Source organism: Salmo trutta, chromosome 20 (assembly GCF_901001165.1).
Source record: "Salmo trutta chromosome 20, fSalTru1.1, whole genome shotgun sequence".
Taxonomy (NCBI): domain Eukaryota; kingdom Metazoa; phylum Chordata; class Actinopteri; order Salmoniformes; family Salmonidae; genus Salmo; species Salmo trutta.
Genome location: NC_042976.1, coordinates 5553718 through 5625806, shown reverse-complemented (window position 1 = coordinate 5625806; position 72089 = coordinate 5553718). Strand labels below are relative to the sequence as shown.

Here is a 72089-nt window from a genome sequence, read left to right as displayed (position 1 = left end):
TCTCCATCATTCTATCAGCAGACAGCGCTCTGACTGATGTGGAGCTACTGTTCTCCATCATTCTATCAGCAGACAGCACTCTGACTGATGTGGAGCTACTGTTCTTCATTCTATCAGCAGACAGCGCTCTGACTGATATGGAGCATCCTTTTCTACAGTACCTAGCTTTCTTTTCTCTGGTAAAATGCTTAAAATAACTTTAAGAAAAACCTGTAGCTAGCACTGCAAAAAATACCTTTCTTTTTCATTGTAAGCTAATTTAGCCTACTTGTATGGCTGCCAGCCAAATAGTGTTGCACCTTTATTTTTAGGCTGAATGTGTTGGACTAATATTTTTTCTGTGAAGGAAAACCTATAGTTGCCCATCCCTGATCACTATTGAAACCACAAAACAATGTTGACTTTCAATATAAAAAGCGACCCTTGTCAATACACTCACCTGCTTCCGCTTTCTCCAGTTGTGCTATTTAAAAACAAACACGTGACTGGCTCAACTGTTCTGGGGAATTTCGATAAACTTCATAATGTAAAATTATGTGACAGAAGATATTTATTCATTTCACCTAACGCATTTTTATTAAATGTATTTATTTAACCTTTATTTAACTAGACAAGTCAGTTAAGAACAAATTCTTATTTACAATGATGGCCTAGAAACAGTGTGTTAACTGCATTGCTCAGGGGCAGAACGACAGATTTTTACCTTGTCAGCTTGGGGAGTGAATCTTGCAACCATTCCGTTATTGGCCCAACGCTCTAACCACTAGGCTACCTGCCGCATTGTGTAAGTTGACTGCAGGTATTTACTTTAAAAAAAGTAGATACAAATATTAAAATGTATAGAAAAGCTTCAAAGAAATAGTTTCAACGGTATTGACGGTATTAAAAAAACATCCAAATACCTTGGTATACGGTATATACGGTATACCGCCCAAGCCTCAGGGGGAAGGTCATCTTCAGACAAACAAATTTCCCAACAAAATCAAGACTTTGGGTAAGCAGGGCATAACAAAAAAATTCTCATCAATCTACACACAGTACCCCATAATGACAAAGCGAAAACATGTTTTTAGAAATGTTGGCAAATTTATAAAAAAGTAAAAAAATACAGATATACCGAATTTACATAAGTATTCATAATCTTTGCTATGAGACTCAAAATTGAGCACAGGTGCATCCTGTTCCCGTTGATCATCCTTGAGATGTTTCTACAACTTGATTGGAGTCCACCTGTGGTAAATTCTATTTATTGGACATGATTTGGAAAGTCACACACCTGTCTATATAAGGTCCCACAGTCGAGAGTGCATGTCAGAGCAAAAACCAAGCCATGAGGTTGAAGGAATTGTCCGTAGAGCTTCGAGACAGGATTGTGTCGAGGCACAGATCTGGGGACGTGTACCAAAACAAATCTGCAGCATTGATGGTCTCCAAGAATACAGTGACCTCCATCACTCTTAAATGGAAGAAGTTTGGAACCACCCAGACTCTTCCTAGAGCTGGCCGCCCGGCAAAACTGAGCAATCAGGGAGAAGGGCCTTGGTCAGGGAGGTGACCAAGAACCCGATGGTCACTCTGAGAGAGCTCCAGAGTTCCGCTGTGGACATGGGAGCACCTTCCAGAAGGACAACCATCTCTGTAGCACTCCACCAATCAGGCCTTTATGGTAGAGTGGCCAGACAGAAACCACTCTTCAGTAAAAAGGCACACGACAGCCCGCTTGGAGTTTGCCAAAAGGCACCTAAAGAATCTCAGACCTTGAGAAACAAGATTCTCTGGTCTGATGAAACTAAGACTGAACTCTTCTTACATAGGTATTCCTCCGGTCCAGATGGGATAGGGCAGTGTGCAGTGCGATTTTGTCATCTGTGGATCTATTCAGGCGGTATGCAAATTGTAGTGGGTCTAGGGTGTCAGGTAATGTGGAGATGATATGATCCTCAACTAGCCTCTCAAAGCACTTCATAACAGAAGTGAGTGTTACGGGCCGATGGTCATTTAGTTCAGATACCTTCGCTTTCTTGGGTACAGCAACAAAGATGGACATCTTGAAGTAAGTGGGGACAACAGACTGGGATAGGGAGATAACCTCTTGCTAGCTACAATTTTGTGTAATAGGGATGTATACATTGGGGCAACAAGCGGATAAGGCAGGGACGTAAGAAAGCCTAATGTCCCAACTCCGCCCTCTCAACTGAACAAACTGACAGTGTCTAAGTACAGAACATTGCTGGAACATTGGTGCATTGTGGGAAGAAACCTGTCTGTCTAGAGACACTAAAAGGGGTTCGAACCAGGGTTTCCTTCACACCAAAGCACTGTGTTAGCATGCTGAGCCAAAGCACTGTGTTAGCATGCTGAGCTAAAGCCTAGACATTAGCTTGGGAGTCTAAATTCTTCAGCTCTATGACCAGGTCATATAGCTGATGACCAGGTCATCGTGTTACTTATTGGGAGTGCCACAACCACAGTTTAGGGAACCACTGGTACAGACAAGAGGCCTTCTCTGACAGTCTGATACCCAAGCTGCTCCTACGTCCTACCGTCCTACCCCAGACCAGCCCAGCCCAGCTCTACCCAGCTCAGCCCAGTTCTACCCAGCGCAGCCCAGTTCTACCCAGCGCAGCCCAGCTCTATCCAGCCCAACGCTACCCAGCCCAACGCTACCCAGCCCAACGCTACCCAGCCCAGCTCTACCCAGCTATAGACAGCTCCACCCAGCCCAGCTCTACCCAGCCCAGCTCCACCCAGCCCAGCTCCACCCAGCCCAGCTCCACCCAGCCCAGCTCTACCCAGCCCAGCCCAGCTCTACCCAGCCCAGCCCAGCTCTACCAAGCTCTACCCAGCTCTACACGGCGCAGTCCAGCTCTACCCAGCCTGCAGCACAGAAAGGCCCTCATTGAGCCTGGAGGATAAAGGCTTCCATTAAACAGGCAGTGGGACGCTCTACTCTAACTCTGTCTGACTCCATGCAGGCCCATCCTGCAGCCCTACTCTAACTCTGTCTGACTCCATGCAGGCCCATCCTGCAGCCCTACTCCAACTCTGTCCGACTCCATGCAGGCCCATCCTGCAGCCCTACTCCAACTCTGTCCGACTCCATGCAGGCCCATCCTGCAGCCCTACTCCAACTCTGTCCGACTCCATGCAGGCCCATCCTGCAGCCCTACTCCAACTCTGTCCGACTCCATGCAGGCCCATCCTGCAGCCCTACTCCAACTCTGTCCGACTCCATGCAGGCCCATCCTGCAGCCCTTCTCCAACTCTGTCCGACTCCATGCAGGCCCATCCTGCAGCCCTACTCCAACTCTGTCCGACTCCATGCAGGCCCATCCTGCAGCCCTACTCCAACTCTGTCCGACTCCATGCAGGCCCATCCTGCAGCCCTACTCCAACTCTGTCCGACTCCATGCAGGCCCATCCTGCAGCCCTACTCCAACTCTGTCCGACTCCATGCAGGCCCATCCTGCAGCCCTACTCCAACTCTGTCCGACTCCATGCAGGCCCATCTTGCAGTCATTGTTGTCCTTTTATCAGGTTGCTGTTTGACTTGGGGGCTGACATCGTTCCGCTAGATGGATCCCAGACTGAACTAAGAAAGATAGAGGGTTTACCCGCAGCACAGAGCGCCAGGGGCATGTAAGAGTGACAGATTTATAGATACTACAGTGTAATGAGCCGACCCAACAATTCGATTTCATTGTCCCGAGACAATGGCAGGACTGTTCCGCCACGGCCCTACAAGTGTCCAGGCCATCTGTCTGCATAACTCCACAGTAAAAACAATGTGAAACACCGCGAACACCACTGCCCCCCCCACCCCCGATAGGCTTTCACTTACACACACACACACACAAACACGCAGAGAAACAAACACACACACACACGCACGCACACACACACGCACACACACACGCACACACACACACACACACACACACACACACACACACACACACACACACACACACACACACACACACACACACACACACACACACACACACACGCACACACACACACACACACACACACACACACACACACACACACATCCCAAATGTGCCCCAACCATTACATCGGAGCCCAGTGGCCAGCCAGTCAACCAGTGACAATGAAAGGCTCCTCTTCTCAGGGTAATGATATCATAAAGAACACCCAGGGCTTTCTCTATCGCTTCACACACTCCAACTGAGACACACACACACACACACACAGAAAGACAGACACACAGAGAAAGACAGACACACAGAGAAAGACAGACACACACACACACATTTTTTTAACTAATGCACACACGCATACACATGCTCACAGCTAAAACTACTAGCAATGTGTGAGGAAGAGTGGTGTATGTGTGTACGTGTGTGTGTGTGTGTGTGTGTGTGTGTGTACGTGTGTGTGTGTGTGTGTGTACAAGTACAATAAGATCTGGTCTCCATACAGACGTAGTGTGTACTATTGAAAGGCTATTGGTGGAGAGAGGAGAAGACAGGGTCCTCTGTGTAGCAGGGGGACACAGTGAAAACACAGTGGGGACATAGAGACACAGAGGAAACACAGTGAGGACATAGTGGAGACACAGTGGAGACAGAGAGAGACATAGTGGAGACACAGTGGAGACACAGAAGACATAGAAGACAAAGATACACAGAGAAGAAACAGAGGGGAGACAGAGGGTAGACAGTTGAGACACAGAGAAGACACAGAGGAGACACAGTGGAGACAAAGAGACACAGTGGAGACAGTGGAGACACAGTGGAGACAGTAGAGACACAGTGGAGACACAGTGGAGACAGTGGAGACACTGGAGACACAGTGGAGACAAAGAGGCACAGAGGACACATTTGGAGACACAGTGGAGACAAAGAGACACAGTGGAGACACAGTGGACACAGTGGAGACAAAGAGACACAGTGGAGACACAGTGAAGACAAAGAGACACATTGGAGACACAGATAAGACATAAAGGAGACACAGTTGAGACAGAGAGACACAGAGGAGACAAAGAGACACAGAGGAGACAAAGAGACATAGAGGAGACACAGTGAAGCCAGTGGAGACACAGATGAGACACAGTGGAGACAAAGTGACACAGCGGAGAAACACTTGAGACATAGAGGAGACACAGAAAATACACAGAGGAGACACCAGTGGAGTCAAAGAGACACAGAGAAGACACATTGGGGACACATTGGGGCACAGTGGAGACACATTGGAGACACAGCTGTTGGAGCAGCAGGAGAGACAGGAAAGAAAAATAAAGAGTGAAAGAGAGAGTGTCCTCAATCATAAGGCAGGGCAAATTTTCCTCCCAATTGAGATGTCTTGGTGAGATGCTGTCTGTCTGAGAGAGAGACAGTAAGTGTCTGTATGTGTGGGTGTCTGTGCGGGGATGGGGGAGGTTAATGACATAGCAAAGTGTGACAGTGTTTCTATGTTAGTTTCTATCTGATTGTCTGTGTTTTTGTCTTCTTTGTCGGTGTGTGAGAATGTCTTTAGGTCTTTACATTTGGGCACACTGAGGGCATGTGTTCTCCACACACACACACACACACACACACACACACACACACACACACACACACACACACACACACACACACACACACACAGCTGTGTGACCATCACCATGGTGACACTGGACACTACCCGGACACCTGCAATGCACCATGGGAAACAGAACCCACCTGCATCTGTACCCCTCTTAAACAGACGGACAGAGGAGCCCCTCATCCTGGATCTGAAAGACTCTTAATGTACTCTTTCTTTCTTTCTTTCTTTCTGTCTTTCTTTCTTTCTGTCTGTCTTTCTTTCTTTCTGTCTGTCTTTCTTTCTGTCTGTCTGTCTGTCTGTCTTTCTTTCTTTTTAGACATCTTTTATTTTGCATAAAGTACATTCATGGCAAGAAGGCTGGACAACATATTCATTGTGTGACATATTGTAAACATAGTAGTACATAGTAGCATTAGTCAGCATGTATACAGACTCATCTTTGTCAGTGAATATTGGTCCGGTCGTCGAAGAAGAAGTAACCTATTGCAGCTTTAAATAATGATATGTAACAGAATGCCTAGAATGAGAACGACATAAAGACATTTCTCAAAGTTGTCCCAACTCTCTACATTCATGGATCTGCATGAGACAGAGATTCTCTGATGTTAACCTTTCTATTTCTGTTTCTCTCCTTCACTACATTCACAGTAGTCTCTCTCCAGGGTACTGTCTCTGCTGGACGCTCTCTGCTGGATGCTCTCTGCTGGACGCTCTCTGCTGGACGCTCTCTGCTGGAGGCTCTCTGCTGGACGCTTTCCGCTGGAGGCTCTCTGCTGGAGGCTCTCTGCTGGAGGCTCTCTGCTGGAGGCTCTCTGCTGGAGGCTCTCCGCTTGAGGCTCTCTGCTGGACGCTCTCTGCTGGAGGCTCTCTGCTGGACGCTTTCCGCTGGAGGCTCTCTGCTGGAGGCTCTCTGCTGGAGGCTCTCCGCTGGAGGCTCTCTGCTGGAGGCTCTCTGCTGGACGCTTTCCGCTGGAGGCTCTCTGCTGGAGGCTCTCTGCTGGAGGCTCTCCGCTGGAGGCTCTCTGCTGGAGGCTTTCTGCTGGAGGCTCTCTGCTGGAGGCTTTCCGCTGGAGGCTCTCTGCTGGAGGCTTTCTGCTGGAGGCTCTCTGCTGGACGCTCTCTGCTGGACGCTTTCCACTTGAGGCTCTCTGCTGGAGGCTTTCTGCTGGAGGCTCTCTGCTGGAGGCTCTCTGCTGGAGGCTCTCTGCTGGAGGCTCTCCGCTGGAGGCTCTCTGCTGGAGGCTTTCTGCTGGAGACTCTCTGCTGGAGGCTTTCCGCTGGAGGCTCTCTGCTGGAGGCTTTCTGCTGGAGGCTCTCTGCTGGACGCTCTCTGCTGGACGCTTTCCGCTTGAGGCTCTCTGCTGGAGGCTTTCTGCTGGAGGCTCTCTGCTGGAGGCTCTCTGCTGGAGACTCTCTGCTCAATCCTGCAGTACTATATAACTGGCTGCCTGAGAGAGATCCCAAAGTACTCGGGTCCAGCTGGAGTCTCCAGTTTACTGTGCGATAGGCTATATAACACTGATCATGTGCACATAAGTAGCATACATACAAACCATAGCCATTCTGTAACTACAACCATAGCCACTCTATAACTATAACCAGAGCCAATCTGTAACTACAACCATAGCCAATCTGTAACTATAACCAGAGCCAATCTGTAACTATAACCATAGCCAATCTGTAACTATTACCATAGCCAATCTGTAACTATAACCAGAGCCAATCTGTAACTATAACCATAGCCAATCTGTAACTATTACCATAGCCATTCTGTAACTACAACCATAGCCACTCTATAACTATTACCATAGCCAATCTGTAACTATTACCATAGCCACTCTATAACTATAACCAGAGCCAATCTGTAACTACAACCATAGCCAATCTGTAACTATAACCAGAGCCAATCTGTAACTATAACCATAGCCAATCTGTAACTATTACCATAGCCAATCTGTAACTATAGCCAATCTGTAACCATAGCCAATCTGTAACTGTAACCAATCTGTAACTATAACCATAGCCAATCTGTAACTATAACCATAGCCAATCTGTAACTATTACCATAACCAATCTGTAACTATAGCCATAGCCAATCTGTAACTATTACCATAGCCAATCTGTAACTATTACCATAGCCAATCTGTAACTATTACCATAACCAATCTGTAACTATTACCATAGCCAATCTGTAACTATTACCATAGCCAATCTGTAACCATAGCCAATCTGTAACTATAACCATAGCCAATCTGTAACTGTAACCAATCTGTAACTATAACCATAGCCAATCTGTAACTATTACCATAGCCAATCTGTAACCATAGCCAATCTGTAACCATAGCCAATCTGTAACTATAACTATAGCCAATCTGTAACTATAACCATAGCCAATCTGTAACCATAGCCAATCTGTAACTATAACCATAGCCAATCTGTAACTATAACTATAGACAATCTGTAACTATAACCATAGACAATCTGTAACTATAACCAATCTGTAACTATTACCATAGCCAATCTGTAACTATAACCATAGCCAATCTGTAACTATAGCCATAGCCAATCTGTAACTATAACTATAGACAATCTGTAACTATAACCATAGACAATCTGTAACTATAACCAATCTGTAACTATTACCATAGCCAATCTGTAACTATAACCATAGACAATCTGTAACCATAGCCAATCTGTAACTATAGCCAATCTGTAACCATAGCCAATCTGTAACTATTACCATAGCCAATCTGTAACTATTACCATAGCCAATCTGTAACTATAACCATAGACAATCTGTAACTATAACCAATCTGTAACTATTACCATAGCCAATCTGTAACTATAACCATAGACAATCTGTAACCATAGCCAATCTGTAACTATTACCATAGCCAATCTGTAACTATAACTAATCTGTAACTATAACCATAGCCAATCTGTAACTATAACTATAGCCAATCTGTAACTATAACCATAGCCAATCTGTAACCATAGACAATCTGTAACTATAACCATAGCCAATCTGTAACTATAACTATAGCCAATCTGTAACTATAACTATAGCCAATCTGTAACTACACTACATGACCAAAAAAATATGTGGACACGTGCTCATCAAACATCTCATTCCAAAATCATGGGCATTAATATGGAATTGGTCCCCCCTTTGCTGCTATAACAGCCTCCACTCTTCTGGGAAGGCTTTCCACTAGATATTGGAACATTGCTGCGAGGACTTGCTTCCATTCAGCCCCAGAGCATTAGTGAGGTCGGGCACTGATGTTTGGCCATTAGGCCTGACTCGCAGTCGGCGTTCCATTTCATCCCAAAGGTTTTCGATGGAGTTGAGGTCAGGGCTCTGTGTAGGCCAGTCAAGTTCTTCCACACCAATCTAGACAAACCATTTCTTTATGGACCTCGGTTTGTGCACAGGGGCATTGTCAAGCTGAAACAGGAAAGGTCCTTCACCAAACTGTTGCCACATAGTTGGAAGCACAGAATCGTCTAGAATGCCATTGTATGCTGTAGAGCTAATATTTCCCTTCACTAGAACTAAGGGGCCTCGAAACCATGAAAAATAGCCCCAGACCATTATTTCTCCTCCACCAAACTTTACAGTTAGCACTATGCATTGGGGAAGGTAGTGTTCTCCTGGTATCCGCCAAACCCAGATTTGTCCGTCGGACTGCCAGATGGTGAAGCGTGATTCATCACTCCAGAGAATGCGTTTCCAACGCTCCAGAGTCCAATGGCGGAGTGCTTTACACCACTCCAGTCGATGCTTGGCATTGCGCATGGTGATCTTAGGCTTGTGTGGCTGCTCGGCCCCAGAAAACCCATTTCATGAAGCTCCCGATGAACAGTTCTTGTGCTGACGTTGTTTCCAGAGGCAGTTTTGGAACTCGGTAGAGAGCGTTGCAACCAAGGACAGACGATTATTACACGCTACGTGCGTCAGCACTGGGCGGTCCCGTTCTGTGAGCTTGTGTGTCCTACCACTCCGTGGATGAGCCGTCGTTGCTCCTAGACGTTGCCACTTCACAATAACAGCACTTACTCTATCAATCAATCAAATGTATTTATAAAGCCCTTTTTACATCAGTGGATGTCACAAAGTGTTATACAGAAACGCAGCCTAAAAACCCAAACAGCAAGCAATGCAGATGTAGATGCACGGTGCCTAGGAAAAACTCACTATAACAATCAACATAGCCAATCTATAACTATAACAATTGCCAACCTGTGCCCATAGCCAATCTATTTAGCAATTAGCTGCTCTCTGCCACAGTGGGAGCCGAGGGAGAGAGGGAGTGGCTGTGAGGTAGGGTAAACAGCATGGTGAGACTTGGAGACAGTACAGGATAGAGACGCCTAACTTCCCCCAGGAGGCCAGTGTGGGTAGCCCTATCTCCCCCTCTAATCCCCCCCCCCATGGGATGGGGGAGACGTTGCTCGCGGCTCAGGAAAATAAATGTTGGCTGGTGTATTCCGTCGTTGCAGTCTAATGCCTCTGATTACCTGCTCTGATTACCTGCTCTGATTATCTGAAGCCCTTTAGTCAGAGAAAGAGTTCATTTACTAGAAAAGAATCAGAGACTGACTCACACTGACATTTATGACCAATTAGGACCTGAGTGAGAAAGGAGTGTTGGAGTAGTGTGTGTGTGTGTGTGTGTTAGTGATGTGCTGGTTGACTCGTAACCCGCAGTCCCAGCGGTTATATCCATGGGTGGGTGGGTTTAGATTCGGGTGGTTGACGGGCGGGCAAGTTGAATAAAGAGAAGGAAAATAAAGTAAAAATCAAAAAATGTATAATTGTTATACAATGTATAATTATTGTGTAATTCATATTTATTGACTACAGTGATGTTTTTCTGGTGTTAGTGCATAGCCTCAGCTGTAGGGTCTAACTATATAGGGTCTAACTGTGTTCTAACTATATAGGGTCTAACTATATAGGGTTTAACTGTGTTCTAACTATATAGGGTCTAACTGTGTTCTAACTGTATAGGGTCTAACTATATAGGGTCTAACTGTGTTCTAACTATATAGGGTCTAACTGTGTTCTAACTATATAGGGTCTAACTATATAGGGTCTAACTGTATAGGGTCTAACTGTATAGGGTCTAACTATATAGGGTCTAACTATATAGGGTCTAACTATATAGGGTCTAACTGTGTTCTAACTATATAGGGACTAACTATATAGGGTCTAACTGTGTTCTAACTATATAGGGTCTAACTGTGTTCTAACTATATAGGGTCTAACTGTATAGGGTCTAACTATATAGAGTCTAACTGTATAGGGTCTAACTGTATAGGGTCTAACTGTGTTCTAACTATATAGGGACTAACTATTTAGGGTATAACTGTATAGGGTCTAACTGTATAGGGTCTAACTATATAGGGTCTAACTATATAGGGTCTAACTATATAGGGTCTAACTGTGTTCTAACTATATAGGGACTAACTATTTAGGGTCTAACTGTATTCTAACTATATAAGGTCTAACTGTGTTCTAACTATATAGGGTCTAACTGTACAGGGTCTAACTGTATAGGGTCTAATTGTGTTCTAACTATATAGGGACTAACTATTTAGGGTCTAACTATTTAGGGTATAACTGTGTTCTAACTATATAGGGACTAACTATTTAGGGTCTAACTGTATTCTAACTATATAAGGTCTAACTGTGTTCTAACTATATAGGGACTAACTATATAGGGTCTAACTATATAGGGTCTAACTGTATAGGGTCTAACTGTGTTCTAACTATATAGGGACTAACTATTTAGGGTCTAACTGTATAGGGTCTAACTGTATAGGGTCTAACTATATAGGGTCTAACTATATAGGGTCTAACTATATAGGGTCTAACTGTGTTCTAACTATATAGGGACTAACTATATAGGGTCTAACTATATAGGGTCTAACTGTGTTCTAACTATATAGGGTCTAACTGTATAGGGTCTAACTGTACAGGGTCTAACTGTATAGGGTCTAATTGTGTTCTAACTATATAAGATCTAACTGTGTTCTAAGTATATAGGGTCTAACTGTGTTCTAACTATCTAACTATATAATGAATTGGAAGGGAAGGGAGGGCCAGAACCATAGTCTAATGTATGAGAAGGGAGGGCCAGAACCGTAGTCTAATGTATGAGAAGGGAGGGCCAGAACCGTAGTCTAATGTATGAGAAGGGAGGGCCAGAACAGTAGTCTAATGTATGGGAAGGGAGGGCCAGAACCGTAGTCTAATGGAAGGGAGGGCCAGAACCGTAGTCTAATGTCTGGGAAGGGAGGACCAGAACCGTAGTCTAATGTATGGGAAGGGAGGGCCAGAACCGTAGTCTAATGTATGGGAAGGGAGGGCCAGAACCGTAGTCTAATGTATGGGAAGGAAGGGCCAGAACCGTAGTCTAATGTATGAGAAAGAGTTGGTGATGTCTAAAAGAGGATGAAAGCAGTGCCGGTACGTTATGTGTGATTATTCTAAGGTGCTATATATAAATAATTCGACAGTCACAAGACAGGGACATCAAGGGAACTGTAGGCTGCTGTTGGTTTACATGGAATATTATCCTGACACAGATGGTCTATAACCTCTCACATAGCTTCATATAACATTATCTCCTGCAGAATTAAGCATTTCTTGTGGTAAAATGATACACCAATAGTACTGTACATTTCGATTTGGCAACAGGAGTGGAGCATCTTGAGAGAATTAATGGTGTGGTTAGGGACTGTCTGTAAAGTTGCTATCTTTATCAGCATCATAAAAGCTGATAGTATTTCAACCACATAAAATATGCATCCAAGCCGAACTGAAATCTTTTCAAAAACATATTGGGTAGTTTCACAGAATTTAATTTCCTTAAAACGTGTCAAACTGATGCCGAAAACCTAAAAATCCTTAACGTAAATGTTTTTATTTTTTTATTGCATTTTCTCGCCAGTCCCTAAACGTCTTCACTGCGGGAGAGAAGCAGCGATGAAAGAGAAAAACAACTACATTGAAGTATTCATTCCATCGATTTATGACATTCTGGTGAGCAAGGATACATTACTTATTCTAGGGGCAACATGTACATCTAACGATAACAGAGAAGATGAACACATCATCTAATTACAGTCAAGATGACTAACAAATACCCAAACAAAATGTCAGAAATTATAAGCAGAAACACAGCCCTGTCTAAATGGCCTGTCAAAACACATAGGCCAGGCCCTGTTGCTACCTCAAATACCAGCGATAATACCTTATGCCTGGGAAGAAAACATTTCAATTTCCTCAACTTTGCACTTCAATTTACTTGGGGTTAAATACAAGTAACATGAACTCTCTAACACAATAAATTCATTTGACTTTAGTGAAAATCCGTTTTTTCGACCTCAGCTCAGACATACTGAAGAAGGAGGGAGGCTATTGATACCAACCTACTATCTATAGCTGAACCCCCTATACCACCCTGTTATCTATATCTGAACCCCCTATACCACCCTGCTATCTATAGCTGAACCCCCTATACCACCCTGCTATCTATAGCTGATCCACAGCCCCCTATACCACCCTGCTATCTATAGCTGAACCCCCTATACCACCCTGCTATCTATAGCTGAACCCCCTATACCACCCTGTTATCCATAGCTGAACCCCCTATACCACCCTGCTATCTATAGCTGAACCCTCTATACCACCCTGTTATCTATAGCTGAACCCCCTATACCACCCTGCTATCTATAGCTGATCCACAGCCCCCTATCCCACCCTGCTATCTATAGCTGAACCCCCTATACCACCCTGCTATCTATAGCTGAACCCCCTATACCACCCTGTTATCTATAGCTGAACCCCCTATACCACCCTGCTATCTATAGCTGAACCCCCTATACCACCCTGTTATCTATAGCTGAACCCCCTATACCACCCTGCTATCTATAGCTGAACCCCCTATACCACCCTGTTATCTATAGCTGAACCCCCTATACCACCCTGCTATCTATAGCTGAACCCTCTATACCACCCTGTTATATATAGCTGATCCCCCTATACCACCCTGCTATCTATAGCTGAACCCCCTATACCACCCTGTTATCTATAGCTGAACCCCCTATACCACCCTGCTATCTATAGCTGATCCACAGCCCCCTATACCACCCTGCTATCTATAGCTGAACCCCCTATACCACCCTGCTATCTATAGCTGAACCCCCTATACCACCCTGCTATCTATAGCTGAACCCCCTATACCACCCTGTTATCCATAGCTGAACCCCCTATACCACCCTGTTATCTATAGCTGAACCACAGCCCCCTATACCACCCTGTTATCTATAGCTGAACCCCCTATACCACCCTGCTATCTATAGCTGAACCCCCTATACCACCCTGTTATCTATAGCTGAACCCCCTATACCACCCTGCTATCTATAGCTGATCCACAGCCCCCTATACCACCCTGCGATCTATAGCTGAACCCCCTATACCACCCTGTTATCTATAGCAGAACCACATCCCCCTATACCACCCTGTTATCTATAGCTGAACCACAGCCCCCTATACCACCCTGTTATCTATAGCTGAACCCCCTATACCACCCTGCTATCTATAGCTGATCCCCCTATACCACCCTGTTATCTATAGCTGAACCCCCTATACCACCCTGCTATCTATAGCTGAACCCCCTATACCACCCTGTTATCTATAGCTGAACCCCCTATACCACCCTACTATCTATAGCTGAACCCCCTATACCACCCTGCTATCTATAGCTGAACCCTCTATACCACCCTGTTATCTATAGCTGAACCCCCTATACCACCCTGCTATCTATAGCTGAACCCCCTATCCCACCCTGCTATCTATAGCTGACCCCCTATACCACCCTGTTATCTATAGCTGAACCACAGCCCCCTATACCACCCTGTTATCTATAGCTGAACCCCCTATACCACCCTGTTATCTATAGCTGAACCCCCTATACCACCCTGTTATCTATAGCTGAACCACAGCCCCCTATACCACCCTGCGATCTATAGCTGAACCCCCTATACCACCCTGCTATCGATAGCTGAACCACAGCCCCCTATACCACCCTGTTATCTATAGCTGAACCCCCTATACCACCCTGCTATCGATAGCTGAACCCCCTATACCACCCTGTTATCTATAGCTGAACCCCCTATACCACCCTGCTATCTATAGCTGAACCCCCTATACCACCCTGTTATCTATAGCTGACCCCCTATACCACCCTGTTATCTATAGCTGACCCCCTATACCACCCTACTATCTATAGCTGAACCCCCTATACCACTCTGCTATCTATAGCTGAACCCCCTGTACCACCCTGCTATCTATAGCTGATCCACAGAACCCTATACCATGCAGCATTGAGCCAAGTTCTAAGAGCAGCTTTGACTCTGATGTAATGCTGCTTGCATCACCCGTCCCCAGCAGCAGCTGACAGTCAGGCCCGTTTCCCTCGACAACAGCTGCTATGAGGCAATGATGTCCACCAGCGCAGTACAATACGGCATGTGAGACGCCCCACAATGGACGACTTGTGTTGTGCACCGCGGCGGATGCCATCATTGTATTGGGAGTTTGCTCTTGTTGCTGTTGTTGTTTTTCAGGCTATGGGTTCCAGCCCTTATACGAGGGTCTTAACCCCTCCCTAGACCGGCGGTAAACAAAAGCCTGATGCGTTAATAAACACATAACAATAAAACACGCCGCAGGGATGTAGGTCATGGTAAGATGGAGGGCAGGGTTTGGTTGTGGCGATGTTGTGGCGATGTTGTGGCGTTGTTGTGGCGATGTTGTGGCGTTGTTGTGGCGATGTTGTGGCGATGTTGTGGCGATGTTGTGGCGATGTTGTGGCGATGTTGTTGGGGATGTGGGACCTGGCATAGATTCCACCGTAAAGATAATGGATTAAAGATGCGAAACGATACTAAAACCAGGTCAGTTCAAAAAGTCACAGAAGTAGCAAGGCTTATGTTATTAAGAAACCTTTTTTGGGGTCAAGGCTCTGCTTTTAGCTACTCGTGCATCACCTTGGGTAACATGTGACTGCTTGTATTGCTAACAAACAAGCTAAAATAAGTGGGAATGTTGAAAGAAGAGACTTTGAAGGAGATGGATTACAAAACTGTGCATTTGACATAGAACTGAGCCAAATAAGTAGATCAGTGGGTACACATGTTGAAATAGATTGGATGAAGTTTCTCTCATTTGTCTGTCTCCTAGGTGATGTTACAACCTGGGCATCTCTCTCATTGTATCATCCTTACCTCCCTGCACCTGTGCTATAGCAACAAAGTGACTCCTCCCCCTCCTCCCTCCCTCCTGATTTTAAGAGTTACAGTGCTCACCCACCCCTTCTCTCCACCCTCCCCCTAAAGTCCATCCCCTTGAGCTTTGCCCATCCTCATTAGCTGCTATTCACTCCATGTTTGTTAATTGTGTCCTGCTTTTCTCACCACCTGCCCCTCTCCCCTCTCCCTCCCTTTTATGTCTCCTGCCTTTTCCCTTTCTCCTCCTCCCTTTAGCAGTGCTCATCTGTGCTCTTTAACAGGCCCTAATTGTCATCATAAGGCTGCGCTCTCTGTCACAACTGGAGAACAGACCGTGGACCGACAGGGTACAGGCTGGCTCGCAGGCTCCCGGGGGCCACAGATCCTTCCTGACTGCCCCTGGGACCCCACGGCTGGGGACACAGGGAGGAAACAAGGCTCAGCTAGTGTAGCTAACAAAGGCACACTGGGAATTTCACCTGACTGGCGGGAGAGAGAGAGGGGGGAGAGAGAGAGAAAAAAAGAGAGAGAGAGAGAAAGAGAGGGGCGAGAGAAAGAGAGAGAGATAGGAGAAAGAGAGAGAGAGAAAGAAAGAAAGAAAGAAAGAGGGGAGAGAGAGAGAGAGAGAGAAAGAGAGGGGGCAGAGAGAGGAGAGAGAAAGAGAGTCCTTTGATGCCTTAATGGCTTATCCCTGTGCAGAGATCATTAGAATACAGTAACCCATGGATATTAAAAATAACACTGCATGTACCTCTATGGTAGGTACACCTATAGCTAATCTCGTGGCAGTAGTACTGTAGACTACTTTATCACTGACCTCAACCCAGAATCTCTTAGAGCGTTCACAGTCAGTCCACTGACACCCCTATCAGATCACATCAAAATCACACTATACTTGAACAGAGCTATGCTCAATCATGAGACATCATAGCCAAAGGAGCTGAATAATATTAAGAAATGCTATAGATGGAAGGAAAATAGTGTGGAAATCTACCAAAAAACAATTAGGCAACAACAAATTCAATCCGTTCTAGACAATTTCCTGGACAAAAAGGTTTCATTGTGATAGTGAAGGTGTAAACTTGGCAGTATAATTAGTATATTTGACTTCTCAGCTTCCCTATCAATTTTTTTTCAAGGCTAGGTTGGGTTGGGTTGGCTAGGTTGGGTTGGCTAGGTTGGGTTGTAGCAAACAGAGAGAAGAGACTCCCTGTGTCGCACTGCCACTTGGGTAATGGTAGTTCTGAATAGTCTGCTATTCAGAACTACCATTCCACACTATTTTCCTTCCATCTATAGCATTTCTTAATATTATTCAGCTCCTTTGGCTATGATGTCTCATGATTGAGCATAGCTCTGTTCAAGTTCAAGGGCTTCAGGGGTGGACAACAACAGATTACTGAGAGTAGACTTTCCTCAGAGTCAGGAGTAGGTGTAGAATGATGCAAGTAGGAAAGTATAGTATCACACACTCTCTCTCACACACACACACACACACACACACACACACACACACACACACACACACACACACACACACACACACACACACACACACACTAATTTTGGAAAATGCACACAATAAGGCTGAACATGACAAAATACAAAGCAATATAGATAACTAGATGGCAGACAGATGTAGTGAAATATGGTCCAATAAAGGAGAAAAGGAAGATTGAGCATTCTGGGGCTGAGTGAACTGATCAGCTGAGTGAACTGATCAGCTGAGTGAACTGATCAGCTGAGTGAACTGATCAGCTGAGTGAACTGATCAGCTGAGTGAACTGATCAGCTGAGTGAACTGAACAACTGAGTGAACTGATCAGCTGAGTGAACTGATCAGCTGAGTGAACTGATCAGCTGAGTGAACTGATCAGCTGAGTGAACTGAACAACTGAGTGAACTGATCAGCTGAGTGAACTGATCAGCTGAGTGAACTGATCAGCTGAGTGAACTGAACAACTGAGTGAACTGATCAGCTGAGTGAACTGATCAGCTGAGTGAACTGATCAGCTGAGTGAACTGATCAGCTGAGTGAACTGAACAACTGAGTGAACTGATCAGCTGAGTGAACTGATCAGCTGAGTGAACTGATCAGCTGAGTGAACTGATCAGCTGAGTGAACTGATCAACTGAGTGAACTGATCAGCTGAGTGAACTGATCAGCTGAGTGAACTGATCAGCTGAGTGAAATGATCAGCTGAGTGAACTGATCAGCTGAGTGAACTGATCAGCTGAGTGAACTGATCAACTGAGTGAACTGATCAGCTGAGTGAACTGATCAGCTGAGTGAACTGATCAGCTGAGTGAACTGATCAACTGAGTGAAGAGAAGTAAGCAGGCATGTTGGTGTGTGATGTGTTGGTGTGTGTTGTGTTGGTGTGTGTTGGTGTGTATTGTGTGTGTTGGTGTGTGTTGTGTTGGTGTGTGTTGGTGTGTGTTGTGTGTGTTGGTGTGTGTTGGTGTGTGTTGGTGTGTGTTGCATTGGTGCATGTTGGTGTGTGTTGTGATGGTGTGTATTGGTGTGTGTTGATGTGTATTGGTGTGTGTTGGTGTGTATTGTGTGTGTTGGTGTGTGTTGGTGTGTGTTGTGTTGGTGTGTGTTGGTGTGTGTTGTATTGGTGCATGTTGGTGTGTGTTGTGATGGTGTGTATTGGTGTGTGTTGATGTGTATTGGTGTGTGTTGGTGTGTATTGTGTGTGTTGGTGTGTGTTGTGTTGGTGTGTGTTGTATTGGTGCATGTTGGTGTGTGTTGTGATGGTGTGTATTGGTGTGTGTTGATGTGTATTGGTGTGTGTTGGTGTGTATTGTGTGTGTTGGTGTGTGTTGGTGTGTGTTGTATTGGTGCATGTTGGTGTGTGTTGTGATGGTGTGTATTGGTGTGTGTTGATGTGTATTGGTGTGTGTTGATGTGTATTGGTGTGTGTTGGTGTGTATTGGTGTGTGTTGGTGTGTATTGTGTGTGTTGGTGTGTGTTGGTGTGTGTTGTATTGGTGCATGTTGGTGTGTGTTGGTGTGTGTTGTATTGGTGCATGTTGGTGTGTGTTGTGATGGTGTGTATTGGTGTGTGTTGGTGTGTATTGTGTGTGATGGTGTGTATTGGTGTGTGTTGGTGTGTATTGTGTGTGTGTGGTTGTGTGTTGGTGTGTATTGGTAGAGGTGGCAGTGTATGGGTGGACGAGGGGCACCAGTTTTGGGGGCATGTGTCCCCAGCGTGGGGCCAGAGCGGGCCTGGTGCCAGCCAGCTGGAGGCCCAATCTGTCGTAGGGGGTCCACTGCACGACGGAGGGAGCACAGGCGTAACCCACAGCGCCCCGACCATTTGCCCCTCTGCCCCTCTGAGCGGGACGTGTCGCTTGGCAGGCCGCAGCCGGGGTCTGACAGCTCAACACAGCCTGCACGGCATGGGGCCGAGGTGGGGAGGAGGGCAGCAGGTCTGGAGGTGGCCGTTACAGCGTCGGGCAGACTGACAGGCAGGCAGGCAGCTTCCTAGTCCAGGCACACTGCCAACTCACCGCTAGTGAGATTGGGAGGGGGGGGGGGGGTAAAGAGAGAGAAAGAGGAGAAGGAAAGAAAAAGAGGGCAGGGGGGGAACACAGACAGGGAACACAGCGATACAGGCCAAGTGCTAAAAAGTTACTAAATCTTCTTTGATATGCCAAATGGTCGGGGCGCCGTGGGTTACGATATGCTTGGCCAGATAGCAGAGATTGGACACGGCAGGGCCTAGTGTTTAGAGCGTTGGGCCAGTAACCGAAAGGTTGGTGGATCGAATCCCCGAGCTGTCGTTCTGTCCCTGAACAAGGCGGTTAACCCACTGTTCCTAGGCCGTCATTGTAAATAAGAATTTGTTTTTAAGTGACTTGCCATGTTAAATAAATGTAAAAAATATATATATATATACAGTTGAAGTAGGAAGTTTACATACACCTTAGCCAAATACATTTAAACTCAGTATTTCACAATTCCTGACATTTAATCCTAGTAAAAATTCCCTGTTTTAGGTCAGTTAAGATCACCGCTTTATTTTAAGAATGTGAAATGTCAGAATAATAGTAGAGAGAATTATTTCTTTCAGCTTTTGTTTCTTTCATCACATTCCCAGTGGGTCAGAAGTTTACATACACTCAATTAGTATTTGGTAGCATTGCCTTTAAATTGTTTAACTTGGGTAAAACGTTTTGGGTAGCCTTCCACAAGCTTCCCACAATAAGTTGGGTGAATTTTGGTCATGCACAAAGTAGATGTCCTAACCGACTTGCCAAAACTTTGTTAACAAGAAATTTGTGGAGTGGTTGAAAAACAAGTTTTAATGAATGACTCCAACCTAAGTGTATGTAAACTTCCGACTTCAACTGTATATATATATATATATATATATATATATATATATATATATATATATATATATATATATGGGTTTGTGTGACACAAGCAACTTGCATCCTCCGCCCACCTGAGGATCTCTCCTTTTCAGCCATCCATTTCCTGTTTGAGCAGAGTCACTAGTAAAATAAAAGCCATCAATCCAGCGAGATTTAAGTCACAATCGGATTTTGTACCCTTTCCACTCTTGCTTGTGCCATTCCTTTTTTTTTCGTTAACGTAATGTAACAACTGCGGAAACGTTTGTAATGGCTGAAATGGCTTTCCTTTGCATCTATAGGAACGCTTCGTCAGGGATTTAACACGTCTCGACAGATACATCACAAGAAAGAGAAGAAAGATAACTTTATTTTGATGGGTGTTGATTTTTTTTCTTCTTCGCAATTGTAAAAAGTGATGATTTAATACAGTTGAAATGTTTACCAATTAGATGCGCTGAACTGAAAGCAACTTCTGAAAATGAACACTGGGATGATAGTGATATTATGTCTAAATCTCACAATGTAAAGTATGTATGGAGGTGTAATCAACCAAACTGTTGATTGTTAATCTGAGGTATCCTGCTATTGACATAGGTGTTGAATAACAGTATGTAACAGAACATAACAACAACAGTAATGAATAATTACGTGTGGCTCAGTTGGTAGAGCATGGTGTTTACAATGCCATGGTTGTGGGTTCGATTCCCACGGGGGACCAGTATGGGAAAAGAAAAGAATGAAATGTATGCATTCACTACTGTAAGTCGCTCTGGATAAGAGCGTCTGCTAAATGACGTAAATGTAATTAACGAGGAAGTCTAGACAGCGCAGGAGTACGCCTAAAGACAGAGTATGTTATTGGTGGATAAAGCCATTGTCCACCTCTTTATGCTAATGTCTTCATGTCTGCAAATACACCCAGTGTATATATGCACATTAAGCACATATATTTTCTTTATTTTATCACAAAGTATTTGAAAAAAATACCTAATCTACTAAAAAAATGTATATCTGAGTGCAGTATAAGAAAAACATAGAATTTTGAATAAATTGAATACCTGAATTCACACTAAAATGCCTGAACTACATGCATTTAGTGCCTGCACTAGTAAAGTGCTTTATTGGAGATATAATTCAGTCCATATCAGATTGATTTGAAAAATTCTAAAAGTTTGTAACGGAATTGCGCTGAGATTCGATTTTCTACTTAAAATGGATGCCAAACAAAAAACAAATCTTTCAAAGTTTAACAAAACCATACAACTTTCTTCTAGCTATTTCTAACAATTTACAATAAAAACAAAACAAAAAACATTTACTGGAAGAACTGTGCAGATGCAAAGTTATGTAAAATACTTTTGGTAAAATCTCCCTCAGTTTAATTTCGTGTCCAAGTATTCAAAACATACTCAGTGCTGATGGAGGGGGTCAGCTATAACATGACACCTTGAGTAATGTAATGGAGGGGGTCAGCTATAACATGACACCTTGAGTAATGTAATGGAGGAGGTCAGCTATAACATGACACCTTGAGTAATGTAATGGGGGGGTCAGATATAACATGACACCTTGAGTAATGTAATGGGGGGGTCAGATATAACATGACACCTTGAGTAATGGGGGGGTCAGCTATAACATGACACCTTGAGTAATGTAATGGGGGGGTCAGATATAACATGACACCTTGAGTAATGTAATGGGGGGGTCAGCTATAACATGACACCTTGAGTAATGTAATGGGGGGGTCAGCTATAACATGACACCTTGAGTAATGGGGGGTCAGATATAACATGACACCTTGAGTAATGTAATGGGGGGGTCAGATATAACATGACACCTTGAGTAATGGGGGGTCAGATATAACATGACACCTTGAGTAATGTAATGGGGGGTCAGATATAACATGACACCTTGAGTAATGGGGGGGTCAGATATAACATGACACCTTGAGTAATGTAATGGGGGGGTCAGATATAACATGACACCTTGAGTAATGTAATGGGGGGTCAGCTATAACATGACACCTTGAGTAATGGGGGGGGTCAGATATAACATGACACCTTGAGTAATGTAATGGGGGGGTCAGATTTAACATAACACCTTGAGTAATGGGGTGGTCAGATATAACATGACACCTTGAGTAATGGGGGGGTCAGATATAACATGACACCTTGAGTAATGGGGGTCAGATATAACATGACACCTTGAGTAATGGGGGGGTCAGCTATAACATGACACCTTGAGTAATGTAATGGGGGGGGTCAGCTATAACATGACACCTTGAGTAATGTAATGGGGGGGTCAGCTATAACATGACACCTTGAGTAATGTAATGGGGGGTCAGCTATAACATGACACCTTGAGTAATGGGGGTTAGATATAACATGACACCTTGAGTAATGGGGGGGTCAGATATAACATGACACCTTGAGTAATGTAATGGGGGGGTCAGATATAACATGACACCTTGAGTAATGTAATGGGGGGGTCAGCTATAACATGACACCTTGAGTAATGGGGGTCAGATATAACATGACACCTTGAGTAATGGGGGGGTCATATTAAACATGACACCTTGAGTAATGTAATGGGGGGTCAGATATAACATGACACCTTGAGTAATGGGGGGTCAGATATAACATGACACCTTGAGTAATGTAATGGGGGGTCAGATATAACATGACACCTTGAGTAATGTAATGGGGGGGTCAGATATAACATGACACCTTGAGTAATGGGGGGTCAGATATAACATGACACCTTGAGTAATGGGGGGTCAGATATAACATGACACCTTGAGTAATGGGGGGTCAGATATAACATGACACCTTGAGTAATGTAATGGGGGGTCAGATATAACATGACACCTTGAGTAATGGGGGGGTCAGATATAACATGACACCTTGAGTAATGTAATGGGGGGGTCAGATATAACATGACACCTTGAGTAATGTAATGGGGGGGTCAGATATAACATGACACCTTGAGTAATGGGGGGGGTCAGATATAACATGACACCTTGAGTAATGGGGGGCCAGATATAACATGACACCTTGAGCAATGGGGGGGTCAGATATAACATAACACCTTGAGTAATGGGGGGGTCAGCTATAACATGACATCTTGAGTAATGGGGGGGTCAGCTATAACATGACACCTTGAGTAATGGGGGGGTCAGATATAACAAGACACCTTGAGTAATGGGGGGTCAGATATAACATGACACCTTGAGTAATGGGGGGGTCAGCTATAACATGACACCTTGAGTAATGTAATGGGGGGGTCAGCTATAACATGACACCTTGAGTAATGGGGGGGTCAGATATAACATGACACCTTGAGTAATGGGGGGTCAGATATAACATGACACCTTGAGTAATGGGGGGGTCAGATATAACATGACACCTTGAGTAATGGGGGGTCAGATATAACATGACACCTTGAGTAATGTAATGGGGGGGTCAGCTATAACATGACACCTTGAGTAATGTAATGGGGGGGTCAGCTATAACATGACACCTTGAGTAATGTAATGGGGGAGTCAGCTATAACATGACACCTTGAGTAATGGGGGTTAGATATAACATGACACCTTGAGTAATGGGGGGGTCAGATATAACATGACACCTTGAGTAATGTAATGGGGGGGTCAGATATAACATGACACCTTGAGTAATGTAATGGGGGGGTCAGCTATAACATGACACCTTGAGTAATGGGGGTCAGATATAACATGACACCTTGAGTAATGGGGGGGTCAGATATAACATGACACCTTGAGTAATGTAATGGGGGGGTCAGATATAACATGACACCTTGAGTAATGTAATGGGGGGGGTCAGCTATAACATGACACCTTGAGTAATGGGGGGGGTCAGATATGACATTACACCTTGAGTAATTGGGGGGTCAGATATAACATGACACCTTGAGTAAAGGGGGGGGGCAGATATGACATAACACTTTGAGTTTGAAATTTTTTTCACAATAAGTGAAGTGGATTTACACCCGGTAACGGAATTACGGTAAAATAATCTCATCATGGGTCTCTGATCTGTACTGCACAGAAATGCATAATGATGGATATGAATGTCATTCTGTTCATAGTGATGGATCATAAATAGGTACACAAAGGTAGAGTGGAAATATACAATACCCTCCCATTGCATATTTCAGCATTATTCTACACACTGGCTATTATTTTAATGAGTTCTGCCGCCAAACAAGAACAAATTTGCTTGGTCCGGACCAAATCTGAACCAATCATAGATGTCTATGTTTCACAAGTTTGGACATTAAGGTAGAGCTCAGTAGAGCTCAGTAGAGTACAGTAGGTACAACACAGCACAGCAGAGTAGAGTAGAGTAGAGTAGAGTAGAGTAGAGTACAGTACAACACAGCACAGCAGAGTAGAGTACAGTAGAGTTCAGTAGCGTACAGTAGAGTAGAGTTCAGTACAGTAGAGTACAGTAAAGTAGAGTATAGGTCAGTACAGTAGAATACAGAAGAGTATAGGTCAGTACAGTAAAATACAGTACGTTAGTGTACTCAACTTTAGTGTGCTCCTCTGTACTGTACTCTACTGTACTCTACTGTCCAAACTTGTAAACCCAACTGTGGTTTGTGACTACTATGACTTCCCATTGTAGACAATTAAAATTGCAGAAATTCCATTACTGATTTTTTGGGGGAAATTATGTTACCAATTTTGTAAAGTTTAAATCAGTTTAAATCAGGCTCATCACACAAAATGTATATCAATAAAAACACTATAACTACTGTTACTTCTGTGAACGTCCATTATCCTCCCTCCTCACGAGGGGGAGAAATTAGAAAATAATTTAAAGATATGTGGTTTTTAGTAAAGGAATTTCAAGGCACAAGACAATGTTCCCTAAAAATGTATCCAAAACTAAATACAAACTGAGTGTACAAAACATTAGGAACACCTTTCCTAATATTGACTTGAATGCCCTTTTGCATTCAGAACCGCCTCAATTCGTCGGGGTATGGACTCTACAAGGTGTCGGATGCGTTCCACAGGGATGCTGGACCATGTTGATTCCAATGCTTCTCACAGTCGTGTAAAGTTGGCTGAATGGCCTTTGGGTGGTGGACCACACTTGATACACACAGCGACTTGTTAAGTGTGAAAAACCCAGCAGCGTTGCAGTTCTTGACACACTCAAACCGGTGCGCCTGGAACCTACTACCATGTCCCGTTCAAAGGCACATCAATCTTTTGTCTTAACAATTCACCCTCTGAATGGTACACATACACAACCCATGTCTCAATTGTCTCAAGGCTTAAAAATCCTTCTATAACCTGTCTTCTCCCCTTCCTCTACACTGATTGAAGTGGATTTAACAGATGACATTAATAAGGGATCATGGCTTTCACCTGGATTCATCTGGAACAGTTTGTGTCATGGAAAGAGCAGGTGTTCCTAATGTTGTGTACACTCAGTGTAAGCGTTGATGTTAGTTGGCAGGGGTCTTTACTTCAACATTACTGTGTTTTGATGTATTTCTAAAATGTTTTAAGAGGTTTTCTGGTAGATGTTTTCTAAGACCCCTTTCCCATCTGTTTGACCAGAAATCAAAGTCTTTGCCGATTCCTAAATTTAGGATGGAAAATGGTGTGAAAATGTATATATGCCTTAATTTCTCAAAAAAACACTCTTCGCTTTCATTTGACATGTTCCTATGAATGTCACATGTTGGTGCACATGGGTACTTTGACATGGAAATGACATCTTCATCCATTGTAGTGACACTGCATTAAAGTAACGCAAACAGTTGTTCACAATGTAGTCAGGTTACGGAATGAGAGAGAACGCTAGAATGCTAGAAGGAGAATGCTAGAATGGTAGAAAGAGAACGCTAGAATGCTAGAAGGAGAATGCTAGAATGGTAGAAAGAGAACGCTAGAATGCTAGAAGGAGAATGCTAGAATGGTAGAAAGAGAATGCTAGAATGCTAGAACGAGAACGCTAGAATGGTAGAAAGAGAATGCTAGAATGCTAGAACAAGAACGCTAGAATGCTAGAAAGAGAATGCTAGAATGCTAGAAAGAGAACGCTAGAATGCTAGAAATAGAATGCTAGAATGCTAGAAAGAGAATGCTAGAATGGTAGAAAGAGAACGCTAGAATGGTAGAAAGAGAACGCTAGAATGGTAGAAAGAGAATGCTAGAATGCTAGAACGAGAACGCTAGAATGCTAGAATGCTAGAACGAGAATGCTAGACGTCGTTTCAAATATAACAAGAAATAATCCTATTTGTATGCATTGCAATCAACAAATGTATATTGTTTAAAGTTTACAAGTCTGTCACAAATGACAGCTCCAATAAGTAACTTACTGTATGGTGATCGACATAAGAGAGGCTTGCAGAATCATGACTTTTTAATATTTTTTTGTTTGTTAATCGTTCGCTGGTTGCGGGTCCTGCGTGCTCTGGGCAACGCTGAGTCAAATGAACAAAATGAGTCGAAAGATTTGTTCTTTTGACTGAACGAGTCGAACAGATCTGAGTCAGTAAACAGATCTGAGTCAGTAAACAGATCTGAGTCAGTAAAAAGATCTGAGTCAGTAAACAGATCTGAGTCAGTAAACAGATCTGAGTCAGTAAACAGATCTGAGTCAGTAAACAGATCTGAGTCAGTAAACAGATCTGAGTCAGTAAACAGATCTGAGTCAGTAAACAGATCTGAGTCAGTAAACAGATCTGAGTCAGTAAAAAGATCTGAGTCAGTAAACAGATCTGAGTCAGTAAAAAGATCTGAGTCAGTAAACAGATCTGAGTCAGTAAACAGATCTGAGTCAGTAAACAGATCTGAGTCAGTAAACAGATCTGAGTCAGTAAACAGATCTGAGTCAGTAAACAGATCTGAGTCAGTAAACAGATCTGAGTCAGTAAACAGATCTGAGTCAGTAAACAGATCTGAACTTCCCCGTCATAATTCATTGCATTCATTAGAACTATTTTGAAAACTTTTTTAACAATTTCGATGAGCGTTGCTAGTGTGTATCTGGGAGAGGATTAGCCTTTTAAATCTTTTTAATGACATTTTTATCTTATTAACACTTTGTCCTAGCTAGCTATTTGTGTAGGTAGATATCGAGTAAACACAATGACACAGGGAGGTAGGAGATAGTGGAAGGAAGACTGAGACTTCTTCAACAGCTGTCCATGCAACAAACTTTTTAAAGAGGCTACCTGTTTTTCTGTTGAAACCAGCTAGCATTTCTTCACAATGGAGACCAAGCTATCATCAATCATCAAGATAAGAGATATTATGGTATCAACTTAGAAAAGAGGTGTAGCCTCCTCTCTACCCAGAATCCCATGCGGTACTGCAGGGGGATTGAACTGTCTAACCCCTTGAATAGTTTAAAAACTGAAACTATTCTTGTCACGTCCGCCCTTCTCACAAAGAGGAATCCAGTACACATTACACTGTGTTATTAACGAACAAAAGTGTGTGTGTGTGTACTGTATTTGTGTTTGCATGTGTGTGTGTGTGTGTGTGTGTGTGTGTGTGATATTGAGGCTTGGTGCATGCTCTCTCTGACAGGTCCGTTTATCTAGTGATGGACATGAGGGTCATATCAGGGCTTTGTGTATTTTTAGCGGTCACAAGCGTGCCAACGGACAGAGCTACGGATGGAGGGGACGCTGCCTGGCACCATCTGGCCGTGGGCCCCGCTGTTTTTCTGGCACGGTGTTGGCCACCCTCCGTTCCCCATTACCCTGGCTCCCACCTACCCCCCTACCCTCCACCTACCCCCCTACCCTCCACCTACCCCCCCTACCCCCCTACCCTCCACCTACCCCGCTACCCTGGCCTACACCTACCCTCCTACCCTCCACCTACCGCCCTACCCTGGCCTACACCTACCCCCTACCATCCACCTACCCCCCTACCCTGGCCTACACCTACCCTCCTACCCTCCACCTAGTCCCCTACCCTGGCCTACACCTACTCTCCTACCCTCCACCTACCCTCCACCTACCGCCCTACCCTGGCCTACACCTACTCCCTACCCTCCACCTAACCCTACCCTGGCCTACACCTAACCCCCTACCATCCACCTACCCCCCTACCATGGCCTCTACCTACCCTCCTACCCTCCACCTACCCCCCTACCCTGGCCTATATCTACCCCCCTACCCCCTACCATCCACTTACCCCCCTACACCTACCCCCCTACCCTCCACCTACCCTTCTACCCAGGTCCATACCCTGGCCTACACCTACCCTCCTACCCTCCACTTACCCCCCTACCCTGGCCTACACCTACCCCCCTACCATCCACTTACCCCCCTACACCTACCCCCCTACCCCCTACCTACCCTTCTACCATAAGAGTCAGTCAGGGCCACAGGGCCAGTCTCTCATTAAAACTAGTTAACAGTCAGTCAGGGCCACAGGGCCAATCCCTCATTAACTAGTTAACAGTAGGTCAGGGCCACAGGGCCAGTCCCTCATTAACTAGTTAACAGTAGGTCAGGGCCACAGGGCCAGTCCCACATTAACTAGTTAACAGTCAGTCAGGGCCACAGGGCCAGTCCCTCATTAACTAGTTAACAGTAGGTCAGGGCCACAGGGCCAGTCTCTCATTAACTAGTTAACAGTAGGTCAGGGCCACAGGGCCAGTCTCACATTAACTAGTTAACAGTCGGTCAGGGCCACAGGGCCAGTCTCTCATTAACTAGTTAACAGTAGGTCAGGGCCACAGGGCCAGTCTCTCATTAACTAGTTAACAGTAGGTCAGGGCCACAGGGCCAGTCTCACATTAACTAGTTAACAGTCAGTCAGGGCCACAGGGCCAGTCCCTCATTAACTAGTTAACAGTCAGGGCCACAGGGCCAGTCCCTCATTAACTAGTTAACAGTAGGTCAGGGCCACAGGGCCAGTCTCTCATTAACTAGTTAACAGTAGGTCAGGGCCACAGGGCCAGTCCCTCATTAACTAGTTAACAGTAGGTCAGGGCCACAGGGCCAGTCCCTCATTAACTAGTTAACAGTAGGTCAGGGCCACAGGGCCAGTCTCTCATTAACTAGTTAACAGTCAGTCAGGGCCACAGGGCCAGTCTCTCATTAACTAGTTAACAGTCAGTCAGGGCCACAGGGCTGCTGGGGGTAAAGTGAGGGATTGCTGTGTGATCTAACGGAGCACTCCAGAGAGACAGGCTCCTTATGGTGGAGCTGACATCGACTCATTGGCTCAGAGCTGGCTCAGTGCAGACTATATAGTATACACCAGGGGTCAACCAGGCTCAGTGCAGACTATATAGTATACACCAGGGGTCATCCAGGCTCAGTGCAGGCTATATAGTATACACCAGGGGTTAACCAGGCTCAGTGCAGGCTATATAGTATACACCAGGGGTCAACCAGGCTCAGTGCAGGCTATATAGTATACACCAGGGGTCAACCAGGCTCAGTGCAGGCTCAGTGCAGGCTATACAGTATACACCAGGGGTCATCCAAATCAAATCAAAGTTTATTTGTCACGTGCGCCGAATACAACAGGTGTAGACCTTATAGTGAAATGCTTACTTACAGGCTCTAACCAACAGTGCGGGAAAAAAAATTAAAAAAAAGTGTGTGTGTGTAGGTAAGTAAAGAAATAAAACAACATTAAAAAGACATTTGAAAATAAGAGTAGCAAGGCTACATACAGACACCGGTTAGTCAGGCTTATTGAGGTAGTATGTACATGTGGGTATGGTTAAAGTGACTATGCATGGGTATGGTTAAAGTGACTATGCATATATGATGAACAGAGAGTAGCAGCAGAGTAAAGAGGGGTTGGCGGGTGGTGGGACACAATGCAGATAGCCCGGTTAGCCAATGTGCGGGAGCACTGGTTGGTCGGGCCAATTGAGGTAGTATGTACATGAATTAATAGTTAAAGTGACTATGCATATAAGATAAACAGAGAGTAGCAGCAGAGTAAAAGAGGGGTTGGGGGGGGGGGGCACACAATGCAAATAGTCCGGGTAACCATTTGGTTACCTGTTCAGGAGTCTTATGGCTTGGGGGTAAAAACTGTTGAAAAGGCTTAGTGCAGGCTATATAGTATACACCAGGGATCATCCAGGCTTAGTGCAGGCTATATAGTATACACCAGGGGTCATCCAGGCTCAGTGCAGGCTATACCGTCTCCACCAGGGGTCATCCAGGCTATATATAGTATACACCAGGGGTCATACAGGCTCAGTGCAGGCTATATAGTATTCACCTGGGGTTATCCAGGCTCAGTGCAGGCTATACAGGCAAAACTGCTCCAGCTCCTTCAAGTTGGATGGGTTCCACTGGTGTACAGCAATCTAAGTCATACCACATATTCTCAACTGGATTGAGGTCTGGGCTTTGACTAAACCATTCAAAGACATTATTTTCCAAGATGGCGTAGCAGTCAGGTGTCTTTGTCTTCGTCTTGTCGTGTCCTGTGTATACATCTTTGCATGTATTTTTTAAAATATTTGTTTAACCTCAACTTCAACATACCCTCCTGCAACCTGCCTCACCTAATGTGGTATGGATCTGCTATTTTCTTTACTTTAGAACCGGAACCCCCAACAGAAGCTAGCCAGCTAACTAGCTGCTAGATAGTAGTCAGCTAGCCACTGCTAGCGGTGATCAGCTAACCTTTAGCCCGGGCAACTCCTGCCAGTCCGAACAGCGCGATTCAACCCAGAGCATACCGGACTTCTTTTCCTCCACATCTCCGGATTCCTACCGCAAGCTCTGAACTTTTTCACCTGGATTATCACAGCTAGCTAGCTGCCATCCGAGTGGCTACTCCTGGCTAACGTCTCTGTCCCGAAGCAAGCACCAATTAGCCTGGAGCTAGCCTATGCTAGGCCCATCTCCTGGCTAGCTGAAGAGGTCCATCAGCCACTCCTTTGGCTACAATACCTTTTTTTGCCCTGGACCCCTTTTACTGCCGACACGGAGCCCCGCCGATCCATTCACAACTGGTCAACCGACGTAATCCACCCGAGGGGGTTTTCAACAGGCTACTCCATCGCAACATCCCCTGAATGCCCATCTGCTAGCCTGCTTGCCGCGGCCCGCTAGCTGTCTAGAGCATATCGGACTGTTAGCTGAAGACGTCCATCAGCCAATTTCTTGGGCTACAATACCCATTTTGCCAATTGGCCTGGACCATCTTACTACATGGTGCCCTGCCGATCCATCACAACTGGTCTGCGGACGTAACCGCCCGAGGGGGCTACAACTGACTCTTCCGTCGTGACGTCCCCCTAAGACCCTTCTGCTAGCCTGCTAGCCCTGGCCCGCAAGCTGTCTGAATCGCCGTGTCTCCAGCTCGCCTAGCTACTCACTAGACCGTATGATCCTTCGGCTATGCATGCCTCTCCCTAATGTCAATATGCCTTGTCCATTGCTGTTTTGGTTAGTAATTTTTGTCTTATTTCACTGTAGAGCCTCCAGCCCTGCTCAATATGCCCTAGTTCCACCTCCCACACATGCAGTGACCTCACCGGGTTTAAATGGTGTCTCTAGGGACAATACCGATCTCATCGTCACTCAATGCCTAGGTTTATCTCCACTGTATTCACATCCTACCATTCCCTTGTCTGTACATTATGCCTTGAATATATTCTTCCGTGCCCAGAAATCTGCTCCTTTTACTCTCTGTTCCGAACGCACTAGGCGACCAGTTCTTATAGCCTTCAGCCGTACCCTTATCTTACTCCTCCTCTGTTCCTCTGGTGATGTAGAGGTTAATCCAGGCCCTGTAGCGCCTAGCTCCACTCCTATTCCCCAGGCACTCTCATTTGTTGACTTCTGTAACCGTAAAAGCCTTGGTTTCATGCATGTTAACATTAGAAGCCTCCTCCCTAAGTTTGTTTTATTCACTGCTTTAGCACACTCTGCCAACCCGGATGTCCTAGCTGTGTCTGAATCCTGGCTTAGGAAGGACACCAAAATCCTGAAATTTACATCCCTAAAGCTATAACATTTTCCGACAAGATAGAACTGCCAAAGGGGGAGGAGTTGCAATCTACTGCAGAGATAGTATGACAGAACTCTGCAAGCTATCAAGGTATGTGCCCAAACAATGAGCTTCTACTTTTAAAAATCCACCTTTCCAGAAACAAGTCTCTCACCGTTGCCGCTTGCTATAGACCACCCTATGCCACCAGCTGTGCCCTCGACACCATATGTGAATTGATTGCCCCCCATCTTTCTTCAGAGCTCCTGCTGCTAGGTGACCTAAACTGGGACATGCTTAACACTCCGGCCATCCTATAATCTAACCTAGATGGCATCAATCTCACACAAATGATCAATGAACCTTCCAGGTACAACCCCAAATACGTAAACATGGGCACCCTCAGATATCATCCTGACCAACCTGCCCTTCCAAATTCACCTCTGCTGTCTTCAACCAGGATCTCAGCGATCACTGCCTCATTGCCTGCCTCCGTAATGGGTCTGCGGTCAAACGACCTCCACTTATCACTGTCAAACGCTCCCTAAAACACTTCAGCGAGCAGGCCTTTCTAATCAACCTGGCCCGGGTATCCTGGAAGGATATTGACCTCATTCCGTCAGTAGAGGATGCCTGGTTATTCTTTAAAAGTGCCTTCCTCACCATCTTAAATAAGCAGGCCCCATTCAAAAAAATGTAGAACCAGGAACAGATATAGTCCTTGGTTCACTTCAGACCTGACTGCCCTTGACCAGCACAAAAACATCCTGTTGCGTACAGCATTAGCATCGAATAGCCCCCACGATATGCAACTTTTCAGGGAAGTTAGGAACCAATATACACAGGCAGTTAGGAAAGCAAAGGCTAGCTTTTTCAATCAGAAATTTGCATGCTGTAGCACAAACTCCAAAAAGTTCTGGGACACTGTAAAGTCCATGGAGAATAAGAGCTCCTCCTCCCAGCTGCCCACTGCACTGAGACTAGGAAACACTGTCACCACCGATAAATCCAAGATAATTTCAATTTTCAATAAGCATTTAACAGTCAACAGCTCTTCACCCCCATAGCAACTTGCCCAAGCCTCCCAGCTTCTCCTTCACCCAAATCCAGATAGCTGATGTTCTGAAAGAGCTACAAAATCTGGACCCCTACGCACATGTCTGCACACGTGAACATGCACCTGTCATTACAGCCATAAATGGTTAATCATTTTTCGAAACGCAACATACAGTAGGCTACAGAAATACACTGCGTTTTACACCTGCATTTGGAGCTGAAAGTTATTCATGTTTGCAGACAATTTCAAATAGGGATGTCATGACACTTCTCTGTAGTCCAGAGCAAGCAAAATCATACCGGCTTACAGTGGTGTAAAGTACTGTCACGGTTGTCGTATGAACGAGACCAAGGTGCAGCATGTGTATCGGTCCACATATTTATTTATCTGTGAAACTATGCAAGACATAGAATAAACTATAAACAAAGCAATAACAAACCGTGACGACGCGATGCAACATACACTAACTCAAAATAATCTCCCACAACCACTACTGGGAAAAACAACAACTTAAATATGATCCCCAATTAGAGACAACGATGACCAGCTGCCTCTAATTGGGAATCATATGAAAACCCCAACCTAGAAAAAAGAACCTAGAACACAACATAGAATATTTAAACTAGACAAAAACCAACATAGAAAAAAGAAACTAGAACCAAACATAGAAATAAATAAACTAGACAAAACCCCCCAGTCACGCCCTGACCTACTCTACCATAGAAAAACACGAGCTCTCTCTATGGTCAGGAGGTGACAAGTACTTAAATAAAAATACTTGTAAATACTACTTAAGTCATTTTGGGGGGTATCTGAACATTACTTTCCTGTTAATATTTTTTGCAACTTTTACGTCAGTACATTCCTAAAGAAAATTATATGCTTTTTACTCCATACATTTTCCCTGACACCCAAAAGTACTCGTTACATTTTGAATACTTAGCAGTACAGGACAACGGTCAAATTCAGACACTTTCCAATAGAACATCCCTGGTCATCCTTACTGCCTCTGATCTGCCGGACTCACTAAACACACAGGATCGGATGGAAAGGACGTTCTGTCTGCACCGCACCATCACGTTGGAGGGCACCCTGCCTGCAGAGTACTCGTTGCCGGCCGAGTAGAACTGTTCTTCATCTCAAATATCGTAATAAATGAGCCTGAATAAGTTACATCTTCATTCCATAATAATGAAGGCAGTGCGATGTTACAGCCGTTTAATCTTTATACATACAATTAGTAGCCACCCACACTAGGCCTAATCTGAAATATAAAAATGTTCAATCAAACCGCCAGGTTGACTATTGTTCTGGCTAAAAAGGAGTCAGTAGTAGAATGCTAAACTGTATTTTATCTGGACGATAAACTTAAGCCTACTCTGTTTCGTGCCAGTCAAAATGGGAGGAAATTAAACTAATTATTTATTGTCACTAATCTGGATGTGCACGCACACCTTTGCACGCCAGTGCTGATGACTGGTCAACAATCAAGACAAGCAACTTTTTGGTTCTGAAGCGTAGATGGGAATTTAAGGACGAGTTCTGGGCAGAACAAGTACGACAAAAAAAAAATGATACTATATACAGCGCCAGTCAAAAGTTTAGACACACCTACTCATTTAAAGGGTTTTTATTTATTTTTACTATTTTCTACATTGTAGAATAATAGTGATGACATCAAAACTATGAAATAACACATGTGGAATGTTGTAGTAACCAAAAAAAAAGTGTTAAACAAATATATTTTATATTTGAAATTCTTTAAAGTAGCCACCCTTTGCCTCGAAGACAGCTTTGCACATTCTTGATATTCTCTCAACCAATTTACCACCACCTAAAAGAGCACAGTGGAGGCACAAAGGTGCATGTGCTCTACACAGGCAGAGCCTTATCTGCGCACGTACAGGGATGTGGCTAGTGTCACTGATTAATAGTTTGTTTTGGACCGGTACCACACAAAAAAAAGGCTATATTCACAAACATTACACAATAACCTATACTCATTAATAGGCACTGACTGTCTCATTATTAAATCGATAAAAACAGTTCCCGGTGCTGAATGAACATTCATTTTTGGGCCGACCACAAAATAGTGATGAGTAAAATTGGAAGATTATGCGCAGTTTCATAGGCCTACCATCTCAAAGTTAACCATCACCCTATGTTTCAAGGGTGTAGGCTAGCTAGCTATTCTAACTATTCAATTCAATTCAAGGGGCTTTATTGGCATGGGAAACATATGTAAACCTTGCCAAAGCAAGTGAAGTGAATATACTGTGCTGCTTGCTCCTGCCTGTGACTGAGTCCTGCATCTGAGGTTTCACACCCACAGAGTGACAGCCATGGGGCTCCTCCACTTCATTATCCTTCAGCAAAGGTTACACAATCATACAGCTTTGGTGTTTGTCTCTTTCCTTTAGTAGCCTACAATTGAAGATGTTTGCACACATCTGTTACTTAGCTGTCGTTTCCCAAGGGATTTTCCTCCAATTCTTTTCTTTCTTCAAAAAAGTACTTTCGGGGGGGGGGTTGGGGGTGCAATGCTCTGACAATGTTCAAAACACGCCGTCAGAAATGCGTTCAAGTCGACGAACCCTATTCCTTCTGTGGATCTCTTGCGTCCTCTGGTGACAGATTATGGAAATACTGCTAAGTGGAATCGATGACTCCTCGATCAACAGCATAAAGTCATGCCTGGTTGACGTTATCGACGCTCGGCGGTGGACGTCAAAAACAGAGGGGCAGGTAGCTATGTGGCTAGCTAGAGCATGTATTTGATTCAAATATGGAAAAAAAGAGGTTTAATATCAACCTAGACGACTCTGCCTTCACAAAAGAAAGAGCCCCGGTAAGTAAATCGTTAATAATCACCAGCTATGTTTCAAGGATGTAGGCTAGCTAGCTATTTTAACTATTCAATTCAATTCAGAGGGCTTTATAGGCATGGAAACACATGTTAACATTGCCAAAGCAAGTGAAGTGAATATACAAAAGTGAAATAAACAATAAAAATGAACAGTAAACATTACAGAAGTTCCAAAAGAATAAAGACATTACGTGTATATATATACAGTGTTGTAACGATGTACAAATGGTTAAAGTAGAAAAAGGACTATCCTAGTCTTGTTAGCGATCTAGCTAACTTAGCAGTGCTGACCAAAGCTACAGTAGAGATATTTGGTGTCTCGAAACACTCTGGAAACTGGTCTATCTTCTGTCCAGATTGTTCTATTTGGTTGCAGTTGTAGACAGACAACCAGTCCCTCAAACCTCAGGTGTAGCTAGTCTTTTTGTCGTTACTAAAGTCCGCTAGCTAAATTACTAAGATGTAACGTTAAGTGTTATTGTAGTTACACCTACAAGGAAGGTTGAAGGTAGCAAGTGGTTGAAAATACAGTTTTCCCGTTGTACTGTTTTGGACCTCTATACAATATTCATAACTTTCCATCTTGGCTTTGATTTGTAGAGTGTTGCAATACACATTGCATATGTCACATTTTGGAGAACTACATGGGCACATGGTTAATAAAGCCACCCACCTGGGTTCTCTTGCAGGTGAAACCCCTGTTCCAGCCTTCATCTAAGGCAGGCCAGAGTGCAGCAGCAGCAGCATCATCATCATCATCAACCACCTCTGAGACCACAGCTCAGCTTGTACCCCTGTCTGCTGGCCAACCGCTATCCTACGCAGAGTTTATTGTCCAGAGCAAAGGCCATGCACCTCTGCGAGTCCCCTCGTCCAGGGTGGCTGCAGGGACTGGGACAGGGATAGATACAGAGACTGGTAGTTTGAAGCAGGGTCCCAGTCAAGGTGGGCCTGATGTGACGTCGTCGTCCTCTGTGGAGTGTGAGAGGCCTCAGGACCAGGCCCAGGGGACAAAGGATCCGGGTTCTGGTGGACCACCAGGGGTTACAGAGGGAGAGGAGGGGCAGAGGGCTGGGACTGAGCAGAAGCAGGGGGAGGGTCAAGGGTCAGAGGGCAGCAACATCCTAGGTCATCCTAAACTAGTGGGGTCTGGTAATAGTATCATAGTCAGCCCCAGACAGGTAAGAGTGATGGATGTTAATAAAAGTTACAGTTGAAAAAGTGTCGTACCTAAGTAGCATTCTTACCAACATAATAATTTAATTTAATGTCTTTGTTCAGAGAGACTTTACCAATAACTTAAGAAAGCTTTGATGTGTTGTCTTACTAATTAATCTTCACAACTTGGTTGTTATTGTGCAGAGAGGAAACCCCATTCTGAAGTTTGTGAGGAGTGTGCCTTGGGAGTTTGGAGAAGTGGTCCCTGACTATGTCCTGGGACAGACAACCTGCGCTCTCTTCCTCAGGTCGCTGTGTGTGTACAATACATGCTTTATGGAATTTTTACCGTGTGTGTGTGATGTGGCCTTTTCTGTTCCACTGAAACCTGTTATGCATGCTCACCTCTCACCTAGTTAGTGAGTAGCCGCTAGCCACTTCTCTTCTTTTCTTGTTGTTTTATTCTGTGAACCTTTACACCTTCACATAAATGTTGCTATGCATGCAACGACTTCCCTGGAACAAACGATGGTGACTTCTCAGAAATGGACTGTTGCTATGCATGCAACGACTTCTCTGGAACAAACGATGGTGATATTTGCTAGTCATGTTCTAATAGTATCTCCCTCTTGTATTTGTGTCTGTGCTTGTTGGATGATGTCCTGGCTTGTTGGATGATGTCCTGGCTTGTTGGTGTTGTCCTGGCCTGGCTCTGTTGTACTGTTCTTGCTCCTTGTTGGACCGGCAGTCTGAGGTACCACAACCTCAACCCCAACTACATCCACGATCGTCTCAAACTGCTGGGCCAGACCTTCACCCTCAGGGTTCTACTGGTGTTAGTTGATGTGGTGAGACTAGAAAATTGGTATTTTCTCCTCATTTATTGTTGAATTTAATTAGAGGTCATGATTATAGTGTAAAAATAATTTTATACTGATCATTTTTCAGTTTACACATTGCAGATTTGCCTAATACCCCACTCTCTCCCGTCCCCACTCTCCCTGGGGGTGTTTTGCAGAAAGACCCTCACCATTCTCTGAAAGAGCTGGCTCGTATCTGCATCATGGCTGACTGCACTCTCATCCTGGCCTGGAGGTAACCCTCTCGCCCCCTGGCCTGGCGGTGACCCTATCCATTCCTTACTATGTAATGACAATGTTTGAGAGTGAAGATTTTAAGTTGGAGCTTATTTTTCTTAACAGTCCAGAGGAGGCGGGGCGTTACCTGGAGACGTACAAGTCCTATGAGAAGAAACCAGCTGATCTGCTGAAGGAACATGTGGAGAAAGACTACCTGTCGAAGGTCTGAGCCATTATTGGCAATAACCAACTCTATATTAATACACTGAACAAAAATATAAACGCAAAATGTAAAGTGTTGGTTTCATGAGCTGAAGTAAAATATCCCAGAAATGTTCCTTATGCACAAAGATCTTATTTCTCCTCAATGAGGTGCACAAATGTGTTTACATCCCTGTCAGTGATAATTTCTCCTTTGCCAAGATAATCCATCTACCTACCTGACAGGTGTGGCATATCAAGAAGCTGAGTAGACAGCATGATTATTACACAGGTGCCCCTTGTGCTGGGAGACAATAAAAGGCCACTGTAAAATGTGCAGTTTTGTCACACAATACCATAGATATTTTAAGGGATTGTGCAATTGGCATGCTGACTGCAGGAATGTCCACCAGAGCTGTTGCCAGATAATTGAATGGTAATTTCTCTACCATTAGCCGCCTCCGACATCGTTTCAAAGAATTTGGCAGTACGTCCAAGTGGCCTCACAACCGCAGACCATGTGTAATCACGCCAGCCCAGGACCTCCACATCCTGATTCTTCACCTGCGGAATCGAATGAGACCAGTAACTCGGACAGCTTATGAAACTGTGGGTTTGCACAGCCAAAGAATTTCTGCACAAATCTGTCAGAAACCGTCTCGGGGAAGCTCATCTGCGTGCTCGTCATCTTCACCAGGGTCTTGATCTGAATGTAGTTTGGCGTTGTAACCGACTTCAGTGGGCAAATGCTCACTTTTGCTGGGCACTGGAGAAGTGGGCTTTTCACAGATGAATCCCAGTTTCATCTTTAGCGGGGAGATTGTAGACAGCGTGTATGGCGTTGTTCACAATCAGCTCACCCACACAGAGTGCCCTATGGTGGGGTTATGGTATGGGCAGGCATAAGCTACGGACAACGAACACAATTGCATTTTTACGATGGCAATTTGAATGCACAGAGATGCCGATAACACCCGTTTTAAATAAACATGTCACCCATGTATTATGTTTGGGATGCTCTGGATCGACTTGTTCGACAGCGTATTCCAGTTCGCATCAATATCCAGCAAGAAGAGTGGGACAACATTCCACAGGCCACAACTAACAACCTGATCCACTATAGGTGAAGGAGATGTCGCACGGCATGAGGCAAATGGTGGACACACCAGATACTGACTGGTTTTCAGAATTTTTATATATATATTTTTTAAGGTATCTGTGACCAACAGATGCGTATCTGTATTCCCAGTCATGTGACAAACATAGATTAGGGCCTAATTAATTTATTCATTTATTTCAATTGACTGATTTCCTTTTAAGAACTAACTCAGTAAAAACTTAGAAATTGTTGCTTTTATATTTTTGTTCAGTGTACTACTTGTCTACGGTCTGAGCTGTTACAGAGCCATAGCCAACAGTACTTTAAAATTATTTATTTTTTTAATGAGAAGTGTGTTGTTTTTACAGGTGACGGACTGTCTGACCACTGTGAAGTCTGTCAACAAGACTGACTCTATCACTCTGCTGTCAACCTTCTCTGTAAGAGGCTGTCATTATATATTGAAATGAACCGTAGTAGTGTACTCAAATGAATTGTTTTGAGTTGAGATGAGAGATGGTCTTTTTCTCAGTCCTTAGAGGGGATCATCACTGCAGCTAAAGAGGACCTGGTTCTCTGTCCTGGACTGGGACCACAGAAGGTGAGCAGGAAGGAATGTGTTTGACAGAAAGAGAGGAAATAGTGTTCACTTGAATTTTAAATATGACCTTCAACATTTTAATTATTATAATTCAGTGTGATTATTTCCAAATGTTGATGGTTATTTCAAACCATCCGCGAACTGTGTCAGTTTTCCTTAGTTAGTCTCCTTGCATTATTGTGTGTGTGTGTGTGTGTGTGTGTGTGTGTTTGCTGTGTCCTACAGGCCAGACGTCTCTATGACGTGCTACACCAGCCCTTCCTCAAGGCCAAGAAGAAAGACGGCTGACCCACAGATAGTCCTTACTACTGTACTGTTGACCTTTCTCCTCAGCAGGAAACTGGCTTCCATAATGGCCCACCTCTATCCTAAGGACTGGTTCAACTGTAATGTAATGTTGATTTTTACATTTGTATAAAAATAAAACACAAGAAAATAGATCTTGAGTCAATACATGTTAGAATCACCTTTGGCAGTGATTACAGCGCTGAGTCTGTCTGGGTAAGTCCACACCTGGACTGTACGATATTTTGTTGTTCTTTTTTGAATTCTTCAACTCTGTCAAATTGGTTTTTGATCATTGCTAGACAACCATTTTCAGGTCTTGCCATAGATTTTATAGCAGATTTAAGTCAAAACTGTAATTCGGCCACTCGAAAGTTCACTGTCTTCTTGGTAAGCAACTCCAGTGTAGATTTGGTCTTGTGTTTTAGGTTATTGTCCTGCTGAAAGGTGAATTCATCTCCCATTGTCTGGTGGAAAGCAGACTAAACCAGACCTGTGGTTAGCTCCAGTCTGTTTTTAGTTATTTTTTTATCCTGAAAAACTTAATGATTACAAGCATACCCATAACATGATGCAGCCACCACTATCAGGGATGCAAACTATTCATCTTTCAGTGAAATTTGCCGTTTTGAATCCAAAATAAGTGACCTAAGTGATTCGTGTAGATCCGATGAGAGAAGTTTGGGCGAGGGGGGGCTTTGGTTGACTACTGGCTGTATGCCAACGAGTGATGCGCCTTTGGAGCAATACTGGCTGTATCCAAGGCTGTTACGGGAATTAAGTTCTCAATGTTCTTAAACCGAGCTTCAATTAAACTACTCAGTCTGCCCCCCAGAGGGTGTAAGATTCTAGTTGAATGAAGCAGACTGAGAGTCGGCCTACAATTGGTCAGAATGTTTATTTACGAGAGCTCTAAAATCCATACAATGCACACAGCCTTTTATATTACACATTTCGTCATACAAATGAACTTACATCAGTAGAGAACTCCACCCCGCTTTAGGCGGCTGTATTTTTCCACAGTACCCAGACCACCTGTCTCCTTATCTTTTGCCAGCCTAGCCATTTTCGGGCAGTTGTTCCCCTCCCTAACTTAGGGAGGCCCATTTTCCTGTTCCTTTCACAGGGTCGTCTTATCAACTCGGCCCTGCTCATTTTGAAATAGTAACAGTGTCTTACTCACACACAGTATTGGAATATAGTTTTTAACCCATTATTATAGCCTTATAATTTCAAATACATTTCAACAGGTTATATGGTTTCTGAGTGAATTCATTTAGTCAAACCTTTAATCATATAATTTCCATTACAAAGGCTCAGCCAATCATTCACATAACAACATAATGCAGCATGTGACTGAAGAGAGAAAAGACGACCAATGTAATAGTTAGAGCATCAGTGTGCGCTCTGGAAAGAGAGTAGAATGGCAATTTGGCAGTTATTTATTTACAGCAGCGCGTCTCCTGAACGATATCGACGAGGTAGGTGAGAAGCTTGACAAGGTGATGAAGCATACTTCATGAGCTGTAACCGAAAAACAACTGGCATTTGGAAAGTTTGAGATGAGGGAGAAAGTGTGGTGGAACAGGCTTTTGCTAGTATTGTTAAGTATCTTACTAGCTCGATCAAATTATCCGTTAGCTAGCCAGAGAAATGTTGAGCAACTTTAGCCAACTTAACTGATCAAACAGAATTTATGGTGTGAAAATTAGCTGGCTAATAAAGTCAAGACAGCTATCATTTGTAACCTAACCAATTCGCTATAGTGCTAACTGGTAACGTTATACGACTCCTTGCCCTTCCTGAAGTTATAACGTGTTAATTGCTGACTGGACCCTGGCAATCTGTGTGAAATGTTAACTAGCTAATGAACTAATGTTTTCCCAAAGGGTATTATGCTCCGCTGGCACATTGTACACTTTCTGTGGACATCTGTTCTACAATGTAATAACCTGCAGTGTCGCCCAAAGATAATGCTTTTGTTGTGTTGAACTTGACAGTAATGTGTGTGTGAGAGGGGATTATTACATGTTTTACTCAGTGAATGTTATTTTTGCACACATGTAGCCTTATGCATTTGATCGATGAACTTAAGATGTTTTTTTTTTTCCCAAGTGAAATATTAATGTGTGGTCACAAGCGTTCTATTATAAAGGCTGTCATGGCTAACTGCAATAGCGGTTAGAGCGTTGGACCAGTAACCAAAAAGTTGCTGGATCGAATCCCTGAGCTGACAAGGTAACATTTTGTGTATTGTTTTTTTTCTCAAGACTTGAGTGTCATTTGCAGTTTTTTAGCTGTGATTTAGGTTCACATTAACCACTTTTTATTTTACACACAAAGACTGATCATGTAGATCATATTCTTTGTTGTTTAATTCGTTAACCTGCATTTCCCCCTAGCAGGGATTTTTTTGCCTCCTATCACAGCCATTAAACTCAAACTGTTTTAAAGTCACCATTGGCCTCATGGTGAAATCCCTGAACGGTTTCCTTCCTCTCCGGCAACTGAGTTAGGAAGGACGCCTGTATCTTTGTAATAAATAGGTCTATTGATACACCATCTAAAGTGTAATAACTTCACCATGCTCAAAGGGATATTCAGTGTCTTTTTTTAAAAAAATCTACCATTAGGTGCCCTTCTTTGTGAGGCATTGGAAAAACTCCCTAGACTTTGTGTTTGAATCTGTGTTTGAATCTGTGTTTGAAATGCACTGTTTGACTGAGGGACCCTACATATAATTGTATGTGTGGGGTGTTTACCATGATTTTTTTTAATGACTATTATTGCACACAGTGAGTCCATGCAATTTATTATGTCACTTGTTAAGGAAATGTTTACTCCTGAACTTATTTAGGCTTGCCGTAACAAAAGGGTTGAATACTTATTATCTCAAGACATTTCAGCTTTTAATTTTTAATTTTAACATTTTGGAAAACATAATTCCACTTTGACGTTATGGGGTATTGTGTGTAAGTCAGTGAAAAAACATCTCAATTTAATCCATTGTTTATTCAGGCTGTAACACAACAAAATGTGGAACAAGTAAAGGGCTGTACATTATTTCTGAAGGCATTTGCAAAGTCATCAACAGTTATTTATTTCAATTCAACCCAGGATTCAACTAAAACTAGACAAAACATACAGTGAGGGAAAAAACGTATTTGATCCCCTGCTGATTTTGTACGTTTGCCCACTGACAAAGAAATTATCAGTTTATAACTTTAATGGTAGGTTTATTTGAACAGTGAGAGACAGAATAACAACAACAAAAATCCAGAAAAACGCATGTCAAAAATGTTATAAATTGATTTGCATTTTAATGAGGGAAATAAGTATTTGACCCCTCTGCAAAACATGACTTAGTACTTGGTGGCAAAACCCTTGTTGGCAATCAGAGGTCAGACGTTTCTTGTAGTTGGCCACCAGGTTTGCACACGTCTCAGGAGGGATTTTGTCCCACTCCTCTTTGCAGATCTTCTCCAAGTCATTAAGGTTTCGAAGGCTGACGTTTGGCAACTCGAACCTTCAGCTCCCTCCACAGATTTTCTATGGGATTAAGGTCTGGAGACTGGCTTGGCCACTCCAGGACCTTAATGTGCTTCTTCTTGAGCCACTCCTTTGTTGCCTTGGCCGTGTGTTTTGGGTCATTGTCATGCTGGAATACCCATCCACGACCCATTTTCAATGCCCTGGCTGAGGGAAGGAGGTTCTCACACAAATACTTTTTTCCCTCACTGTAGGCTTAGGGTTTCAAGCGTTGGTTGATTTCAAATGTAATCTTCAAGTTAGTCATGAATATGTTGAATTCACGTCTCCATTTCAACCAAAAATCTAAATTTAAAGAATAGGACTAAATCAAATCACACTTTATTTAAGATTAGATTAAGTCCTTCGCGTCATCATTTTTTGGGGGGTTGAGATGTAGAGCAACATATCAGTTATTCATTTGTAGACTGTGACGACCCTCCCACTCTGTCTGCCGTATTCTCTCTCTTGGTTCTTGTTTCCTTATTAGGATGCCGGTGGGCGGAGTTGGAAGGGTCGTCAGCTAAATGGGAAGCACCTGGGCCCGGGTGTGTCCCAGGATAAAGAGACCTCTTCCACATTCTCTCCATGCAGACACCTTGTTGTTTTTGGTTGTGCTAGTTGTGGTATCTAATAAATATATATTTTTGATACTCCTTGTCTCCACGTTGTCTCCCTTTTGTTGCGAACTCTGAGCCGGTTCGTAACAAGACAAACTGGATTGTGTTTGGTTGTCAACTCAAATATCAACATTTGAAGGTGATGTACTGTGTCTTCGTCTTAGACTAAGTCAGCGGAACTGTCTACACATTTATTTTATTTTATTTAGTCCTATTCTTTAACATTGATTCTTGGTTGAGATGGAGACATGTATCCAACATATCTTTTTTTTTTTTTTTGTAACAGTATTTTTATTGGAGTTTCACAATTTTCACCCATATTAAGAGATACAAAGCAAAAAAAACAGCACTCACTTACACATACCTGCATATGTATATATATATATACACATTGTAGAACTGATCTGTCTTAGAATGCAATGTACATGTCAGATATTCCAGTGGCACCCATTCAAATAGTATCTTATGCCAATCTTTAATAGAAGGAACCTTATCACTAATCCACTGTAAAAGGATGTTTTTCCTCGCTGCGAAGTTAAGGATGTTGTAAAGCCTCCTCTTACCCACAGAAGTTACATGCCTACTGGGGAGAACTAACAGTAGAGAAACTGGGTCCAATTCTAGATCAACCCCTAGGATCTTTTCAATTTCTTACAGAACACCAGACCAGTATCTTTGTATTTTGGTACATGACCATAAACAATGTGTTAGGGTGCCTGTATCAGTTTTACATTTAAGACACTGAGGAAGAGGGGCTAAAAGCATGTCTGCGATTTGGGGATATATGCAATCTGTGTGTTATTCTTAATTGAATTGCTCTAGTATGATTACATATAGATATTGTTTTTGCATATTTCCAAATGTCCTCCCACATCTCTTCGTCAATAGTAACAGACAATTCTTTCTCCCACACTTGTTTCACCCTCTGTGTCGGCATCAGAAAAGGACCTTGAAGCATCATAAAACACACTTAGACATTTTCCTTTGTGGGAAGAAAGTACTCTGGTCAGATGAGACTAAAATTTAGCTTTTTGGCCATCAAGGATAATGCTATGTCTGGCGCAAACCCAACACCTCTCATCACCCCGAGAACACCATCTCCACAGTGAAGCATGGTGGTGGCAGCATCATGCTGTGGGGATGTTTTTCATTGGCAGGGACTGGGAAACTGGTCAGAATTGAAGGAATGATGGGTGGCGCTAAATACAGGGAAATTCTTGAGGGAAACCTGTTTCAGTCTTCCAAGGATTTGAGACTGGGACGCAGGTTCACCTTCCAGCAGGACAATGACCCTAAGCATACTGCTAAAGCAACACTCAAGTGGTTTAAGGGTAAACATTTAAATGTCTTGGAATGGCCTAGTCAAAGCCCAGACCTCAATCCAATTGAGAATCTGTGGTATGACTTAGAGATTGCTGTACACCAGCGGAACCCAGCCAACATGAAGGAGCTGGAGCAGATTTGCCTTGAAGAATGGGTAACAATCCCAGTGGATAGATGTACCAAGCTTATAGAGACATACCCCAAGATACTTGCTGCTGTAATTGCTGCAAAAGGTGGCTCTACTAAGTATTGACTTTGGGGGGGTGAACAGTTATGCATGTTCAAGTTTAGATTTTTTTGTCTTTTTCTTGTTTGTATCACAATAAAAAATATTTTGTATCTTCAAAGTGGTAGGCATGTTGTGTAAATCAAGTGATACAAACCCCCCCAAAATCCATCTTCATTTCAGGTTGTAAGGCAACAAAATAGGAAAAATGCCAACCTGGGTGAATACTTTCGCAAGCCACTGTATGTCTGTGTTTTGTGTGTGTGTGTGTGTGTGTGTGTGTGTGTGTGTGTGTGTGTGTGTGTGTGTGTGGGTGTGTGGGTGTGTGTGGGTGCGTATATATAGTCTAGTGAGTGAGTGTGTGTATATACAGTCTAATGAGTGTGTGTATATGGTGTGTATATATAGTCTAGTGAGTGTGTGTATATAGATTAGTGAGTGTGCGTAGGGTCAGTGCAAGGTAGAGTCAGTGCAGTTCATTTGGGTACCATTAATGGACTATTTAATAGTCCTATGGCTTAGGGGTGGAAGCTGTCTCTGAGCCTGTTGGTCCGAGAGCCGATGTTTCGGTACCGTTTGCCGGACTGTATCAGAGTGAACAGTCTATGACACGGGTGGCTGGAGTTTTTGGCAATTTTTCTGGTCTTTCTCTGACACCGCCTGATATAGAGGTCCTGGATGGCAGGGAGCTCGGCCCCAGTGATGTACTGGTCTGTCCGCACCACCCTCTGTAGCGCTTTGGGGTCAAGGGCAGTGCATTTTCCATACCAAGCGGTGATGCAGCCAGTCAAGATGATCTCGATGGTGCAGCTGTAGAATGTTCTGAGGATCTGAGGGCCCATAGCAAATCTTTTCAGCCTCCTGAGGGGGAAGAGGCACTGCTGTGCCCTCTTCATGACTGTGCGGGTGTGTGTGGACCATGTTAAGGCCTTAGTGATGTGGACACCATGGAACTTGAAGCTCTTGACCCGCTCCACAACTGCCCCGTTGATGTAGATGGGGGAATGCTCTCCCTTCTTTCTGCTGTAGTCAACGATCAGCTCCTTGGTCTTATTGACGTTGAGGGAGAGGTTGTTGACCTGGCACCACACTAAGTCTCTGACCTCCCTGTAGGCTGTCTCATCACCTTCGGTGATCAGGCCAACCACCATTGTGTCATCAGCAATCTTGATGATAGTGTTGGATTCATGCGTGGCCACGCAGTCGTGGGTGAACGGGGAGTACAGGAGGGGACTAAGCACACACCCCTGCGGGTGTTGAGGGTTAGCGTAGGAGAGATGTTGTTGCCTACCCTCACCACCTGGAAGCCGGCCCATCAGGAAGTCCAGGATCCAGTTGCAGAGAGAGAGGTTGAGTCCCAGGGTCCGTAGCTTGGTGATGAGCTTGGAGGGGACTATCGTGTTGAACGCTGAGCTGTAGTCTAAGAACAGCATTCTCATATAGTTATTTCCCCTCATGTCCAGATGGGAGAGGGCAGTGTGAAGTGCAATTCAGATTGCATCATCTGTGGATCTGTTGGGGCGGTAAGTGTTGTCGTGACGTTGTATTAGTTAATGTGACGACTGTTGCTCATCGAATGATTAACAGTTTATAATTGCATGATTAACTGAATCAAGCAATGAATCAAGGAATCTGCACGGACCCGGGTCCCACCACTGACTTCGTACCACACCAATCTTAGTTGATTATTTATTTACTAGAAAGCTAAAATGATGATAAAAGATACACATACACAAAACACAGTCTAGGCTATTGATTAGGACTTAGTATAACGGGCCAACACACTATGGCGTGTGTTACCCAAAATGGGGATTTAACCTGTTGGGGCTAGGGGGCAGTATTTTCACGGCCGGATAAAAAACGTACCCGATTTAAACTGGTTACTACTCTTGCCCAGAAATGAGAATATGCATATTATTAGTAGATTTGCATAGAACACACTCTAAAGTTTCTAAAACTGTTTGAATGGTGTCTGTGAGTATAACAGAACTCATATGGCAGGCAAAAACTTGAGAAGATTACAAGCAGGAAGTGCCCTCTCTGCGATTTTCTAGTTCTGCTTTTGCTTGTCTATCGAAACTACAGTATCCGTGGGGTTATGTTGCACTTTCTAAGGCTTCCATTGGCTCTCTAAAGCCGCCAAAAAGTGGATTGGGGGGTCACCTGTCTCTGGGCAAAGTATAGGAGCACTGTTTGTTAGTGGACTGCCTGAGGACAAAGGGAATGGAAATGCGCGTACAACATTGTCCGGTTGGAATATTATTGCTATTTTACGAGAAAAATCGCATAATAATTTATTTTAAACAGCAGTTGACATGCTTCTAAGTACAGTAAAGGAACATTTAGAATTTTTTTGTCACGAAATGCGCTCGCGTGTTACCTTTTGGATAGTGACCTGAACGCACGAACAAAACGGAGGTATTTGGATAATATTTATGGATTATTTGGAACCAAAACAACATTTGTTGTTGAAGTAGAAGTCCTGGGAGTGCATTCTGATGAAGAACAGCAAAGGTAATCCAATTTTTCTAATAGTAATTCTGAGTTTACTGAGCCCCGACGTTGGCGGGTGTCTGAATAGCTAGCCATGATGGCCGAGCTATGTACTCAGAATATTACAAAATGTGCTTTCGCCGAAAAGCTGTTTTTTTGTTTTTTTGTGACATATGCTTGCTTGAAAAATGGCTGTGTGGTTATTTCTGGCTATGTACTCTCCTAACATAATCTAATGTTTTTCTTTCGCTGTAAAGCCTTTTTGAAATCGGACAATGTGGTTAGATTAACGAGAGTCTTATCTTTCAAATGGTGTAAAATAGTCGTATGTTTGAAATATTGAAATTATAGCATTTCTGAGGTTTTGAATTTCGTGCCACCCTCTACCACTGGCTGTTGAATAGAGTGGGACGCTCACGTCCCACTTTTCCCATAGAAGTTAAAAGAGAGAGAAACAAAGAAAGTACACGAGAGAAATATACATTTGGGTGCATTTGTCAGCTATGCTTATTTTAACCCTAGCCTTGCCCTGAACTGCTGCTCTTATGGGTCAGAATATAATGATGTAATTACGTGTTGGAGATCTCAGATGGGAAGCTCCACGTGGGTCGTTTAGGCTTCTCAATGATGCACTTCTCCGGCGCAACTCTGGTTGTCCTCACGATGTCAGTGTCCTTCTTGGCTTAGTGGTCTGATTCCTCGCCCTTGCTCTGAAAGGGGTCTTCTGAGGACAGACAGCTCTGTAGCTCAGAGCTCACAGCGTAGGAATGAAACAGTGTAGATACCACGATTCAATGAAGAGTGGAGGCTAGGTGGTTCGGCTTGAATTCACCCGCTTAGACACAGCTACTTATCCGTAGCTTGGGTAGAAAAATATTTATTTGTCTTCAACCTTGTGTTGCGTTTTGAATTTCGTTGAACTTTTAGACCTTGGCTGCAGCTTGGGGTCACTTCGTCTTATCTGTTCATTCTTCACTCCCCTGTCTTATACCTTCGGGTCAGAAGTGGGCGTAACCGCCTTTAGGGCAATTCTCTGGGCATACCGAGTTAAGAGACAAGGCCTAGATTTTACTCAAATCCAATTTTAGACAACTAACTTCACATTTCATCTTTACCAAAACATTGTCTTTGATTTGGACATTTTCCACACAATGTTCAATGTATAAACATCAGGCATATACTGGGAAAACTCTTAAAGGTACAATGTTTTCGTAATAACGTCATCTCTTAACCTTTAATAACAAGACAAAAATTACATACATTTTCCTATTCCATCTATCGTCATGACCACCATTGTGGCTGACGGAAACCATTGTTCCAAAGTCCCTTTGTTGCATGTTTAATGTTCTGAGGCCAGTTCTCCATAGTGAGAGGACAAAGGAATTTGTCTGTGGCCTAAGATTTATCATGGGTGTGAGGGGTCATAAAACCCCCACATCTTCAGACCCCTAGATCTCTCCTCCTCTGTTGGGGGTTGAGAGATAATCTGTAGGGTTGTGGTCTCCTGTAACCTGACATGATCAGGACAGTCATGACAGTGTATTGACATTGAATTGACATCCTGACATTTAATCCTAGTAAAAATTCCCTGTCTTAGGTCAGTTAGGATCAGAATAATAGTAGAGAGAATGTTTTATTTCAGCTTTTATTTCTTTCGTCACATTCCCAGTGGGTCAGACGTTTACATACACTCAATTAGTATTTGGTAGCATTGCCTTTAAATTGTTGAACTTTGGTCAAGTGTTTCAGGTAGCCTTCCACAAGCTTCCCACAATAGGTTGGGTGAATTTTGGCCCATTCCTCCTGACAGAGCTGCTGTAACTGCGTCAGGTTTGTAGGCCTCCTTGCTCACACACACTTTTTCAGTTCTGCCCACACATTTTCTATGGGATTGAGGTCAGGGCTTTGTGATGGCCACTCCAATACCTTGACTTTGTTGTCCTTTAGCCATTTTGCCACAACATTGGAAGTATGCTTGGGGTAATTGTCTATTTGGAAGACCCATTTGCGACCAAGCTTTAACTTCCTGACTGATGTCTTGAGATGTTGCTTCAATATATACACTTAATTTTCCATGCTCATGACGCCATCTGTTTTGTGAAGTGCACCAGTCCCTCCTGCAGCAAAGCACCCCCACAACATGATGCTGCCACCCCCGTGCTTCACGTTTGGGATGGTGTTCTTCGGCTTGCAAGCCTCCCCCTTTTTCCTCCAAACGTAATGATGGTCATTATGGCCAAACAGATCTATTTTTGTTTCATCAGACCAGAGGACATTTCTCCAAAAGGTACGATCTTTGACCCCATGTGCAGTTGCAAACCGTAGTCTGGCTTTTTTTATGGCAGTTTTGGAGCAGTGGCTTCTTCCTTGCTGAGAGGCCTTTCAGGTTATGTCGATATAGGACTCGTTTTAGTATGGATATAGATACTTTTGTACCTGTTTCCTCCAGCATCTTCACAAGGTCCTTTGCTGTTGTTCTGGGATTGATTTGCACTTTTCGCACCAAAGTACGTTCATCTCTAGGAGACAGAACGTGTCTCTTTCCTGAGCGGTATGCCGGCTGCGTGGTCCCATGGTGTTTATACTTGCGTACTATTGTTTGTACAGATGAACGTTGTACCTTCAGGCGTTTGGAAATTGCTCCCAAGGATGAACCAGACTTGTGGAGGTCTACAATTTTTTTGCTGAGGTCTTTGCTGATTTCTTTTGATATTCCCATAATGTCAAGCAGAGGCACTGAGTTTGAAGGTAGGCCTTGAAATACATCCACAGCTACACCTCCAATTGACTCAAATGATGTCAATTAGCCTATCAGAAGCTTCTAAAGCCATGACATCATTTTCTGGAATTTTCCAAGCTGTTTAAAGGCACAGTCAACTTAGTGTATGTAAACTTCTGTCCCACTGGAATTGTGATACAGTGAATTATAAGTGAAATAATCTATCTGTAAACAATTGTTGGAAACATTTCTTGTGTCATGCACAAAGCAGATGTCCTAACCAACTTGCCAAAACTATAGTTTGTTAACAAGAAATTTGTGGAGTGGTTGAAAAACGAGTTTGAATGACTCCAACCTAAGTGTATGTAAACTTCCGACTTCAACTGCAAAAACGTTTTAAAAAAATTCTACATCCCTCCACAAAAAATTATCAACACAAATTTTTCTTGGCAACCATGAATAAAATCAACTGGGAATCGGAGGTAGTTCCTGTTAATCTGCATTCTTTTAGTACTTAGGTCATGAATGCGTTCCACCAGACAGGAGGTCACTTTCACTTTAAGTGTCTGCAGCCTTTAAATAGCCTGCTGCTTAGTGATTTTGCCAAATTGGTTTACAGAGGATCCTTGACTCTCAGCGAAACTACGAGTGTATGTGAGTATCAAGCCTGACTTTAACCTGAGTTCTGATTTCCAAACCCATAGGTATTCAAACACTTTGCTGGTTGACCTTATCCTGACAAATTGGCTCCATAAGTACTGTGGTGTCTTTACAAATGATCTCAGTGATCACTTTCCTATTGTTTGTATTAAAGATACCAAACTGAACAACTCTGATCGTTGTATAATTATGAAGAGATATTTATAACAAATTTCACCCCAGGCATTACTTCATGATCGATATTCTTCAGAGTTTATCTATATCATCTGCTCCACCCTGATTTGGCTGTAGAACTGTTCTCATGTCTTATTATCACTCTGGCAGACTAACACCAATAGCAATAACAAACCTGTGTCAAATGATCAACTAATGATGATCTTCAGTCTGGACCTTGATATTTTGAATCAGGCATGTTAGTGCTGGATTACAATACAAGCCTATAGAACCAGTCACTACTGGAGCAGGAGATCCCTGCATTAGAATTTCGCCTTAATAAGATGCTGTCTAACTATTTACTATTTATTATTGTTACAGATCATTATTGGAAGTAAAATGGTTCATGATGACAAAATGTGTTGTATTTTGCAATTGACACGACAAGGAATAGCATCATAGAGGTTAAATAAGTATTAATGATGATTAACTTGTATCAACCATTTACTTTGAAGCGATCTTGTGAAGCCACTTGACCATGGACTCCCCAATATGCCTCGTTAAAAACTCTGACGGAGAGCTTTGCCTAGAACCAGAGGCCATCGACTACCTGATGGGACTGAAACAGAAAGTCGTAGTTGTGGCGGTGGTTGGGCTGTATCGCACCGGCAAGTCCTACCTCATGAACAAGCTGGCTCAGAGGAAAAGAGGTGAGAGACAAATATATCTTACTTAACAAACAGGTTTGGACATCATCTGTGCCTCAAAGTCTTTTTTTGGTAACACTGTACATAAAGTTTCCCCTACTACTTTGTAACTACACAGTATTGACTGTAGAAACATAGTAGGACAGGGAATCTTGAAACTTGTACAATATTTGTATGGCAGGAAGACATTATCTGTGCTTAACCTCTTAGATAAATTGGCAAAATGTTGATTTCCGCCAAAATAGACATCCCCAAAAGTAGCTGCTATTCATGTGTAATTAGATGATTCTGACATGCCAAAACTTGGTATGTTTGGAAAGAAGAGATCTGGGAGATTATGTGGAAATTATCATAAAATAGATAGGAGTTACATAGTTCAGAATACACAAGATCAAGCACACACAAAAAACTGTTTATTTTTTATTTTGAAAGTCATCTTTCATTGACAAGCTTAAAGTGAATTATTGATTCCCAGAGCTGGAAACACATCATGTGAACAATATTAGAAACAAAATGGGATTGATAGACCCAACAACTAGAAATGGGCAGATGTTTTAGTAGGTGGTGTCAGGTGTGGTCACGGGACGTTTCCAAGTGTCCCTAAACCTCTCCAAAGTGGCAGATGTCTGTAAATTAGATAATTCCAGTGCTATTACATATCTGCAATCCCTAAATGCTATTTGTTCAGTATAAAAACACAATTTCTACTATATTTGTACATTTTATTTAACCTTTATTTTACTTGGCAAGTCAGTTAAGAAAAATTCCTATTTACAACGACGGCCGACCAGAGAACAGTGGGTTAACTGCCTTGTTCAGGGGCAGAACCTCACTCAAACTGTGGTGGTGTTATGGGGTATCCAGGGTACATTCATGTGCCCTTTCAACCTTTCAAAATTGTCTGAATGTGGTAATTGCACTGTTTTTGCACACTTGATGTGCCCAAAAGTTATTGTTCACTATAAAAACTCAATTTCTACAACACCAACTTCTCTCAAACGTTGTGGTGGTGTCAGAGGACATACAAGGGATATCCAAATGGTTTTTCAACCTCTCCAAAGTGCTTGAACGTTTCGCCTAGGGATTACCAATGTATTGGCCCCATATACAAATGAACTGTTCACAAAAACATTTACATTTTAGTCATTTAGCAGACGCTCTTATCCAGAGCGACTTACAGTAGTGAATGCATACATTTCATACATTTCATTTCATGCATTTTTGTATTTTTTTTGTACAATATAAAAGCAACACATATACATTAAAGAATATATCAATGTCTTATCAAACACAAACTTGGTTACATATGTGTCCTTCACTAAAAAAAGTCTAAAAATAGACATGAGCTATGCACCAGAGCCGCCACCGACACTAGACACCCCCCCCTAACCCTCCCTTTTGGTTTCAGGTTTTGCGGCCGGAGTCCGCCCCTTTGGGGGGGATACTGTCACGTCCTGACCATAGAGAGTTCTTATTTTCTATGATGGAGTAGGTCAGGGCGTGACTGGGGGGGTTAGTCTAGTTTATATTTTCTATATGGGGTTCTAGTTTCTTTTTTCTATGTTGGTGTTTTGTATGATTCCCAATTAGAGGCAGCTGGTAATCGTTGTCTCTAATTGGGGATCATATTTAAGTAGTTGTTTTTCCCACCTGGGTTTGTGGGATATTGTTTGTGTAGTTGCATGTTAGCACTCCATTGTCGTCACATTTCGTTTATTCTTTATTGTTTTTGTATTTTGCTAAGTTTCACTTTATAATAAAGATGTAGAACGCTACTCACGCTGCACCTTGGTCCAATCATTACGACGATCGTGACAGCTGAACTATTTACCAAATGGCATTCGTGTTTGTTTTACATCCCATGTGTAGATGATTAAATTTCACTTTCACCGTAGCTTGTGCATATCGTGATAGTCTTTGAAGGAGGCTCTCTCTGACAGGAAACAAAAAGAGAACTGGCATTTCGGACAGAAGATCTGGCATTGCACCCTTTTCTCCTGTCTGTGTTTAGTGAAATGCTTGCAGTTCTTTCTTTTTGTCTTTTGGCATGTGTGTTGGATAGTGGCACTCACCTTGAGTGGGGGGGGGGGTCTTGTGATGGTTGTGAGTTTTTTTTGGGACCACAATTCAGCCATTTCCCACACCAGCTGCTATCGGAAGGCCAACTGGGAGAGAGGGGTTTGACTTTTTGTTTTGGCCATATGCTTGTGGAGAATGAAAGCATTTACTGTAGCAATACCAGGTCCTATCAGAGCATCAGATAGGTTGACACGCCCCCATGCTGGCATTGTATTCCTTCACAGAAAAAGGAATGGGGACATTCTTCCTTTTTCACCCTCCTTGAAGCATGGTAGTTATTGAATGCCTTATGCTGTGTGGTGAGCATGGTTACTTCCCTAGTGTCCTTCCATTTCACAGAAAGCAGCTTGTTGGAGAGGGGTAGCTCCCAAATGTCATCATCCAAATCCTCTGTATCCTCCACTCTGTAGTGAATAAAATAAAGGGATATATTGTTGTAAGACACACAGAATTACAGTTGACTAAGTTTACAAAACAACATCACTCTAAAGTAAAAACACCAAGCCTAAACTTCATCTGTACAGTTCACCTAATAAATGTTTTGCACTGTTGGTTAGAGCCTGTTAGTAAGCATTTCACTGTAAGGTCTACCTACACCTGTTGTATTCGGCATTTCACTATAAGGTCTACTACACCTGTTGTATTCAGCGCACGTGACAAATAAACTTTGATTTGATTTGACTCACATAGAAGGTGTGAAGCACACACACAATGCAAACAAATAAGCAATGGCCATGAGAGTTTAGTGGCCTCTCCAATGGCCGTGAGAGTTTAGTGGCCTCCCCAATGGCCGTGACAGTTTAGTGGCCTCCCCAATGGCCGTGACAGTTTAGTGGCCTCTCCAATGGCCATGAGAGTTTAGTGGCCTCTCCAATGGCCATGAGAGTTTAGTGGCCTCTCCAATGGCCGTGACAGTTTAGTGGCCTCTCCAATGGCCGTGAGAGTTTAGTGGCCTCTCCAATGGCCGTGAGAGTTTAGTGGCCTCTCCAATGGCCGTGACAGTTTAGTGGCCTCTCCAGTGGCCGTGACAGTTTAGTGTCCTCTCCAGTGGCCGTGACAGTTTAGTGTCCTCTCCAGTGGCCGTGACAGTTTAGTGGCCTCTCCAATGGCCGTGACAGTTTAGTGGCCTCTCCAATGGCCGTGACAGTTTAGTGGCCTCTCCAATGGCCGTGACAGTTTAGTGGCCTCTGCAATGGCCGTGACAGTTTAGTGGCCTCTGCAATGGCCGTGACAGTTTAGTGGCCTCTCCAGTGGCCGTGACAGTTTAGTGGCCTCTGCAATGGCCGTGACAGTTTAGTGTCCTCTCCAATGGCCGTGACAGTTTAGTGGCCTCTCCAGTGGCCGTGACAGTTTAGTGTCCTCTGCAAAGTAACGAGGATGAAACTTAGAACAGTAAACAGTGAACTAATATGAAACAAAAGACAAAAACTACTTTGGAATTGTATAACATTAACATTTCTTGTTGCATAGGCTTATGTAAACTAAATCCAAAGCACAAAAAGCAGACAATTTACCAAAAACAAAATACATGTCGTAAATTAGCTATATAAAGTATATTAGCTATATAAAGTATATTATATATATATATAAAGTCATGAAAATAATTTCCTTACAGATCTAAAAATGATCTTTCCCTTTCCTTTGAGAAAGAAAAATATCAAAAACAAATCACCATGGTCACAGCCATAACCTGTCATCTCCATCTCCCTTATGAAACTAAATAAATACTGCACTCAACCCCAAACATATTTACTAGATTCATGATAGGAACGTGAATTTAAAACATGATGCTGTTTTATTGTATTACCATGGTAATACACAGGTGACATTCCAACATGTAATTACAAATCACAATAGTTACATATTGATAACATTAAACAAAATCAATGGGAAACCCCCTGGAGGTCAGGGTCCCTGAGCACATGCCATGCTTGTCCGGTCGGTTATTTGGTGATGATTAAGCCTACTACAAGGGTTAGATAACTGTCTGGACTACCTTACCTAGCAATCTACAGTAAAAGCTGACATGGGTTAATTGAGTGTCACGTCCTGACCAGTAAAGGGGCTGTTTGTTATTGTAGTTTGGTCAGGCAGGGGGTGTTTGTTTTAGAGTGTTTCGGGGTTGTTTGGGGAATGTTCTATGTTAGTATATTTCTATGTTTTTCTAGTTGGTCTATTTCAATGTTTAGTTAATTGGGTTGACCTTCAATTGGAAGCAGCTGCTCCTCGTTGCTTCTAATTGAAGGTCCTATTTAGTAGGGGTGTTTTGTCATGGGATTTGTGGGTAGTTGTTCCATGTGTAGCTGTGTGCCTCACAGGACTGTTTGTCGTCGTTGTTTTTGTTCTAGTGTTTTTGTTTCGTTTTCTTTAATAAATAAGAAAGATGAGCATACACATTCCCGCTGCGTTTTGGTCCACTCCTTACGACGGCCGTGACAGAACTACAAACCAACAATGGACCAAGCAGCGGAGGAAGGAGCAGCAGAAGGACTATAAGGAGTTTTGGACTTGGGAGCAGATACTAGCGGGAGAAGGACCATGAAGGAAGGCTGGAGAGGACCGGGAACGTTATGTGGGTACACGACTGGCAAGGAAGCCTGAGAGGCAGCCCCAAGAAATGTTTTTGGGGGGGCACACGGGAAGATTGGCTAAGTCAGGCAATAGACCTGAGCCAACTCCCCGTGCTTATTATGGGGAGCGTGTGGAGATGAGAGCGCCGGTGTATGCGGAAGTGCGCACGATCTCCCCCATGCGCACGCACAGTCCGGTGCGAGCGATCCCAGCCCCTCGCAAGTGCCGTGCTAGAGTGGGCATCCAGCCGGCTAGGAGTATGCCTGCACAGAACATCTGGCCACCAGTGCGCCTCCTAGGCCAAGGCTACCCTGCGCCTGCTCTACGCACGGCAGCCATCAGGCCTCTGCACAGCCCAGGTCGTCCTGTGCCAGCACTCCGCCTGTGCAGGGCTACTGTTACCATCCAGCCAGGACGGGTTGTGCAGGCGGTGAGCTCCAGACCTCCAGTGCCTACTCATTACCCAGTGTATCCAGTTCCCGCTCCTCGAACTAGCCTTGAGGTGCGTGTTTCCAGTCTGGCGCCTCCAAAGCCAGCACCATGCACCAGGCCTCCAGTGCGTCAGCCCAGTCCAGTACGTCCTGTTCCCGCTCCTCGCACTAGCCTTGGGGTGCGTGTCTCCAGTCTGGTACCTCCAGTACCAGCCCCACGCACCAGGCCTCCAGTGTGTCAGCCCAGTCCAGTTCGTCCTGCTCCTGCTCCTTGCACTAGCCATGTGGTGCGTGTCCCTAGTCTGGCGCCTCCTAAGCCAGCCCCACGCATCAGGCCTTCAGTGTGCAGTCCCCGTCCAGAGCTTCCGACGACAGTTCCCCGTCCAGAGCTTCCGACGACAGTTCCCCGTCCAGAGCTTCCGGTGACAGTTCCCCGTCCAGAGCTTCTGGCGACAGTTCCCCGTCCAGAGCTTCCGGCGACAGTGCCCCGTCCAAAGCTTCCGGGGACAGTGCCCCGTCTAGAGATTGCCCACAGTTCGGAGCCTGCAGAGACGGCCCACAGTCCGGAGCCTGCAGAGACGGCCCACAGTCCGGAGCCTGCAGAGACGGCCCACAGTCCGGAGCCTGCAGAGACGGCCCACAGTCCGGAGCCTGCAGAGACGGCCCACAGTCCGGAGCCAGCAGAGACGGCCCACAGTCCGGAGCCGGCGCAGCCAGAGTCACCCTGCAGTCCGGAACCGGCGCAGCCAGAGACGCTCATCAGCCCTGAGTCTCCAGAGACGCTCATCAGCCCTGAGTCTCCAGAGACGCGCCTCAGCCCGAGGTCTTCAGCGACGCGCCTCAGCCCGAGGTCTTCAGCGACACGCCTCAGCCCGAGGTCTTCAGCGATGCGCCTTAGTCCAGAGACTTCGGGAGGGGTAAAATATAATAAGCAGTTAGCGGGGGTGGACAGGTTAGGTTGGGGAGTAAGGCCGGAGCCTGAGCCACCTCCATAGTAGGAGGTTGGGCAGGGGGTGTGTTGCACAAGAACCGTCGGTGACGGTGGCCACCCTCCCTTCCCTCCCTTTAGTTAGGGGATTATTTTTGTGTTGGGGTTTATTTATTTTTTTATTTTTTTTAGGTGCATCCAGGGTCTGCACCTTTGGGGGGGTACTGTCACGTCCTGACCAGTAAAGGGGCTGTTTGTTATTGTAGTTTGGTCAGGGCGTAGTTGTTCCATGTGTAGCTGTGTGCCTCACAGGACTGTTTGTCGTCGTCGTTTTTGTTCTAGTGTTTTTGTTTCGTTTTCTTTAATAAATAAGAAAGATGAGCATACACATTCCCGCTGCGTCTCCTTACGACGGCCGTGACATTGAGTGAATGACGTACAGTAACAAGAGGGAAACTGCTGATGCACTAATATATTTTGAAGGTGCACTTTGTGTATTCTACATTTCTGACTCTCAACAGTAAGTTGAGATCCCGACTGAGTTACAAAAATATATATACAGTGAGCTAACAAAGTATTGGTACACATTTTTTGTTGTTTTGGCTCAGTACTCCAGCACTTTGGATTTGAAATGATACAATGGATATGAGGTTAAACTTTAGACTGTCAGCTTTATTTTGGCCACCCCTCATAGCCTGGTTCCTATCTGGTTCCACTCTAGGTTTCTTCCTAGGTTTTGACCTTTCTAGGGAGCGTTTCCTAGCCACCGTACTTTTACACGTGCTTTTACACCTGCATCGCTTGCTGTTTGTGGTTTTAGGCTGGGTTTCTGTACAGCACTTTGAGATGTCAGCTGATTTGTGACTCCATTTGCTGTTTGTTTTGGTTGTGTTTTAGATTATTTTGTGCCCAATAGAAATTTGTGGTAAATAATGAATTGTGTCATTTTGGAGCCTCTTGAATGAATCGTGAATAATGATGATTGCAATATCTTACCCCCTGTCGTGTCTTTGGCATCATTAAACTGAAGACTTATTTATCAAATAACTCTCTGTAATTATTATTAATCGATTAACCTGATTAATCATGTAACTGTAATTAACTAGGAAGTCAGGGCACCAAGGAAAATATTCAGATTACAAAGTTATAATTTTCCAAATATAACTTTCAGATATTTTAATATCTGATCAATTAGTCTTCGAGTTAATGAATTTATTTACCTCACGTTAGTCTCATTCCAAACATCGTAAATTGTTGGTTATCTGCACAAACCCAGTCTTCACTATGAGTCATCCATATATCAATTGTCTTAAAATAATTTCTTTACTAACTAGGTAATTCACAGAAATGCATATCAAACAAACAATGGTTACAAGGAAATGAAAGGGGAATGTGCCCTAGTGGGCTAAACCGACATGGCGGCTTGTTAGACAAAAGGGGAGTGGGGGGTCAGCTGAGGAGACACTACAGAGTTAAATATTAAAACAATTGAAATACTAATCCTTTGCACATGAACGCTCACTCATTTGGGAACAATTGCAATCAATATATATATATATTTACGCTCAGTGTGTCGTCGGAATCTCTGTTGTTTCTGTAGGAGAGTCTGTCCTCTCTCTCTCTCTCTCTCTCTCTCTCTCTCTCTCTCTCTCTCTCTCTCTCGGTTAGAATGGATAGTTCAGAGTGACATTCATTCATGTCGTTATAGAATAGATGTTTTTGCGGTTGTCGGTCTTCGCGTTCAATGATACCGAATTCCTAGCTGCAGACTAGTTATTAATATCAAAGACTTGTTCTTATTCTGTCGGTATCGATAGTCTAAGAGTTTAAGGAGATGTTTATCTATAAAATGGTGTAAAATAGGTGTATGTTTGAGAAATTAGAATTATGACATTTTGTTGTTTTCGAATTTGGCGCTCTGATTTTTCACTGGCTGTTGAATAGTGTGCACGGTGGGTGGGACGCCCACTAGCCTCAAAAAGTACAATTCTCTCACATTTACATCATTACATAGCATCCCATCCTCTCACAAATAGCTTAATCCTTATTCATTAATTTTATACAACTCATACCTGAGACTCTTCTATAAACATGATTATGGTGATGTGGCCGTATTGTCTCTCATGAGTTTCGCAAAATTGTACCAAACGGACCAGTTCGTAGCTGGATTCTTCACCGATCTTTTATACCTTCTCCAGAACATAAGTGTCGGTGTTCTCCAGTTCTGTGAGTTGGAAGAAATTCCTTTGTTCTCTCTATGAAACTTACTCTCTCTCTATACTGTGTCCATGAGGAGAGGATCTCCTCATAGGAATTTACAACCTCTTCTGCAGAGCCTGGTGTCAGGAGTATAGAGGGAGAGGGGGATGGTGCTCGCTGTACCCAAAGAGGGCAACGTCATGGCACCCCCAAAAAATGCTAACCTCCCTTGTTATTGTAATAGTGAGAGGTTAGCATGTCTTGGCGGTTTGAACTTCCTCACTCATCATTATTCACGATTCATTCAGGACTATGCGTAACCATGGTAGCATCCACATTAATGTAAAAGTGTTTACAAATATATACTATTGTTATTTACAACAAAAGTGACTCAAATATGACACAATACTTTATTTACCATTAATTTCTAAATAAATTTGTCCCAATACTTTTTGTCCCCTAAATTGGGACATAACGAACTCTGGTCTAGGGCTTTGCTAGTAGCTAGCTAGTTCTGGTCTGCACTAACTAACTCTGGTCTAGGGCTTAGCTAGTAGCTAGCTAGTTCTGGTCTGCACTAACTAACTCTGGTCTAGGGCTTTGCTAGTAGCTAGCTAGTTCTGGTCTGCACTAACTAACTCTGGTCTAGGGCTTTGCTAGTAGCTAGCTAGTTCTGGTCTGCACTAACTAACTCTGGTCTAGGGCTTTGCTAGTAGCTAGCTAGTTCTGGTCTGCACTAACTAACTCTGGTCTAGGGCTTTGCTAGTAGCTAGCTAGTTCTGGTCTGCAGTAGCTCTGGTCCAGCTCTGTAACAGTGTTATAGGCTGGTTTAATATTTAAACTGTAAATGTCCTCAATAATCTCTGTTCATTTAGGTTTTGCCCTTGGAGCCACCATCCAGTCCAAGACTAAGGGCATCTGGATGTGGTGTGTCCCTCATCCCGAAAAAACAGACCACACCCTGGTGCTGCTGGATACAGAGGGGCTGGGGGACGTGGAGAAGGTGGGGGTCAAAGTTCAATCTCTTTACAATCCACATTAAAGATTCATATTCCTCTTAGATTACTAACTAAGCACAGTGAACACATATCTGCACACTCATCATGTAAATTAAATGATTACTTAGTCAGAGATGTTGGAAGGCCCTAAAAAGGGTCAAAGACTCCAGCCACCCTAGTCATAGACTGCTCTCTCTGCTACCGCACGGCAAGCGGTACTGGAGCGCCAAGTCTATGTCCAAGAGGTATCAAAACAGCTTCTACCTCCAAGCCATAAGACTCCTGAAAATCTAATCAAATGGCTACCCAGACTATTTGCATTGCCCCCCCTTTTACACCGCTGCTACTCACTGTTTATTATCTATGCATAATCACTTTAATAATTCTACCTACATGTAAATATTACCTCAGTTACCTCGACCAACCGGTGTCCCCGCACATTGACTCTGTACTGGTACCCCATGTATATAGTCTCACTATTGTTATTTACTGCTGATCTTTAATTATTTGTTACTTTAATTTCTTTTTTTTTAAGTATTTTTCTTAAAACTGGACTGTTCGTTAAGGGCTCGTAAGTAAGCATTTCACTGTAAGGTTGTCTTTTGTATTCGGCGCATGTGACAAATAAAATTTGCTTTGATTTGACATGATAATTGTTTCAGGGGGATTCTAAGAATGATGCCTGGATCTTCTCCCTGGCCATTCTATTAAGCAGTACTCTGGTCTACAACAGTCGAGGGACCATCGATAATGATGCTGTGGAGAAGCTTCAGTATCCTTAATATGATAGTTTTCTTGTTTGTTAGGATTTTGACAGTCTTCTCAGACATATCCCTGGTGCCTAGCTAATTGTGATGGACATTTTCATGAATTTATATGTATATTTTTAACATTTTGTAATTGTAGGTTAGACCTAATCATTGATATGGTAGAGAATTTAAATGTTCATAATTCGCCAACTAAATATGTTCCATTTAATTAAATATGCTATATTCAAGTTGCATATGTCGTGTTTATCAGTACTACGTAGTAATTTGCTTCTCTGGAAACGGTAAAGGGCTTCAGAAATCTCAGGATGCCGGTTCCCGGGATTGATTCTTAGCTTTAGTGAACATGAAGAGTTGGTGTTGACTAAAAGCAATGTCTGTGACTTTCAAACAAATGACGTTTCTGTGTCAGTTGAAATCTAAACTGAAAATTACTTGTTTTGTTTGTTTTTTTGCTTGTTTGTAACTTCCCTGAAATTCAAGCCCCTGTACTCAAACTGTGCATGACATTGACATGAGCTTTGGGAACTCCTCTATCAATCCTCAACCGGTCCTATAGATATGTGAACGAGCTGACAGAGATGATCAAGGTGAAGTCTACCACTGACGATGAGGAGGAAGGAGAGGGCACCCAATTTGCGCAGTTCTTCCCTAATTTTGTGTGGACCGTCAGAGATTTCACTCTACAGCTCGAGATCGACGGCAGAGAAATCACTCCAGACCAGTATCTGGAGAATTCCCTGCAACTCAAAAAAGGTGATATTCATTACTATAAACCAGGTAGTTTGAGACCTAGATGCTGATTGACTTAAACAGCATTCCAGCTGTGTGTATATCAGACAATATACCACGGTATGATGCAAAGCGTAGCATTATGACTATAACTACTGTTCCCTGAAGGAGAACAACATACTATGGGGAGTTGCACTCTCACAACTTTGGTTGAAGGATCTACAATCACACCTGACAAGGCCAATGAAATTCGGGGACCTGGAGAGATTCTTCCACCAATCTTGACAACTGTGTGTCTGAACGTGGAGATGGGACACTTTCATCTAACTCATATGTGGGAGACACAACACTTTTGACACCTGTGAACACTGTGGAACTCAATTGAAACAGACTCCAAAACAAAAACAGTCACCTCAGGCAGAACAGACTCCAAAACAACAGACTCCAAAACAAAAACAGTCACCTCAGGCAGAAAACAGACTCAGGAAGCGGGATTCCTGACACAGACAGCTCATTTGGGGGCTCATATGAACCACAGAGACTTTGTGTGGGATAATAGCGTGGTCGTGTCCAAAAAAAACATTGGGTCGACTCGTGCACGAGCCTCAGTCTGATGGCCCTCTGACCGGCCACTATCCAAACGCGCAATTGTTTTTCAGCCAGAGGCTGGAATTACATCATTCAGCTTTTTCCCGGGTTCTGAGAGCCTATGGGAGCCGTAGGAAGTGTCACGTTACAGCAAAGATCCTCAGTTTTCAATAAACAGAGCCAAGAAGAACAAGAACTTGTCAGACAGGCCACTTCCTGTAAGGAATCTTCTCAGGTTTTTGCCTGCCATATGAGTTCTGTTATACTCACAGACACCATTCAAACAGTTTTAGAAACTTTAGGGTGTTTTCTATCCAAAGCCAATAATTATATGCATATTCTAGTTACTGGGCAGGAGTAGTAACCAGATTAAATCGGGTACGTTTTTTATCCGGCCGTGCAAATACTGCCCCATATCCCCAACAGGTTAAGAAATGTTTTTCAACAGAATCGGCGGAATTAATAGACCCCTGATCACACGCAAACACAGTTCACTTTCATAGCAGCTACATACAAACAGCATGATAATTTTGCTCATTTTATATATATATATAATATATATATATAATTCCTTCTCGCGTCTACACGCTCTCCTCCTCTCACCTTTTCCCTTCACTTGTAGACTTCAGTGCAAAACACATCGGCTGTCTGTGACCGGACAACAAGAAAAAAATCCTAGCCAAACCTTCATATCATACCCGCTAACTACTACACACAGTCTACATCATTGTCACCATATTAGCTAACGTCATAGTCAACATAGCTAATAGAAGTAAGGTGTTACTAAACCCACTACATTCATACAGTAACGTTACAGTTAACAGTCAGGAAGCAGTTTAGCAGTTAATCCGGCGGGCCACGGTTTGCAATAAATTAGTAAAACCAAAATCTTACCTTGGAAGAGTTCCAGTGTTGGATAGACATTCAGCTAGGTAACATAGCATCCCTCGCTGTTTTAGCCGGTTGTTTGAGTAGGCTAAACTAACAAGCTGCATTCACTAGCTAAGTTAAAGTGGAAAAAATAAAACAAAATATACACTCTATTGTTTCTCCTTAATCTTTAAAGAGATTAATTTGTTAAAAACTGCTAAACTATTGTCTTTCTCTTTGAGTCAATTACTCACCACACTTCATGTACTGCAGCGCTAGCTAGCTGTAGCTTATGCTTTCAGTACTAGATTCATTCTCTGATCCTTTGATTCAGTTGACAACATGACAGTTCATGCTGTAAGAGCTCTGATAGGTTGGAGGAGAAAGGAGATATTATTGGGACATACCCAAGATCTGCTTGTACTATAAAATCCAATAATGCCAATGTTATCTTTCAGGTTATGGTAAAAAGATCAATGACTACAACGTTCCGCGAGAGTGCATCCGGAACTTCTTCCCCTCACGCAAGTGTTTTGTGTTCCCCTCCCCTACAACTCCTGATAACATGCACCGACTGGACTCCATGGACGAGGCTGAGCTTTCTGAAAGCTTCAGAGAGGTCGTAGATACTTTCTGCAGCTTCATTTACCAGGAAAGCCGTATGAAGACTGTTATAGGGGGACACACATTGACCGGAGAGAGTGAGTCAGACATCTACCTACAGTACAGTATGTGAAAATGGATACACATATTTATTCTGAATTGTATTGTGCCACTAAATTCAAACGTTAATATTTTTCCTGCCACCTGTCTGATTGCAGTGCTAGGCCACCTGGTCAACACGTATGTGGAGACCATTGCCAAAGGCAATGTGCCCTGTCTGGAGAATGCTGTGTTGGCCATGGCTAAAATTGAGAACCAGGCTGCTGTGGATGAGGGCCTGGCGGTGTACCAGAAGGGAATGGAGGATGTGAAGGCCTTATTCCCGGTGGACATCAATCAGCTGTCAGAGAACCACCTTTGCTCAGAGGCTAAGGCCACACAGGCGTTCATGAAGCGATCCTTCAAAGACGAAAATGGGGAGTTCTTGAAAGCTCTGGTGGTAAGAGTCATCATTTGAGATCTGTGCCTGGTTCTAACACAATGCATTTTTAACATCGTCAAGGCCATTCAATATAATAAATGATTGATTAGCTGATGCAACAAAATGATAATCACCAGTGACAGTAACACCAGTAGGATCCAAAGACACCAGGTGGAATATGACCAATCAGTGCAATTCCTCAATCAATTAACTTCTGGAGACAAAATAACACTACTGTGAAAATTATTGCTCAGATTAGATTTTTAATCTTGGATTAAAAATAACACAATATTGAATAAAAGCCTAATAAAGATATGTAATAGGTAACCAATATGTAACCCTTTATCGCTATAGGAACATGGCATACCGGGGTTCACATGTCTGAAGCTAGTGTCAGTTCAAAGCAGGGTTCACATGTCTGAAGCTAGTTTCAGTTCATACCAGGGTTCACATGTCTGAAGCTAGTATCAGCTCATACCAGGGTTCACATGTCTGAAGCTAGTATCAGCTCATACCAGGGTTCACATGTCTGAAGCTGGTGTCAGTTCATACCAGGGTTCACATGTCTGAAGCTAGTATCAGCTCATACCAGGGTTCACATGTCTGAAGCTGGTGTCAGTTCATACCGGGGTTCACATGTCTGAAGCTAGTGTCAGTTCATACCAGGGTTCACATGTCTGAAGCTAGTATCAGCTCTTACCAGGGTTCACATTTCTGAAGCTAGCGTCAGCTGAAGGTCAACCTGACCTTGTACGCTATAAAATGTTGCTTCTTGGAGAACATTCTGATCTACAATGTGTTATTGTATCGAGGTTGACTTACAGCTGCTGTGTTTCCCATGTGGTATATATGGTATTCTCCAATGTTAGCATCCGGTAATAAACCATTTCTAGAACTGTATTTATATAATTGTCTGATCTTTTATCTTATTCTACGCACCTGAATCTGAAAATTCCCAATAAATCTTTCAGGGGGCCATTGGCAACCACTCCGCCGACCTTTTCAAACAAAACAAGGATGCCTCAGAGAAGAAGTGCAAGGCCCTTCTGGAGAATCTGTCTGCTAAGATGGATCAGGGGATGAAGGAGGGGACGTACGCCACACCGGGAGGCTATGAGCTTTACTACAATCACCTTGTCAACATAGTGGCACAGTACCGGGCCGAGCCCAACAAAGGAGTCAGGGTAGGAGCTAGAATCCAAACAACATCAACAAAGTTGTGTATTGGAGAATCAAAAAACATCCATCATTAGTCAGTAATGATGACCAACATTTCAACTAATTTCAGTCAGCTGGTTACGGTTTCAATCAAAATCAGTGCCACAACCTTTAAGGCCTGTTTTCTGCAGGCTGAGGAGGTTCTGGAGCAGTTCCTGAAAGGAAAGAGTGCAGAGTCCAACTCCATCCTGCAAGCTGACAAAAAACTGACTGAAAATGAGAAAAAAATCCAAGGTAAGCCACACCTCAATCTTTTTTTACTTCCAATTATAAAATAAAAAAGCTACTGTGGTAGGTTAACATTCGGAAGATGCAAATAAGACCAGTGGCCCCGCCCTAATGCCAGGCCCCGCCCAAAATGACAACTTCTATGTATTATGGAGTAAAAATATCAAAATATATCCAAATTGAATTGTGTACTTGACTTTTTCCACATTTTGCTGTGTTTCAGCCTGAATTTAAAATGGATTAAATTCAGATGTTTTGTCACTGGCTACACACAATACCCCACAATGTCAATGTGGAATTATGGTTTTAACATGGGTTACGAGTTAATTAAACATTACAAGCTGAAATGTCTTGAGTCAGTAAGTATTCAACCCTTTTGTTATGGCAAGCCTAAATAATAGTGTTTAACTTGATTTTTTAATAATTACCTAATCTCTGTACCCCAAACATACAGATATCTGTAAGGTCCCTAAGTCGAACAGTGAATTTCAAAAAACAGATTCAACCACAAAGACCAGGGAGGTTTTCCTACATTTTGAAAAATACGGCACCTATTGGCAGAAATTGAATATCCGTTTGACCATGGAAAAGTTATTAATTACACTTTGGATGGTGAATCAAGTCTTTACAAAGATACAGGCGTTCTTCCTAACTCAGTTGCTGGAGAGGAAGGAAATCGGTCAGGGATTTCATCATGAGGCTAATAGTGACTTTAAAACAGTTACAGAGTTTAATGGCTGTGATAGGAGAAAACTGAGGATGGATCAACAACAATGTAGTTACTCCACAATAATAACCAAATTGAATAACCAATTTCGTGATATCCAATTAGTAGTTACAGTCTTGTCCCATCGCTGCAACTCCCGTACGGACTCGGGAGAGGCGAAGGTCGAGAGCCATGCGTCCCCCCGAAACATCTGCACTGCTTCTTGACACACTGCCCGCTTAACCCGGAAGCCAGCCGCACCAATGTGTCGGAGGAAACACAGTACAACTGGTGACCGAAGTCAGCGTGCACTGCGCCCGGCCCTCCACAAGTAGTTGCTAGAGCGTGATGGGAAAAGGACATCCCGGCCGGCCAAACCCTCCCCTAACCCGGATGACACTGGGCCAGTTGTGCGCCCCCTCATGGGTCTCCCTGTGGCGGTCGGCTGCGACACAGCCTGGGATCAACCCCAGGTCTGTGGTGACGCCTCTAGAACTGCGATGAAGTGCCTTAGACTGCTGCGCCACTCGGGAGGCCTTTGTAGAATATCTTGATAGTGGAATAAATGTTTTACTCATATCGATAAGCTATTTTCTAAAAAATAAGTCGTTTTTTTATGGGCAATTGCTCTTTAAAATACAAGTTGAATACTCCAGGCCCTAGATATGAACCAGACTAACTGCAAAGCTCCCCTCTTCAAACTGCATAGCTGTACATGCAAGATGTGCTGTTGTGGGTGATTTCCAGTGGGGATCAATTTGATTTACAAAATAGCATTCATCAAAATGTGTTTACTTGGTCTAGCAATGATCCCCTCGCTCAAGTACACATTTTCTGTTCGATTCGTACCTTTAAACGAGTCCGTGGGTTACCTGTAGATGAGACCGTGGGTTACCTGTAGACAAGCCCGTGGGTTACCTGTAGACAAGCCCGTGGGTTACCTGTAGACAAGCCCGTGGGTTACCTGTAGACAAGCCCGTGGGTTACCTGTAGACGAGCCCGTGGGTTACCTGTAGACAAGCCCGTGGGTTACCTGTAGACAAGCCCGTGGGTTACCTGTAGAGGAGCCCGTGGGTTACCTGTAGACAAGTCCGTGGGTTACCTGTAGACAAGCCCCGTGGGTTACCTGTAGACGAGCCCGTGGGTTACCTGTAGACAAGCCCGTGGGTTACCTGTAGACAAGCCCGTGGGTTACCTGTAGAGGAGCCCGTGGGTTACCTGTAGACGAGCCCGTGGGTTACCTGTAGACAAGCCCGTGACACTTGTGGTAGAGCAAAATGAAGAACACCATCGTGTTCCTGAGAGTCTCCGCTTTTTGATCATTGATCATATTAGTTTTTAGGCCAAACCGTTCGGATGCTACAGATGTTTTTATAAGAAGAACGATTTGCGGGATGTCTCCTGGTCTGACAAACAGCGCAGTAGCTCTGCCACTTTCCACCTTCTTATGCGGAATGGCAACATAGGTGGATGTGGTGGATTGAGACGCAGCCCAATGCAAAAATACATATCTCTAGCTTTAACTGCCAGATTTTAATGGGATGTTTTTAATTATGTTACTTAGATTGATACACTGTTGTGCCAATATACTCTAGGGGGTGTTAATGTGTGTGAATCTGTATGAGAAAATTAGTTGTCCAGTTTTCCTACTTATTTATCTCTCTCCTTGGCTCATCCAGCTGAGAAGAAGAAAACAGCTGAGCTGGAGCAGGAGAAAGCAGCATCCAAGGAGCAACAGGCAGAGATGGAGCGCAGAATTGAGAACATTGGCAGGGGCCAGGAGAAGTACTTCAAGGAGATGAAAAAGAAGATGGAGGAGGAGAGGAAGCAACAGCAGCAGGAGTTCAACAGGACCCTGGACCGCAAGATGCAGGAGCAGAAAGATCTCCTGGAGATGGGCCATAAGGAGAAGGGTGACCTAATGAGACAAGAGATCAAGGAGTTAAAGAAGAAGAATCAATTGGAAAGGGACGCCAATACCCAGAATCAGAAGGCTCTGCTGGATGACTACAAGCGGCAGGCTGAGGAACATACAAGAGAGATGAGTGCGTTAAAGGAGGCGCTCAACGAGAGATCACAGGCCCCCGTAGATGATTCTGAATCACTCTGTACACTCTTGTGATCCACTTTGAACCTATGGAAAGTTAACTGATATTGAATTTTTAAGCTTTGAAGTGTTTGTCTTCTATAGCCATCGCTGTTTTTATCTCTCCCTGCTGGTTATCTATGAAAGTTTGAACGTCTTGAAAATCTATCTGGCGTTCATGGCCGCATGAGCCTGGTTCCTCTGTAGGTTTCTTCCTAGGGTTCTGCTTCCTTGGGACTTTTTCCTAGCCACAGTGCTTCTGCCTCTGCATTGCTTTCTCTTTGGAGGTTTAGGCTGGGTATCTGTTAAGCACTTTGTGACAACTGCTGATGTAAAAGAGCTTTATGAAATAAAGTTTGATTGATTGACCTCTTGTGAACCTTATATCTTAGTTTAAGATGTCGTAGGCCCTGCAATCAAATGTGTGTTTTATGCCACATGGCAAATGGCCCAAAACACAAAGACACTTTTTGGGGCCAATCCGCCCTTCTCCTGTCAAGAGGACAAAATGTCTCTCTGTTACAGTACCCAGATGAATGACTATTGAGATGTGTGTTACACTAATATCCATGTTTGTTATCTACAGTGTCTGAAATGTGTCCTCGGAGAAGAACTTGGATGCCATTCACATGGATGTATGATCTCTGTATGCTTTTTGTTTATCCAGATATTAATAAGCTGGACCATGATCAATGTGGGCACCATCCACATTTTTAAGTGTTTTGGAAAACAACATACTGTACATTTGGTTTTATCTGCATTAAGTACCAATTTCAGTTCAACAAAGATTTTCTGGAAAGCAACAAATGCAGACTGTAGCTCTGAAAGAGCCTGGTCAACCGTAGGGGAAATAGCATACACAACAGTGTCATCGGCATACAAGGGCAGGTACAAGTTTAACCGATATTATTCATGTAAATAGTGAAAAGAAGTGGACCAAGAATCGATCTTTGTTGTGTCCAGAAAACCTGATTTAACACCATCAGTAAGTAAACATTGTGTTCTGTCCCTTAAATCATTTTCAAACCATCTACAAAGCCTCTGAATGAGTAACAAGTGATCCGTAGTGTCAAAATCCTTAGACACTTCAATGAAAAGGGCCGCACAGTGTTTCTTCTTATCAATACAAATAATAACATAATTTCAAACCAGAGAAGCAGCAAGAGAGGATAATGACCAGGTCATAGCACCATCTGTTAACATGTAAAAAAACATCTTCACAAAATGACATGCTTTAGAAACAAAATTAATGTAATTAATACAATTCTAAACAATAGAGTAATGACTTACATTGTTAAATTATATTACACAGCTTTTTTAATACATCACAATAACCAAATATAACCTATTAATAGCAGAATATAGACAGAAACCATGCCAACCTACAGACCCTGCATGACCCCAATGCATTTAAAAACTACACTATGTCGGGCCAGTAGAAATTCTGTTCGGGACAGTAGATTTTTGGCCAACAGGCCCAGTCGGGGAGGAAAACTTTATGTTGGACCCTGTCATAGCCTACGAATAGGACCCAGAGGACCCAGAGTTTTACCTGATCAGAACATGAGATCAGGAAAAACTCCAGACCACGGAAAAGACATTTACACATTTTTCTCACACCACTTTTGAA

The 72089-nt window shown here is 43.6% G+C and overlaps 2 protein-coding genes and 1 pseudogene across 4 annotated transcripts; all 3 read left to right on the top strand.

Moving 5' to 3' along the window:
• The window catches only part of LOC115156270 (basic proline-rich protein-like), a 15285-nt pseudogene extending 12369 nt beyond the window's left edge, over positions 1-2916 (top strand).
• A 33031-nt stretch (positions 2917-35947) lies between these two features.
• Positions 35948-40700, top strand: ercc1 (excision repair cross-complementation group 1). 2 transcript variants are annotated; one of them, XM_029702081.1, is made up of 9 exons: positions 35948-36104; positions 36812-37303; positions 37485-37588; positions 38029-38128; positions 38299-38375; positions 38483-38582; positions 40028-40099; positions 40192-40260; positions 40486-40700. In XM_029702081.1, the coding sequence occupies exons 1-9, from the start codon at positions 36042-36044 to the stop codon at positions 40546-40548; spliced, it is 1140 nt and encodes a 379-aa protein (XP_029557941.1). In that variant the 5' UTR covers positions 35948-36041; the 3' UTR covers positions 40549-40700. The 2 variants fall into 2 exon arrangements, with proteins under 2 accessions (XP_029557941.1, XP_029557940.1); XM_029702080.1 differs by having other exon boundaries at positions 37485-37594.
• An 11328-nt stretch (positions 40701-52028) lies between these two features.
• LOC115155453 (guanylate-binding protein 1) lies at positions 52029-70828 on the top strand. Of its 2 annotated transcripts, none has more exons than XM_029702076.1 (10): positions 52029-52108; positions 52783-52977; positions 62058-62185; positions 62843-62952; positions 63507-63703; positions 65596-65838; positions 65959-66239; positions 67193-67405; positions 67571-67673; positions 70053-70828. In XM_029702076.1, the coding sequence occupies exons 2-10, from the start codon at positions 52806-52808 to the stop codon at positions 70493-70495; spliced, it is 1890 nt and encodes a 629-aa protein (XP_029557936.1). In that variant the 5' UTR covers positions 52029-52108; positions 52783-52805; the 3' UTR covers positions 70496-70828. The 2 variants fall into 2 exon arrangements, with proteins under 2 accessions (XP_029557936.1, XP_029557935.1); XM_029702075.1 differs by having other exon boundaries at positions 65596-65865.
• The last annotated feature ends 1261 nt before the right edge of the window (positions 70829-72089 follow it).

Coding starts and splice junctions, on each gene's coding strand:
- ercc1 (XM_029702080.1), top strand. CDS start 36,042: ATGGAAAAAAAGAGGTTTAATATCAACCTAGACGACTCTGCCTTCACA. Junction 36,105..36,811: donor TCACAAAAGAAAGAGCCCCG/GTAAGTAAATCG, acceptor GTTCTCTTGCAG/GTGAAACCCCTGTTCCAGCC. Junction 37,595..38,028: donor GCTCTCTTCCTCAGGTCGCT/GTGTGTGTACAA, acceptor TTGGACCGGCAG/TCTGAGGTACCACAACCTCA.
- LOC115155453 (XM_029702075.1), top strand. CDS start 52,806: ATGGACTCCCCAATATGCCTCGTTAAAAACTCTGACGGAGAGCTTTGC. Junction 62,186..62,842: donor GGCTGGGGGACGTGGAGAAG/GTGGGGGTCAAA, acceptor TAATTGTTTCAG/GGGGATTCTAAGAATGATGC. Junction 63,704..65,595: donor TTCCCTGCAACTCAAAAAAG/GTGATATTCATT, acceptor GTTATCTTTCAG/GTTATGGTAAAAAGATCAAT.